Genomic DNA, 72,089 nt, shown 5'->3' on the forward strand with positions numbered 1-72,089 from the left:
GCAGTCAAAACTACAACTTAGATCTATGCTTGAATCTCTCTCTACCTTTGTCTCTCTGTTTCCATTTCTATGTGGTTTAATATGTGAGGTTAAAATAAAAATCTTTCTGGAATAGATGGCAAATAATTGGCTTCAGCTTCTTTCCTCTTTCCTTTCCCCACTCAACCCACCTGGGCCTATGTTTATTGAACTCCATACATTGTCAAGACAGTATTTGTAAATGGAATTTAACTGTAGGTGAGCAGTACAAATGTAATAATATTACACAACTCTTGTTTAATTTTGAAGGCTCCATCCTCAGCAACAGCTCTTATAATGGACGGTTCAAGCCGAATTATCCATTATTGCTCCCAAAGTTTACAATTAAACTATCGATCAAAGCTGGCAGAAAATTCTCAAGCAGGCTGGGTGTGCACCGGGCTTGTTTTAGATGCAAGCTGAGGGAGAGAGACGCAGAACCAGCCCTCAGCTAATCCTCTTAGTGCTAACTGTCCTGGATGCAGCAGTGATTATGTATCGTGCTTATACAGTTTTAATAGTGCAGGTCCTATGCAATTTGCGACCTCTATTTCTGCCCAGAAAGATTGGAGCTTAACAGGTTTGGATCCACAGGGAACCAGCTTCAGCTTTTAGGCTTCTTCAGACACTGCAGAATGCATCTTTTCTGGGGAATTCCACAATAAAATGACTGTTATTTATCATTACAAACCTCTTTATCATTTAGTCAATAAAAGGCCTCTCTCACACACTTTTTTTTTCCATGGTGTGCTCAGAGTCAGAAATCTGTATTAGTCTCCCCTGGCCTGAAGGCAAGAGATGTCAAATGCTAAATCATGATCTGCCCTGGCTTTCTGGCTAAATTGTGTATGAAGGCCTGAGGCAAAAAGGTGCACATGCTCATTATTTGAAACAGAATGATTTTTCCCCCTTTCTTTCCTTTTTTTAAAAAATACATATTGAGACATATATGGTAACACACATACAGTAAGCTTCTGAAAAGTATCAAACCTGAAACAAACCAGCCAGAGCTAAATATGTCAAATATATATGCCTGCAGATTGGGAAATAGAAAAGGGATTGTCAAGAAAAATCGGATGATCTTCCCCTTTTGAACTTTTTGTTAGCGGTGGGGAAAAAAGTGTTAGGGGTTGACAGCAAGGTGACAGATGTGGTAAATAATGCATCTGGTAAATTCACCCCAGGTTTTTTGGAGGGGGAGGAGATGTTTGAAATTAATCTTAGCTTGAAATTTGTCAGAAAGCCTGTATGGAAATATGTTTTAAAGTCTGTTTTGCAAACTGTTTTGAGTGCGTCTTCACCTACTTACTCGTTTGCAGTTTGTGATAGATCACCTTTCTCACAGGGCATTGTTACTACCCCAGGTTGGCTAAGAGGCTTTTGCAAGAGGTTTTAGGACAGTCATGCCTTGGGCAAATTTTTGTGTGAACGTATTTGCATATATATGTCAAAGTCTTTCAGTTTTGTAAGTGTTCTTGTGAGGGAGATATCATGCATAGCAAAACATTGGTGGGAAACTTATTTAAAGGGTCATGCTTGCCTTTGAAGCAAATCTATTTATTTATTTATTTATTTTGACACTAGGGAAATGTCCAAGAATGTTGTTTTACAGTGTTTGTTCAGCAGAAGGTGACAAGGAGCTTCTATAAAAGCATATTATATTAAACTTCACTATTTCCACACGGTGGACTAGAGTTTCAAAAGCTGCAATGAAACCTGGGGAGCTACTCTGGAGAATCTAAACAATGCATGTTTTATTTTTAGTGCTCAATATTTTCTGTGTTTAACAACAAAGCAGTCTACATATTTATGCTGACCATCTGCTCTCTTAATGTACGCAAGAAAGGGACTCTAGCATGGAGAAGAAAAAGGGCTCAAGTGTAACAGGGGCGTTATGTTCAGCTGGCCAAATTTTTGACTTTGCAATTTTGATGTTGATTCTATAAAACTGGATTTCTTCAAATGCTTTGCTGCTGTTTACGAATGTTGGGAATGAGCTGAGGCTGCTTGAATTCAGATATTCCATTTCTGAAGGTTTCAGGGAAATGATCTGATTGGATCAAAGTTTTCAGGGAGGAGCCCTCGGTGGGATGACATGTCACCGGCTGATATCTCCACCTAAACAGCACACTTGGTGAGTTCAACGTCTTTTGAGCAGTTACATTTCCAGTTCTTAATGTAGGGCTTTATTTTTACATCTGTGTTAAATACAAATTTGTTTCCTTTAAAATGTCACTGATTTATTAGAGCTGTGCTAAGATGTAATTTTTAGTAATGATTGAAATGGTCCTTCCATTGTTAGTGTGATTTTTCCAGATTTAAAATAATACACTTTGAGAATCCATATATCCTGGTCTTTGTAGTCAGATAAAAAACGAGGCTGCTCTGTACACATCACTGGTTCTGTATTTCTCCCACAGAAAATGATGTCCTGTTGCAATTACTTGAGCTCTTTGCCCCAGCTGTCACAAATATGAGAGTGAAATTAAGAAAAGCACTATGGTTTTCAAAACCAAACACAGTCACTGCTAGTTTGTAAAGTTCAATTAAAGCAGTCTTTTTTAATTTAACATGCAAAAGTGGTGCATGAGATTGATCAGACCAAAAGTGAGTGAGACAAGTTAATGTTTTCATGTTTGTCTTATAAAAACCCCCGACAGACTAATATAAAACAGAAATGCCACACATGAATTTCCCTGCAATTTCACTTTTCCCTTCATATTATGGTAGAGCTTACTAGAAAAGCAAAGTCTTGTTCTATACTGCTTATGGTTAAATTAAAATCTCTTCAGCAAAGAAGGTGACTTTACAGGGGCACAGCTTGATGTATTGCGGCACTGTGTTTTCTTCATAAACACAGAGGCTGGTGCTATATCCTGCCCCATTCATCTGTGGATTTTGCCCCGAGTTCAGGTATGTGTGAATGACCAGCCATTCCCAAATAAACGCATGGAAGGACTGGTGAGCCTTGCTGTGCTCTGCTTCTGCACACTCTCCTCTGATGCACACAAGCAAAACCTCCGCCATGGCTGAGAGTCACAGTAGTTTTATTCTTTGAAGCTTCAAGATTGAGTATTCCTGCATTTCCCGTGACAGTCTGCCATCATTCAGGGATGGAGAGTATGTGGTTTGTGGAAGAGAGGGATCAACCTGGTCTAGTGGAAGGTGTCCCTGCTCGTGGCAGGGAAGTTGGAACTAGATGGTCTTTAAGGTCCCTTCTAACCCAGACCTTTCTCTGATTCTATGATCACACATACCATGTGTTGAATACCTCACTTGGTAACGTTTTTGGCTTCCCACTGTTGGCAATGAATGTGGGGAACTGAAGTCCCAAGGTGAAGAGCCTTCCCGCAGTTGAGTTTAGCCAGTCAACACACTCTCAGCAGGTGTGGGGTAATTCTGGAGCTGTTCCTCTGCAAACAAAAGAGTTGCACAAGGGACATCTGAGGTGAGTAAAGCTTTGCTTGTGTTAAGACATTTACACAAGACTTTTGCCTTGAAGAACAGTAGTTCTAGTGAGCCAAAGCAGTAAAAAGTAATAAGCCTGTGTAATAGCATGGATTCTTCTGAGGTCTGTGCAATACGAGTGCTTGGTGTGACAGAAGAGCGTCAACATTAAAATTGTTGCAATTTAAAAGCAGTTTAATGTTGTTATTACTCCTGCTAAGGAAAGGGAGTCCTCTGAAACCTGTTCTGACCAAGCACAAAACTTCAGAAGCGGTAAGCAGAATCATATAAGCTTTAACAGAATCTGCTTACTTCCACTGTTTACGCACGGGATGGTTCTATGGTCTTTCTTTTGTTCTGTAGACGACCTTCCATATTTTGCAAAGTTTGACTTCTCTGCTGCCTTTGTGCTTCTAAGATATCACATACCCTTTTTCTGTGTACACTCGGAGTTGTTCAGTAGAGTTCTTCCTGAAGGTCAAGGAAATGCAGGATTTCAAAATAATATTTGTTTGCTAAATGTTACTGCAGAACTCTTGTGGCTTTTCACTTTGCTGCTGCTTTTCTTTTTTTCTTTTCTGTTGTTTTTCTTTAAAACTCAGTCCAGTGGGACTGTATATTGTGTATTAAGTTTATTTAGTGCAATACGTCCTGATTCTTCTTTCACTGTGGCTGTAACTCAAAATAACTCCACTGAAATCATTGCAGTTTCACTGACATAAAGCTGAGAATCAGACCCATAAATTCTTTATTCGTTACACAAGAGCAGAAAGCAATTGTGACTGAGAGACTTTTAATTGTCGCCTCACTTCCACTATCATGGCCTAACTTTCTTTAAAACCATTTTAAAATTAAAAAAAAAGAGAAAAAACCCTAGTACTGTTCTTCCAAGATGCGACCTTATATTGACAGCCTTTGTCATACTGTGAAATTTTGTGCCCAGTCAGAAATCATAAAAATAAGAATAATGTTTGTAATGGAAAAGCTAACCAACACCTAAGTTTAGCTTAAGTGAGAGTCACATTCATATAGTCTGGACTCTCTACATGATTTTGAAATCATATATTTCACTAGAAAATACAATTATAGCTCTTTTCTCCTTTTTTTTCTTTCTTTTTTTTTTCCCTTCTTTCTTCAGCCTAGCAAAGTGTGAGAAGTTAATGTCACTGTCTCTGCCCTCCAAACTGAAGCTGCCTTCAAGACAAGCAGTACTTCAGTGAAATAGACTGTTTCCATACTTTTAATGATGTGTTTGTTTTAATTTAGTCGTAAGTTCATGCTTCTTTAGGATTCATCTGAATCTTATCCCCCAGCTAGACGTGTAATTCAGACTTCCTGTTTTGAGGTCATGCCTCACTCAGAAAATTATTGTATTGGTTATAAATGTAAGGAGGGATTTTAAAAAGTTCATGAGCTTAGCATAGTTGTCCTTATTTCAAAAGCCAGCTTCTGGGTACTTCCCATGTGGGATCTTTGAATAAAATTTGTGTTGGTATCTTTATACAACTCATAGCGATACCCTGAGTCAAACACAATATGCCAACCGTTCTTTTTTTTTTTTTTAATCATGGTTTTTATTTATTCATCTGACTAATATATTTATTTTAACGTCTTAATTTATAGCTCCTATAGCACATGCACATTAAAATACAGTGTGTGAAACGAATAAAGAAACTTCACCCTAAACTTTTAGCTCAGCAACACTCCATCAGTTGTAATTAGATGCAGTATTTGGGTAGGAACGTTTTGAGATTTTATTGTTTAACTGTAGTGTCTGCAGGATTTGAAACCACCCAGTCCACTCCACAGGTGAGCTCCTCAGGACCTGAATCCATCAGGTGCCCAATGTCCTTCACAGCTGTCGTGTGAGATGTTGGCTGTGTTTACATGGCTAATCATGCTCCGGACACGTCTACCACCTGCATTCTTGACATGCAGGAGCATGCTCAGGTCTAGATTTAAGCTAAGCTTTAAAGCAGCGAGGAAGGGAGATGGGACAGGTCACAGAGCTCGTGGTGCTCAGAGTCACTTTTAAACCTGCTCTTCGCTCTGCAGCACAGACATGGCCTCAGTGTCAGCACGGTGTATGGCACGCACAGACGGCTGCCTCCGGACAGTCACTCTGTGGGTAGTTACTAAGCCCTAACTATAATTTAAAGCACTTGCTCTGGTGGACTTCTGCTTGTCTTCACTTGTGCCATCTACTCTAAAAGGAGTCGAGATGAGAAGGCGCAGTTTGCTGTAAGGACAGCAGCTGGCCGTGGGGGTGGCCACTCAGCCCCGTTTGCCTTGCCGAGGGCTGCAGGAACTGCTGGGTCTCACACTGAGAAGAGGAAAGGGCAGACCAGGGGGAAAAAAGGGGAGGGAAAAGCTGGTTTGGGTACCAGGACGGGAGGCATTTTGTAAAAGCTGATCCACTGGCACTGTTGAAACCATCCCTGGCACTTTTTTTTTTTTTTTTTTTTTTTTTTTCTTCTTCTTTTTTTTCAGTGGAGGAGCAGTTTGTCCTCTTAACTCTTCAACTTCTCTCTTTTCCTTCCATAATTCTAGATTATGTGTTGTCTGAGACTGGAACTCTCCCCTTCCTTTATTTGTAAAACACACAGCTGGCGTGGCTATTCTCCCTGTTGTAGCCTGTCAGGTACTGCTGGATTGCAAATAGCAAGCAGCAGAAAGAAGAATGGACAGTTATCGACGCTGCACTTATCGGGCCACCAGCAGACTTGCTTCCTGCCATTTGCTTAATGGAATTGCAATTTCAGGATCAAATACTGTTTTTGGTAAGGACGCATTTCTTTTCAGAATCCTTGGCACATAGTAGACTGAATACCGCAGTCCTAATTCTGGCAAAACTCCAACAGAGGCCATAGTTACTTTTTCCTTGATTCAGGTCTGCTGGATTGTGCTTTTAAGTACAAACTTGTCACAGGTACATGGCCTGATTCCCAGAAGTGCTGAGCAGACCCATAGTATGTTGCCAACCAAGGGAGAGAACTAGACATCTTGAAATACAGTAGTTAATGAAATTATTCATGTTGCTTTCGTAATTACATTTATAACTGCATCATCATGATGTGGTGCGTTGATTAGTATCCTGAGCAGTTCATATAATTAAACAGAGTGCAGGGAATTAGCAGACTTACAGCAATACCGTGCTGCTGTTTCTGACACGTTTCTGTTCGCATCTGATGGACGGGGAGGTGACGCCAGTGTGAGAACTGATGGAGAGGCAATGGCTTCCTTCCCCTGTGTGCTGGCGTGATCCTGCGTCTGCAAGGTAAATTTGCCACTGCAGCATGAGTTCGGTGGGGGGCTGGGTCTGGCAGTTACTCCCAAGCGTTACCAAAAGGGTGCCTGGTCTTCTTGATGTGAAAGCACCCATATGTCTCTTTCTTTTTGCTGTAGGTGTCTGCGAAGTTTGCCGTGAGTGACTGCCACGTATTTGTATCCAGCAGCAGACTGCATCTGGAATGCACTGGGACGTGTAGTCTGTCAGACTGAAACGTGAGCAAATGCCCCACATTGCTCAAAGGGGGGAACTTGTGCGTTGTCTCTGGTCCAGACTTTAGCTGTCCGGTCATAAGCAAATGGCTTACCTTCTCTTTTGCCACATGCCAAATTACAGCTGTATTAGGAAATATTGGCAGGACTATGTAGCGTATGTGAAGTACTTTGAATATAGAGCTTAAATATTACAGTCATTAGAGAGTATTGACAAATGTTGACTTTGGGCAACACGCATTTTCAGTGAAGTTCTGTAGCAAAGCCAGACAGCAGTTGCGTAAGTCTCTGCTAGTTCAGCCAAAAACCCGTTTCTGCAAGAAAAATGGAGTGTCCACATCTTTTTTAGATTGAAGATTAGAAGAAGAGATCTGATTTTGGAGATGGTCTGGCATATACAAACAAGACAATCTCATGAGTATGTCAGACCATCAATTTGGTTGCCCACCTTCACTAATGGCTAGTACCAGATGATTTGGAGGTGTAAGAACTCTGATCCAATGGCATGTAGTTTAGCAAACAAAAATATAAATAGAACAATCCAAAGGCTTAGTTTTACCTTTATAATACTTTCCATCCTGCTATATTATTTGTAATCTCCTTTGAGCTGTGTCATAAGGTGTATGCCATCTACAAGGTGTTCTTAGGGTTTTGGGGAGAGTTCAAAGAATTGTGGCAAACTAATCAACTGTCTATGTGAGCACATTAAAAATGGTTCACAAATATAATAACTGTCTTCTAATAATCCTTACAGGTTTCGATAAAAGCATATGTTTTAAGGCATTTCATCTATGCATGTTGCATGTTTCCTGGCTGTATTCTTCTGGACCACATTGAAATATGTTGTTGACACCTCCCTGATTTAGGTTCTGCTTTTTACAATCATGGGTATTTGAACTCGTGCGGCTGTTTCAATTTTCTGGTGCTTATGGTAAATTTGCATTCCTTTTCTGGAATATTCCTTCATATTCTTGATCATGAAATGTCTGCTAGGTAATATTTATAACACAAACATAGGCACTTGTGCTAGTCTGCCAGCTTTATTGAGCTGACTTGACCCTCTCATTGCTAGGTGTCAGTGTAAAAGTACACTTATTATTACACTTTATTGCACCAACAAAGGCAAAGGTAATAAATTAATATTTTAGACTGAATTGTCTCTACAGGAAGATATGCTCCACAGTATGTATGCTTAACCTCAAAAAATGCATGCATATTAATCTGTGGTAATGGTACAGAATAAAATTTATTCAATGATTTTGAGAAATCATGGTTTAATTAAATTGATCTACTGAGTGCTTGAAGGTAGCTTGTATGAAATTTATGTATAGAATACACTAAGATTCAGTTGTCATCATTAAAAGAATATTACTGCATAGGATAAGCACGATCCACTAATTTCTTTGATTTCTTCTAGCATCGTTATTCTTTAAAAAATTAAATCTGTTATTTTGAGGCAATCTTCCCAACTGTTTAGCAGACTAATGATCTTTAGCTTTCATAAAATCATCAGTTCTACATGCAATAGATAACCTCTGTATATATTCCTATACTAATACTATACATCACTGGTGACTGACAGTACAACTCATCCATTTAATTTTTTGCAGCCTGATTCACAGATATCTAACCTGGCAGCATTCTAATTTCTAAGTGCTCATTTTTCATGGAAAGTCTTTTTTCTCATACTATTCTTTGCTAAAGAATACCAACAACACAATCCTTTCCACTTACAGGATATGATCTCTAGTATTTTTACCGGGTTTTTTTCCTGGTGTCCTTGTGACAGAGGCAGTTTTTCACATTTAGCTGCGATTGTTTTGCAGAGGATGGTATACAGCTAAGAAAAAACACTACGCAAACCTGAACTTCAGTGACAAGCCCAAGCGAAGGTTCTTTTTGTTTGGCTGTTCTTTTGGGTGGGTTTAAGATTTTTTTTTTTTTTCGGGGGGTGGTGGTGGTAGTGAAGCTGGATCAGAAGTTTCTCAAAAAGCTTTAAAATAAAGTTACGATGGAAAGAGTTGCTAGGCAAGTTCACTATAGCTTTTTTTTAAAGAAATGAAGTTTAGGACTACATAACGCACATGGTTCTTTGTATGCATGTATAGTTAAACTGTCTTGTTTTCACTCTGGAGGTCTCTCATACAAGTCTTGCAGAGGATGCTCCCACTGGCCGAAGATCTGTCACTCTTCCTTCTGGTGGGTGAACTGTTAGGTCTGTAGTGGCCCTGCTCATTGAAGTAAATGGGAAGTTTCTTTCAAAGCCTCCCTGGCCTTCCGAAGATTTGTTCTTGCTGAGGGTGAAGACGGCAAGTCCCACCTAGGACCATGGTCCAACAGAGTGGGCTGTGCCTGTCTCCTCAACCACGCTGGCAATAAAACTGTTGTAAAAAGTGTGTGTTCAGGTGGAAGTCAAACAGGCGGCATTCCAAGAAAGCAGTTACTAGGAAACATTAAGAAGATTCTGGGGGCTGAATCAATTAAATTGGGGTTTGGCTTTTTTCTTCAACATGGAATCATAAAAAAGAATAAAATTAAAATGGTTTGGTTTACAGTGTGTCAAGTATAACCATGAATAAGTTTATTTCATCTCTGTGATACTGTCTCTGGACATCCAGATTTCCTCCAACCATACATTTTTTGTTGTTGTTTCTAGCATCCACTTATCATACACTTCATTAACATGTTGAATCTCTGCTTATTTTTAAAGTCCTTTTACTTGCTTTGTTAATTTGTCTGTTGGTTCCTGTGCCTTCTGGAGTTATTTCCCTCCTCTTGTCCTAAATTAGTCCCTTTTTTACTATGCAGTTGCCTCAAGTCTTGAGTCTGCCTTGTTACAATCTTCCAGCTTCAGTTTATCTTCCATTTTTTCCTTCACTGTGTCATTGTTTTGCTTGTGTAAAAGTTGGCATTTATTCCAGATTTCATGGCTATTAAATTCTTAGGTATCTTTCTCTTTTCTGATTTAAGTCATAAGACCAGTCGGCTTCTCCTCTTTAAGCTTTGTTTTCCTGTGTGGCTGTTGCTCATGAGTGGTTCTAACTGAGGTTTTGCTTACGTCTTGCCTGCAAATGTGTTTTGTCCGTAGGGATGACCTTTTTTTCCTGATTCCAGGCTACTTGAGATAAACATACTTTATAGTAACAAAATAAGAAAGAAAAATGGGAAAAAGATAGTCTTTGTACTCTTATCCTATTACTGGAGGTAAATGGAGCCCAATTTTAAATCTTAAGGTTTGTGCCTGCAGTTTTGTGCGTACTTAGCATGTACACGCTTTCTACATTTTTTTTCCATGCCTAGGAAACTCTTAAACATGCAAATTCTGTAATTTACCCAGTGTCCAGTATAGGTGAGAACTATACTGCAAAGCTTTCTTCATAAGTACTGCTGCAGAATTTAAATTTGGATCCTGTAACTGTAGGGGTAATTTTTGGCTTTGCCATTACCTTTTCCTTTGCGTAGACAGTGAATCCTCAATGCCATGTGCCTCCTTAACTGTGTGATGCAAAAGAGTGTGATTTGCAATTGTAGTTCTAGTCCTAAATCCACTCAGCTTCTAAGTCTTTGTGAAAAACTACATGGAGGTAAAGACTGGGATTATGAGTCATAAAAATGTCATTTTATTTTCTGTATATATTGTGGTCAAGGAAGAAGCAAAGTAATGTTTATAAAAGAACACCTTGGGAAAAGTCATATTGATTTTTATCTAGCCTACCTCTGCTTTTTCATTTTTAATCTTAGTACTTTCTCTGCTAGACATGAATTTTTCCTCTTTTACTGTTTTCAGTAGCTTTAATTTGCTCACCTTTGGTCACATCAAAGATGGTTGCCACAACTGTTCTCTTAGGTTCCTGGACCTCCATGAAGATACTCACTGTCATTCCTGTAAGGGGGAGAACAGAAAAATCAATTTTACTTTGATGGCAACTGGAGAAAATACATTTTTCTCCCACATTCTACTTTCAGAATGTTTTATTCAGCTTGCTTTTCTTAGAGGTAGTGCTGTCTGACTTCTGAGTTTTGTGATTCTCTTTAGAACTTCCTTCATGCTTGCAGTGCTCTGGATTTCTTTTCCTTAAGGTTTTGTTCATATTTTCTCAGAAAAGAACTAAAAGCGGTGATGGGTATGTGCCATGGCAGTAAATGTTTTCTGAGGCATGGATCTCAATCATATCTATTTCAACAGTTTCATTAGAAATTTCATTGAAAATTCTACATGATTAAGCCATGCACATCATGGTGATCCTGGATTTTCATGGCTTCATATTTTAAGATTGCTTAAGACTGAAGTGTGAAATGGAGTTAATCCATTCCCAGCATGCAAGAGCCACCTCTCATTTTCCTCTCCTGGTGTGTTGGCAGCCCACATATTCAGGAATTTAAAGGAAGTTAATGCATATCTGGATAAAGCACATGAAGTTAGTCCATCAGTTTCTCCAGTGAGGGACTGTGCCACTGTTATCAGTGAAGCTTCAGAGAGCTTCTGTAGCTGGTGTAACAGAATCTCTGTCCTTTCCTCCCCTGTAACCTCCTTTCTTTACCTGTGTGCAATGTGTGAATGAAAGAAAGTGGAGGGGACAAGAAAGATTTTTCTAAATGTCAGTTACCAGGAAAAGAAACAGAACATAAGTAATCTATATGTTTTGGGGGAAATAATTTTACTGTATGTAATGTGAGTATATTTTTCTATAATGATATCAATAAAGTCAGGTGTTAGTAATAATCAATATGCACATATAAGACCATATTCTTTTAACATGGAATCAGTCATGTTTTAAACTATCCTGTTGCCTTTTCTACAACCATAACAATCTGGAATGTGGAAAAGGTGATCTTTTTAGAATAAACTGACTGTATTCAAAGTTATTTTGATTTCTGACCACAATATCTCTAAATTCTTTCTCAGGGGTGGATGTGTGTCTAAGGAAAGCATAAGCTGCTTCTAAGTTTTTAATTTGAGTCTGAAACACATTAATTTGCGCTAACATGTGGATGGGTATTTTACAATTACCTTTCTCGTGCAAAGTGAGTGCTACTCTTATGCACTGTAGCAACTCTCCACTTTCAAGTTCCAGCTAGTGGGTCCTTCAAAAATGTATGGATAGCAATGTGTGTGTGAGAGAAAGGACCAGGGTGTTATGGTTTTAGCTGAGCATACTACATAAAATCACTATGTTACCCCAGTATTCAGACATGTTGTGATCTACCAGCAGCTTGGGAATATTTAGTTGTAGGATTGAAGATCAGGTCTCTAATTAGTAGAAAGACACTTTTGCATGAGACCTTTTGTAACTTCAATGGGGTCTTTCAAGCTTTTGGGGATGTTAGAAGATTCTAGTCCATCTGTGTTGTGTGGTGTTACCCTGGAACACAAAAGAGGAGCTGGAGCTAACTAGCACGGCTCCTCAATCTGCTGTTGATGTTGTTTTGCTGTTTATACAGTACACCAGGTCTCTGGATAATGAGGATGATGGAGAGATGATAGCTTGATTATCCTGCTGCTGTGCTTTTGCTGGGAACTGATGAATCCTTCACACTCTTTACTATCTCAGGCCAGTATTGCTGGGGAGGATGAGAAAAAATCGTAAAGATGACATGTTTGCTGTCCTGTTCCCTGATGGGGCTCCAATGTATTACCTGGATCTAATTATCTCATCTCCATTTGACAGAGAAGCTTCCATGGCATGCTTTCCATCACTGGGAGCCTCCGCCAAGCTTCCAGTGCGCTGTCTAATAGCTTGATATATTTTTGGACCTCCTGCTCATTGGATGAACAAGCTGAAGTAAATCATGTGTTGACCTCAAAGCATTTATAAACTGTAGAACATTATATTCTCATCAGAGCCATAGGGGCAGTAAACTATAGTTTCTCTGCTGTGAAACATGGTTTTGGTTATGCACTGTGTTACTAGGGTTGTACTTAAACAATAATATATCATTTGTGGCACATGTCGCCTTCTTTATTGAAAGGCAAAACAAAGAGTTGAGGACAAAAATCATTACTACTTTAGCAATTTTTCACAAAATGCTTTTGTTTTGTACTTGACACACAGATGGGACATTGTACTGCCGTGCAAATGATGTATAGCAGCATGACAAATTTCATTTCCTTTCTAAAACAAGAATCAGAATAGTGTATGAATTTGGGGAAATGGTGTTAACTTTTTTTTGTTAGTGTTTAAAATAAATAGGGGAATAAATACAAAATAAATAATAAAAATAATAAAAAAAAGAGCTCGACTCTGAGGGAACAATTCCTCTCTGAAAGTATTTGGACCCTTTAATTGTCTTGGCAGATATTGATTAAAGTGCTTAAATGAAAATATTGAAAACAATAAACTTAGTTGTGTTAGAGCTTTTGTATCACCTTGATAGTGATAATCCATGAGTGAGGAAGAAATTAGCACAAGGTGTTACACAGAAACTGGACTGAGGAAACAAGATCAATTCTGAGGAAAGCAAACTGTATTCTTAGCCCTGCTTTCAATCACAGGCTCTTTGGTGCTTCAGCCGTGTTAAAGAAATATAAATGCTACTTCTCAGCCTTCTTGTTGCAGTTTATATCACTGTGGTATGTTACTGCCCGTTACATCAGACTGTGAGAGATGTCTTGTTCTTGGGGAAGTGGTTTGGACTTGGGTGTGTTAGTGTGGCATACCTTTGCCTGTTTTCTTTTATTGTAGAGTTGAAGGAAGCATGCCTGAAATCTTTACTCCGTATCCAACCACTGAATTTTATATAACGTTTCCCCGTTACTAATCTTTAATAAGAAAACAAGTACTGAGTGGCTGTAACATGAGAGAATCCCAACCCATGCACAAGCACAAGGATCCCATATTGTGAAGTGTTGTGCACACCTGAAACAGAGTATAAATGAAAGAGAAGATTTCCACTGTTTTCTCAAAACTTTTTTATGACAGCATTTCATCTGTCTTGTCTCAGGTACGGCTGAAATTCAATCCCATGGTCCTACAATACATCAAAATTATTTTTGTTTAAGTAGGTGATGAGTTTTGCCATTTTCACAATAGAAAAAGCTAAGAAACTCTGTAACTATTTGGCTTGGTTACAGCAGAAATCCACATCTGGACTGTTGTATCTAGATTTTAAACAATTAAAAGTTTGAGGTTGTTCACACCTACCAGTCTGGGGATGGTGCGTTAGAAAGATAAGGTCTGTCTGCTGAGTATGAGTCTGAACACGAGCTGGGCTTTGAAGTCCTCTTTCCTCTCTGCTACCAAAATTCTGAAATATTACACATTTCTGTGAAGCAGGTGAGGAAAAGATATCCATGGTAGATAAGAGGACAAAACCCAAGAAATTATTATCTTAGCAATGAACTTGTGAAATCTGTGGTTAGCTCCTCTGCGGACCCTGGTTCCTAACAGTGAGTCGCTAATGCTGCCGTCTTTGCCTTGGTCAAGGCACTCATTTGGTATCTTTCCTCTATCCATTTACACCTTTCCCTGAAATCTATTTGAATTCATTACATGTGGTCCTCTAATACATTCAAGTCTCCATTCTTTTGGGCAAATTTGGTCGGAATTAGCCTGCAGTATCCAAAGTTTTAGAGACTCACACACACAAAGGAAGAATTGTGTATGTGTGATTATCCCAGGCTAAAAGAGTGTGCTGTGTTTGTACAGCTAGAACCAGGGTCTGCAGAGAAGTGTGCTGTAATAACTGAGGAGCAATTTATGAAGAAATGAAATTATGAAGAAATGCTAATTACATAAACCTTCAGTTCCATCAGTGTCTTACTCCATCTTTTCCCCAATGTTGCTGTGTTACAGACTGTGGGCACAAAGCTGGTTTAAAAGGATGGCGCCTGCTTTCCCTGCAAATTCACATCCCAAATACAGCGTGATGCCATCCGATTTGGCTACAAGCTCAGATAAGAACTGTAAGGATTTACAGGTTTTTTTATTGTTTTGTGGTTGAGGGTATTTCCTTCTTTTATCTCCTCCTGTCTGTCTCTACTTATGTCATACAGAGCTTGGATCTTATCCTCAGCTGGTCTAAGTCGACACAGCTTTGCTGACATCAACAGAGCTGTATTTACATAAACTAGGGATATGGCCATGTATACAGGGTCGGGGTGAGTCTAGGAAATGACAGCTTACTTGCAGGGAAATATCCAGGCTGGAGGACTTGTCTTGAAGTTAATAATTTCTGCCTGGCTCCATAGCCCTGATAATACAATTCTTTTGCTCCAAACGGTCTCCTTGTGACTATGTTGGATAAAGCTGCTGAAATCACATTTACCAAGGTCTATTGAGATATTTTACCCTAGCCTTGTTCGCCAGCATGCTGTCTCCAGGTTCTTCCAGTGTAGCAAGGTGCACACTGCCGCAGCAGCCTGCTCTTGTGCTATATTCCATCCCTGGAAGTCTGGAGAGAGGTGGGATATATGAAAGAGGAATGCGGGCATCATCACGCACCTGGGACTTAGGCATAGTCTGGGCAGACTGTATTTGCAACCCAGACCTTACCTGGATCTGATATTTAAATAGCCCTTGTGTAGGATATACGTTTAGAAATCCTGCCTTACATGCTAAGCAATAATATCTTGAATATGGATGTTATTCCCCTGGACTGTAGGAAACACGGTGCTTCAGCATTTGTCTAATTGAACACTGCTTAACCTTTTTCTGTGTCACAGCCAGTTTCCTGGATGTCTTCTGTAGCATCTTCCTCTCTAGCAAGATGCAAGACCTCTGACAAAAAGAATTCCCAGACAGAGAAAGCCTAGTCCCTCTGGTGGTGCAGATAGAAGCTATGAAAATGTTGTGCCATTAGTACATCCTAAAAACCTAGAGAGGCTCCTGGGCCGTTGGTGCTTTTGTCTTCTGCTAGCTTTCTGTGGTTAGCGGCTTTTGTTCTCCTTATGCAAACACTTAAACTAAATGAGATCAGCCTTCATGGACTGGTCTGCAGGATTTCTCCCTGAAACTGCTATTATCTCTTTGATTTTAAGATTTTATTTAGATTTATTTATTTATTTATTTTCGTATCTTTAACTTTGACTATTACATTGAAGTATCCTGTTAATGTGCAGTGTGGTTTTGATTTTTGGTGGTGCTCATCTGTTCCCGTCAGGGAATTTCAGATAACGGAAACCTCAGACAAAGAAAAATTAGATTCCCTATAATTGTATGTTTGACAGCAGTTGGATTGGTTGTAATCACGTACATTAGCTGTTAAAATGCCTATCGGGGATTTCAATTAGAAGGAGAATTCTGACAATAGTGTTGAGAAGGTGAGATCCCAAGGAGCCCAAAGGATAGAGAAGAAGCTAGTAGTAATTATATTTGGACCTGGAGAAAGAGAAGGTGTCAAGCAAACAAATACGCTTCACAGAAGCTATAACTGCTTTCTGTAGGAAGATGGAACAAGTTGAGACCAAGCCCTGTGATGATCATAAACCGCCAGCTGTGGCAAAACATGTATGAATTACAACTTGCTATGGCTCGTTGTATGTTGACGCATGGATAATAACTTAATGAGAACCAGTCTGCATTTGTTTTGCTTTTGATATACAGCTGCAAGTCTAAACCAGGCTTGACTGCATAGGACGTGCTAGTATCCAACTAGGAACAACTGCAGAGCGGTGAACCCCGAGCTAGCCCAGCTTCAAAATGAGCAGTATGTCAAAAGTGAGGTATGTCTTTCTTTTCAATGACATGAAAATGTGACTGGAAATTTCATTGTCTGGACATCTATGCCATGCTCTCCCCCTCTCCCTCATCGATCAGTCACAATGCATATTTATTTGTGTGATAGTGAAGCAATCTGAAAGCAGATGACTTGGAAACATGCTTAACATCAAATCTTCTGAAAGCCTTGTAGCGTTGCTTCACCCATCTGTATTGATTCTTGTGTAATACTTGGAGTCGCTGTGTGAAGGACACGTAAAATGCTACAAAAAGGACATTTCAGAGACCTTATAAGATTTTACATCTGCTGGCTACCTTGGCCACACTCAAGTCAGATGTTGAGTGAGTTGTCTGTAGCAGCGAATCCTTAGCTTGGCACTGTTACTGTTTTCACAGAACCTAAGGCATGGGTGATATGGACGTTGCTGAGTTTACTCACCGTCCCTTCCAAACGTCTGTCTGTCTGCCCTGCAGTGCTATGGCTGCAGTCCCACTGGGGAAGGTCCTTGAGGAAGGTCAGTGGCACCAAGAGTTACGGAGCTGGAGATTTGAAGGCTGGCACTCTGTGGGAATAGGATGAAGAGGGAGGATCCTTAGAGACAGTGCAAGGACAGCTTATCTGAATCTTCAAGGCCATCTCATTTCTGGACAAGGGATGCTGGTGTCAGGCTCTGGGCTGGTCTTCCCAAAAAACACACACACTATTGTGTGTGCGCTGCCTGCTTGGGTTTTACCTTAAAGAGAAAGGAACACCGCAATGGGAAATTACAAATGCCCTCATACAGGCATGCAAGGGAGGCTGATTCTAGCACCTTTTGTCCCTCCACAACAAGCCTGGTGGTTAGATCTTTATGTGAGCTTCTACCATCTTGTCTGCCTAACCTTCGAGCAATGTATGGCCCCTTCAGCCTTCTTCTGAATTGCATTCTCTACCCAATACTCGTTCCCATCATTTTCCTGCTGTTTCTTGAAGTTTTCCTTTGAAAATGAGCTGATATGTTATGGAAGGCAGGGTGAGAGGGAGATGAAAACTGAGTTTGTTGGCACTTTTTTTTTTTTAAAGTAACAGTTACTTTCCATTAATAATCTCTACCAGGCAGTGAATTCTGAAACCAATTAGCTAGTATGATAGCCCGATACTAATTTGTAGTCAACAGTTATTTGTTGTATGCTCATTGTGAAAGTATCTTGCATACTATTTCACCAGAATGCTTCCACCCCCCTGGTCAGCCATCTGTGACATCCTGATCCGTTGTGTAATGATGAAAATCGTGAGTTACTGCCATCGTGCAATGAAAAGACAGCTTAACTAGATAAATAATTTGAAACTCAGGTGAAGTGAGGTTTGGATTTTACAGGTCAGAAGGGTTTTGAATATCTTTTTATTATTCTGTGTGCAGTATTGCAAATGCTCTTGACTGGAGATGCAAATGATATGTAAAGTTGGGGTTGTGCTTCCTGGTTTTCCAACAGAAGCAATGGATACACTTAGAAATTCAGTAATTTAACCTCTGGATTACTTCATCTGTGTTTGCTCATTGTTTTATGAATGCAGATGTTGTTAGAGATACAGTGTTAAAGAAAAGAACCCTTTGTCACTACCTGTTGCACGCAGTACAATTTAAATGACATAGTGGGAAAAGCGTATTAGGTTTCAGTATAGAAAGGTTGGGACAGTGCCACTCCTTTTCGGGTGGGAGAATCAGATCATGGTCATCTTAAATTCAGCAGCAGTTTTACTGAGTTAAGTCATTCCAGGATTGGGCCTGAAGTGACCTGTTCCTCTAGTTCTTTTGAAGTTTGTAACAATGAACAGTCTGCCCAACACTGTGGTATTTTGGGAGCTTATTCCAAAAATTAAAGCGTTATGAAACATACCCCTGTATCTTCCACCTGCACCTCAGGTAAAATGAACTTGGATTTTAAGCCAAAGTAAACAGACATGTTCTACAATGTTATAAAAATCATCATGCGTTATCATCTTCTTTTGCCGCTATTAAGTTTTATTTCACATGTAAGTTTGCTCTTCTCTTCTTGACTTTCATTTGCAACGTCTGTTTAGGCTACCAGCATTTGGGGCAATTTATGTCTTCTGTATATGTGAAAGGTATAAAGGCCTACGGTACATACAAAAGTACCTAGAAATGCCTGCTGAGGTGATGTCTCTGGTTGGAATTAGGGTTCATTTACATTAAACTAAAAATAGCCAGCCTCTGCCCTCTATTAAAGGATGTTGATGGAGCCAGGAGGGAGGGAAGAGTAGAAGATTCGGAGAACAAGGGAGCAGTAGCAGAGAGAGCATCGGCACATGCCAGGAACCAAAGCAGTCGCTCTGGTCCAGCCATGCAGATGCACGGGAGTGAATGCTACGTGTATCCGCACCTGATATTTCAGCCCTCAGGACAGACAGCAGGAGTATTCTGGTCAGTTTTAACTGCCTAGTCACAGTCCATCAAGTTAGCTGTAAAAACTTCTGTTTCAATTAAATATAAGCTCATTGTATTTTCACACAACAGTTAATAAAATAAAACTCATTAGGAAGATAACGTTTAGACTAGAGCAAGTGATATTTTTTTAAATGTCACACTGAAAACCACATTTCCTTTAATCAGCATCTGCTCTGTGTTAGACTGCCTATAAAATCCAGTGCACTGTTGACAATAGGGGAAGATGAAAACAAACAAACAGGAAAACTACAAAAGACATGGTATTAACTTCAAAGTGCAATAATCCTCCTCTTTCCTTGGCATTTGAAAAATGTTTTTATTTTTAACCCTAAACGACTTAACTTTCTTTCCATCAATTTTGAATTTGGACAACAAGGATGGAGGGGTGGTGGAAAGAAAGTAGAACATTGCATGTGAATTGAAACACAAGATTAGGGGACAAAAAAAGAAGAGGATAATAAAACAGTCTGAATAAATTAAAGATATTTTTTAAAGAAAATCAGCTCCATCTTTTTGGAACACTGGTTGTACACAAAGGCTTGCAAGGACAGAAATAGTGACATCTCTGTGTAGTTTGTACTTGTATGAATAACATCAGTGTTTCTGCAGGAACTTAAACATTTAATATGGCTAAATCATGAAAATTATGAGAGTACACTGTGAAAAAAGGAAAGAATGGGCTCTGTGTGGGTTTTTTTCTTATCTAAATATACAACCATAGTTTATTTTTCCGTAAATATTAAATGTTGAGATAAAACTTGTGTAGGTGACTGAGTGTTAGAATAGGCTAAAAGCAAATTATCATGAGCCTATTGTATTTAGGCAGTAAACTGCTAAATACCTGGAGTGAAGGAAGGCAGGGGACTTCCTTAATCATTAAACTAGTGCTTGAATATGGAGGATAATCACATCATCTCTAATCCCATTCACAAATATATCATGGTCCAGAGTTAAGATCATTGTGGTTTTGCTCCCCTCTATTACTATTCGGAAATATTTCACTGCTCTAACTGATGGTTAGAAATCCTTGTGTGATTTCCAGCATAACTGTGGCTGGTTTATACCTATTTGTTTTGTGTCAGTGCTGTCCTTCAATGTGAATAGCTTTCTTCATCCCTGCTGCGTAGCCCCCGATGCATTTATAGACAGCAGTCATAGCACTTCTTAGCTCTTACACATGCAGTGCTGTGTTGGTCTCCTCTAATACAACGGGTGCTCCTTCCCTTCCATAGTTTCTGCTCTCTACCTGCTCTTTAAACAAACTGATCATAAACATGTTTGACCAAACTGGGGCTTCATGGTCTTTATGAGTCTGCCTGCACAAATGCTTAAACAAGGGCTCTTGGGTTTTTTTCTACTTCTGGAAATACTTAAAGCTGAAGCACCCTGGGATAATACTGCTTTCAGGGACTCGGTGGTGACTGATAGTTGACCCGAAGTTGGTTACTGCAACTGTTTCTGCTTCTTTATCTTCTCCACCTGATGATCCCATAGTTTATGGGAAGAATAGTTATCAGTAATTCCTTAAAGGATAGCAAACACATTTCTTCTGAGGTAAGTTCAGCATCTAAGTAGCAGGCCAGGCCTGGTGGCCAGGCCCCTGTCTTAGGATGGGATGGCTTCTCCTCTGGAGATACCCATTGCATTGCTTTCTCTGTTGGCTGAGGCACTAGACTTTCAGCTGTCCATCAGTGAGGTGGGACGAATGCTGTGCTGGCGCACTCTGCCACTTCTGCTGCTATCACATTTGTGCTGGTCGTCAGTATCACACAGCTGTCTTTTGTGTGACCACCTCTTCTGTGACAGCCACCATCTCCTGACTGTGTTACCAGCAGACCCATTAATATTTTCTCGATTACTGATCACTAGAGTTATTCCAAGGTCCTGCTGGAGACCCTGCATGAAATACAGGTCATATATAATAAGATGCCAATTTCAGCCCTGAGCTAAAGCCTAGGGACTTGAGAAAAAGCTCCCACTGGCAAAAGACACTGGTTTTGCTTTTGCAGGCAGCACTATGAAATAGTAGACTTAACCAAAAAGAGGCTTTCTATTGTTAGGTTTTGATTTTGACAATGTGCCCGTTAGTGTTTTAACAGTAAATTCCCACAAAAAGCTCATTCATCCCATAGGTGAAAAGCCTTTTGCGGGCAAAAGTTAAAGACTAGTGCAGCCATCTATTTGTTTTCTATTTCAACCCAAATGGACTATAGCAGACTTTCCTGATTACACTTATGGGAATAGTGGAGGCCACATGACTTGACGAACGAATCTGTGTACATATAAAGCACAGTTGTTGGGAATGTTTTCACTGGTTTTCTCTAAAGTAAATGTCTTGATATTAGGTTGTTCAAATTGTATAATGTGAGGTAGGAGATAAGGACAAAATTTTCAAACAGGCTGTAGGAGGAAAGAATTCTACAATTCCCTGTTATAGGATTCTGTTGTATTTACTACAAACTATTACATGCTGTTGCTGAAGGAGAAGTCATTGCTAGCTAGCACATATTTGCAATAGAGGCAAATCTGGTAACAGAGGATGCCTCTCCTTTTCTGATGGCCATTTGTGGTAGCGTGTACCAGAGGACTGTGTCTCTTGCTAATGCCCACTAAAACTGCTACTCTGAGTAGTAACAACTTAATTGGACATTTGATTTTATTTACTATAACAAACATAGAAAAGCGCTTGAGAGCTCTAACAAGCAGTCTTAGAAGCGGTTGCAAATCCTGTGGGAGCGCTCACCTACATAGTTCACGCATCCTGTGAGGAGGTATGAATGTTACAGGCCTACACATGCCACTCGTCTTGGCATGCCTGACAGCACGCTGAACTGGACACGGGAATGCCAGAGCATGTGAGGGCTTGTTCCCCCATCACATCCCAAGCCCTGCCTCCATGTTCTCTGTACAAACAGCAAGTTTGACCTGCTGCAAATGGGTCTTGCTTTGAGTGGGGTTTGGGCCAGATGCCCTCCAGAAGTCCCTTCCAACCTGAATTATAATTCGATACATCTATTTATTGCTGGTTTTATTTTACCTTCCTCTGAAGCACCTTGATGCTGTTTACTAAGGCAGGATATTGGACTAAATAGGTTTGAAATATCATCCATCCTGGCAAGTCCTGTATTTCCATGTGCAAACAGGATTTATTAGAAACTCAATACATATTGAATGTATGTCTTTAGGGATCTCTTATTTACTTTGGGCAGGTAAATATTGAATTGTCATGTCAAGGTATTTGACTGCATTTTGGAACATAAACTAGAGGAGGTTAATGGGAAAAAAATCAACACCAATGGTAAATGGTAACACACGTTACTGTATACCCCTTCTGCCTTTGCAGGTGTGTGTTTTGCATAGTTACACAAAGCAAACTTCATAGTATCACAAGCCTCGAAGAAGTGAACAGGAGTTGGGAGGGTGCTTTCGTAATCTTGTCAAACTTGTTTGTCAGTTCTTTTCCCTGCCAATTATTTCAGTTACTTTTCTTCTCTTTTTTTGGAGGGGGGGGAAACCTGCTAGTCTGGCCTCCTTTTTTCTCAGTTACACTCCAGATGAAATCCTGACTGTTGCAACTTTCATTGCCAATGTGAAATATCATTGGAAAGCTGATACACTCTGCGGGGTTTCCCACAAGCTGCTCCAGTGCAAGTAACAGGAGGAACAGGAGTGTAAGGGGTGTCACAGAGTGCAGCTGCCCCACGATGTGCCTGGGGCCAGTGGAACCAAGCTTGCATCCTGGTGCTGCACTGAGGCATCTTTTTCACCCACTGGAGGCACATTAATGACTTGCTCATGGGAATATCAAGGATGGTGTATGTGAATGGTTGGCTGAAGCAGCATCTGTAAGATAGCTGTTTTCAAAATAGGGTGATGGCTTGGGGATTGTTTTCCTTAAAACCTTATCCAAGAGTTTTGGGGCTTTTTTAAGAGGAAAAAAAATTAAAAGGATGACATTTCACTCCCCCTCACACAAGTTTTAGTTAGTATCCCAGTGTCCTATGTCACATTAATTTTGAGAATACCTATCTTTGCTGGTAATATCAGGAGAGGACTAGAACAGCGTCTCACAAATTTTTTTAAAATCAATACTTCCATTTTATTTCAAGATAATGCATGCTGCAATTGCTGAAGTTTGTACCTTTGTATTGCATCTAAAGTAGATAATGTGGACATTTTTGGATACACTGAGAAATGTTCTTTCTGGAAGTCTGTAAATCAGCAGAAATTGGTGTAGGAAGAATTCCAACTCACACTTTTTTTTCAGACCTTGAGATTTGCAGGCAAGCTTATACAATTATTACCAGCCCATACAATATGTAAGATTACTTTTTAAGTTAGAAACTAATGGTACTATTGTTGCCAAGATAAGTAACACTCCATATGAAACTTTACATATCAGTTGACCTGCAGTCTTTGTTTTTTATCTAAACATTTATTTATTTTTTTTAATGAACACTGCTCATTTAAAAATGTACACAGGAAGGAAATAGTTGTTTTTACTGATTAAAATGTATAGACTCTCTTTTTAGCCTTTCTGACAGTGCCATTCTCTGCTCTCCCATCACAGCACAAAGAAACACTGTTATTTACCCTGGGAAACAGGTGACTGAACTTATAAAATTCACTACAGGACAAGATGTATTGAGGCCTGGCAGAGAATGACAAATTCTGGCGGGGTTTGCCAAGAAGAGACATATTGATTTTTAAATGATTAATAAGGAGAATATAATTGTATTTCATTAAGATGGATGGGATTTCATTTAGTCTGTCTTCTCCTTTTCCACTTCAGATGCGAAAGGAAATCAAGTCATCATCAATGGCACCTTGTGTTAGCCTGCCATGGAAACGAGGTCATTGACTGAGTAACAGAAGTTTCTGAGAGGCTAGTCTGGGCTTTAATGGAGTTACTAGAATAGATAACATGGCAAAGATAACAGCACTGAGTTTTTCTCAGTCTTCTGAGAACAACCAGGACTAGGAAGACATTGATAACATCCTTGTTCTGGACCTCGATGCTTTTCGAGTTGCATAACATCCCAAGTAAATTGAGTTGGGCATACAAATACACGGGATTTCTCATTTGTTTTTATAAAGTTGTTTGAATCCTGAGGGACCGATAGGCTGAAAAGGGGAGGAGTTAAAAAATCCTATAATCCAGATGTGTTCTTGGAAGCCTTGTCAAGAATATCAGTTTATTCTCAATCCTAAGTATATAATTAACTTGTCTGTGGATTTCTGTGGATTTTAGGACTGTACTTCCACCGTCACCTGACATTGAGGGCTTTGTCAAGGCAGATGTTCGATTTTACATCATCTTTTCAAGCGACAACAAATAGAAGATGACAGACTTTCCTCTCTGTTTTCCAGCACATGTGCCCAGGATGCTAACTCACATTGCTTCTGACTGGGTCTTGTTTTTACTTTTCCTGTAGACATCCAGCTTCTTTCCAGAAGAATTGTAGTGATTATTCAACTGCTCACATGGCAGCGGCTAAACTGCCCAGGTATGGCATCTTAAGGAAACGGATTTTCATTGCATTGCCAGTTTCTATGTCCCAGCATTTCAGTAGCCCTTGTGCCATCAATTGAATTGTACCTGCAGTTGGGGAGTTTTCAGTCAGAGCCTCCAAATAAAGTATTGGAAAGATTTTAGCAACAGGTGAGCCTAAATGAGGGATACTGGCTATTAATTAGCAAAAGGTGAAAGAATATATTAGTTAAGGAATTACTAGGTAATGAAAGGAAGGTAGAATGAAGGTTTAAGAATGCTTAAAGATGATAATTACATTTATATGGTCCTACTAAGTTAACAAATTTATTACAGTGCAACAGTGCAATTTTCATATTATTTTGGATGCAGTTAAAGACATGAAGGACATCGCTTTACTTCTGCAGACAGAAGAAGTTGGATTTTTCAGGTCAGCCAGTGTGATGGTGGATGGAGATGCAGGGATATAGCCTTGTCTGATTAATTTAAAACTAATAAAACAAAAAATTAGTTTTGGATTGAACAGGGGGAGAACAGATTTTCAGGTATCATAGGTGAGTTAATTATCTCAGAACAACAACTCATGCATTCAGGCACAGTAAAATGCAGTTTAAAACTACATTTGAAAACATGCAGCATGTGATCGAGCCCATTTTTCAGGGAAGAAGACTAGACAACAAGGTGGAGTGAATTATGTTCTGAGGCAGGTCAGGAAGGATCCATGAGTTTGTTCCTTGAGCTAGACATTCAATTACTATAAGACTTTGAACAAATCACTTAGGAGTCATGCTAGAATGGAGATGTTGGTGTTTGTTTACATGCTCCCTGTGTGAATTAAACAAGGGTTTTTGTGCAGTTTCCTGTAAGAGTCAGTTGCTCTATCCTTCCCGCAATGCAGAGCACAAAAGTATGTGTATTTGCATAGCTGATAATGGAGAAGGAGGGGAACTTCTGTTTTGCATATGCAGGGCTTCTTGCTTCTGTGGAGGCTGAGGAGAGCAAGATATTCTCAGGATATGCAAATAAGGAGGAATGGGAGGAATCTGGGTGTAAAATGCAGACCACAAGCTTATTCCATGTCTGTGGAGATGCTGGTTTTGAAAGAAAGTAAGAAAATGGTATTGATGAAGCTCTCAACCTCTGCTGGCAGAGACTGCATAGTGGTCTCATCCTCCCAGTTGAAATACTTACTGATCCTGGAGCCACAGTTTCAAAGGCGGGCAAAGTTAAGGTCTCCCTCCCAGCGGCTTCCTCCGGCTTGCTTGGTGGAGCTGGTAGCCCAGGCCTTTACAGCTGAAACTATATTCACTGCATGCAGCTGGAAAATGAGTTCTGTTGCATTTTGTAACACAAATGGTTTCATCCTACACCTGCACTGTGATAATCCAGCTGCTTGTGTTAAGTACCCAGGAGATGGCTTTGCTGGTATAGAATGTGGTATGGTTCTCTGATGGGGCATTTGCAAACTGATGTTCTGCTGGATAAGAGGAGATATATACATTTAAAATGTTATTACAGAATAGCCTAATTCACTAAGACATGACTTATCCTGACAGATTTCTAATGAAACATCAGAAAAGGAGCAAGTCGTGGCAGCAAGAGAAAGGACTGATAATGTGGTCTTGAACCTGGAGCTGGACTGTGGTCACTGCAGCAGATAAGAAATTTTCAGACAAAAATGTCTTTCAAAACAAAAATATGGGTTAACAAAACCCCTAAATTTGGGGTAATAAATACACCGTTTTGTTTGAAAGTGTCTCATTTTAAGCAGAAATTCTACTAACAAAGAGACACTTTCATTCTAAAGTAATGCATAAACTGTCTATTAAATGCAGTCTAGGGTGTGATGAGGTTCTTATCTGTTCACTGAATCAAGCAGGGAAGGTCCTGGGGTCTGAGTCTTCTGTCTTCCAAGTTAGCAGGTATTCTGGGGCGGTGAAGATAGTTTCTCACTTGTTGTGCATGAACTTTTGGTAGACTTGAAAAACTTGAAAAGTTTCATTCAAAAAAAGGATGAAATAATTTTTCAGACTCGGAGAACTTTTGTGGTATGGGAAAAACACCTAAGACCTTGCTTTGCTAAGGATATAATCTCTGAGTTTGCCTCAGATTCTTTGGGATAGTCAGCCAGTCATCTCTCACTGTATTAATTATTTTTCTAAGAAAGATCTGGTACTATTCTCCTACCTCATCTTATCTGTATGGACACTATTCCTATAAAAATTCTGACTGTATGTTGAACCCAGACCAGTTTTAAAGGTAATCATCACCTAATTATTTTTTGTTCAGTTAAATCCTTTATTCTTGCTTTTCCCTTTTTTACTTTCTTTCCTTATGAAGTCTACAAATATGCATTCTAGTCTTCTCTATTTTGTTTAGAAATGCCTTGGCAATGTCTGAGATGATTTCTCATGGCCTCTAACATCAAAACTGAAGGGATGAAGAAAGTAGATATTTAACAAAGTCTTTGTTTGTTCTGTGAAGTTAATTAGTCATTCTTGACCGTCAGATTAGATTAAAATTAAATATGGGTCAATTAACACTTGTTACTTTTGTTAGCTTCATTTCTGACCAACCATGCTGAAATTACCACTGGAAGTCACAAGTTTATTTAAGTAGAAATTAAGATTCAGAATTAGCTTTCTCATTTTTACTAAAATCACAACTTTTTTTCTTTTTTTTTTTTTCTGAGCTTAAATCTGTTAACCCTTTTTTACTTGGTAAGGTGACATGTTTAAATAGGAGGCAGAAATGTAGTATCACAGAAGAATAACACCTTTTTTGTCTTGAAGTATATATTAATAGATTTGTCTTCCAAGCATTTCTTAACCTTAGTGGTTAGTACACTACCCTGACCAAACGTTATTGTCTGCACGAATCACATACATTAGCATTTCTTATTATATTGCTACAATTATCCAGTTTTGGAACAAAATCTTACACTTGGTCCCTAACTTTGAGTCATGTGCTGTACCTTAACAAAAAAGATCATATACTTTGTTTTTGCTTGTAATCAACAAGTTAGATCCTTACCTTCTTCCTGGGTGACCAGATGCCTGCTGTTCATCAGCTCACTCAGTACAGTGCCGTTACACCAAGCAAGCCTCTCAGGTCTGAAGTTTTCCTTCCTCATATTTCTGTTGAGCTGAAAGCCAGGATAAGGTCTCATTTCACTTTATTAGAAAAATGCAGTGCAACATCTAACATTCGCCAACTTGTTTATCACCTTCTCTGTTTTCACCTTCAGAGCTTGTGGGATGTCACCGTTACTGCACTGGTTATCATGGAGACTGCTCATTGAGGCAGGCTTTCCACTGGTGGATGTAATGTCAAAACAAACAAACAAACAAACAGGAAAACCAACCCAACCCAGTGTTTTGGGTTAGAAATTATTTTCAATGTTTATGTTACAATTTTTCATTGAATGCTGCTCTGGTTTCCCCACCATTTTTTCCATCCTCCCTTTCAGTCCATAATTTATTTTTATTGGTTACAGTAAGACTGCAGGCTTTTCTACAGCTGAGCACAGCTGCTAATGTTTTGCTATTGATTCCACATGTTAGCTGAAAAGTGTATAATAATCTGTTTTAATCATTGCCTTTGGCTTTTCCTCTTCCCACTATGAGAAGTGCCCTCTGCCTCTGGCCTGGCATGGCCATAACCAGAAACTGATCCTAATTACATCAAACCGCTCTATGCCAAAATGCCCAAATAGCCGTAACGTGTTTGAATAACAACTGTTGGGAGACATAACTCTGTCCAGCCCCCTGGAAAATGCTTCGAATTATCAACTGTAGATGTGCTGACAGGAAGAAAATCGTGCGGGCGTGGTAGGAGGCTAAGCTACCTCTGGCCCGAAAGGGAATACCTCAGCGGTACAAATGTAATGCTATTTAAGACCCCACCCCCCCCCACCCCCCCCCCCCCATCCCCCCCCCCCCGCTTCAAATCCCTGCAGCTCTGAGGAAGCTCCAAATTATAACAGAGGTCCTAAGGGAACAGCACATAATCAGCCCTGCTGAAAACATGTTGAATAGTGCTAAATAAATCCCAGGTCTAATTATGTTACCGAGACTGCATGGGGACTGCACATCTGGAAGTCCCCCCAAAAAGTCCTGTGGTAGCTGCAGCGAAGCGCAGTCAGCTGCTCCAGCCTCCCTGCAGCTCAGCAGCCATCTCCAGGAAGGAGCTGTGGGAGTCCCCACACAGCGAGGGAGTAGCCCACATCAAGTCACCGCTTATTTAACCTGTCAAACACCTTTCCTTCGGTCTAGGAGGCACCTGCCCAGGCTGGCATGAGGACCAGCGTGTTGCCATTGGATGGGAATGGCTTGCTGCCGCCGAGGCGCAGAGCCCTCACCAGCTCCCCAGCACTCAGCCCATCCTCCTCAACCCCAGCACTCCCTGTACCGAAATGAGAGAGGCAACATGGGGGTTTCTCTGCAAATACAGATGATGGGGGGTTGCTGAAGCAAATGAGAGCTTTGCCACTGGCTTCCCTGGGGCTGTGTCTCGACCACCGTGTCTTCCAACACCAGCAAGCACTGGGAGAACGCACACAAAATGCTCGGCACCCTGCACAACCTTTACAGAAAATGACTGCTTTTTGCCTCAGGAAGCATAGTTCCTCACCCTGACGTGAGTGGCACCTTTCTGAGAAGCCCTTGCCACTACTGTCGTGATCTTTAGGGGCAAAATGTCCTGCCTGGCAGAGACCTCACCACTGGCAGCTGGCTCAGACTGTATGGCAGGTCTGGAAATAAAACTTCTAATTCAGGATCCTGAATTTTCTCACGCTTCCATGGCTTTCATCGGTGATGCTGAAGAACGATACCAGCAGACATGTATCACCAATACCTAGAAAAAGCTATTTAAAACTATTTGCATTCTTTTTTTGGTTTTGGTGTGTTCTGCTTCTGTTGTTTAATTAGTTGGTTGTCAGAAAAGAAGGTGACACACTAATTACTTTTGTAATTGTTATACTGGTATAGTGCTCATAGTCAATATTGCTGTGGTCTGCAGTAAGATTTCTGTATTGTTACATATTACTATGCATCAGTGATTCTTGATGATATATGAAGTGATTATTACTGTATTTTTTAACTTCCTAAGGAGGCCTGGAAGCACCCTGAGAATGCAAGTGCTAATTATGCAGACCACAGAGACAAATTCTTTCCTCTTTGCTGAAATATATCCATTAGAAAACAGTAGAAACCAAAAAATTTTGGATAGTCAATAGTAGCTCTGTTTAGTGTTTAGAAGAGCTTGTGGAGGGTATTATGTATTGCTAAAACTTTGCAAGAAAATAAATTTAAATTTCTCTGTTCTGTGGGATACATATAGCTATTGTTTGCTAAAATGCTCCTTTAATGTGGTGCATAAGAAATCAGGTCTTTCCTTTGAAGTCAGAAGGAAAAAGTAAGGAATTAAATTTCCTGTTCTCCAATTCCCCCCAAATGTAGGGAGTTTATCTTAGAACTTTATTAAAAAGAGGATTGTAGTTTCTCAGGTTTTCTTTTTCTGTGTGCATACGTTTTGTGGCTCATTGAATCTAAACATATTCCTGTTCCCTTTCTCTAGTCTGTAATTCTACCCCCGGTATTAAGACTGATCTTTTGTTTCAAGACAGCAGACCTTAGCAAGACTACATGGGGAAATTTCTACGAAAAAAATGACCCAGTTGTCTTCCCTCCTTCTCCTGTCACCACTTTAAGTGATATTATACCGGTATGCGTTTGATAACAGAGAGGTGGAAATGCTGTTTGTCAGGCCGTGCTCAGAAAACACCCTGATATGATCAATGTCATTCTTCATTAATTCTGCCCAATTGCATGTTCCATAGCATTGGTACAAACCATAGGCCTCACAGTTCTTTATAAGCTGTTTTATTTGTATGTTGTATTCTCCAAAAACATTGCACTGCATAAAATGCATCTTTCCTTTCACCTGTGGAATGATGATGCCATGTCACCATCTTCTCCTCCTTGCAGCAGTTCCTGGGCAACGAGTGAAAAAAGCAAGCTGGACCTTTGGGGTCTCACCTGCCCCAAACCTCTCTCCAGTCCAGGCACACTGCAATGCCTTTGCCACAGATATTTTCTGTAGTTTGGGTTGAATCATGCACCTGGCTGAGCCACAAAGCTGCTGACACCTCCTCAGAAGTGATGTTTCCCAGTGGAAACCCTTGAGGCCTTCACAGTTTCGCCTGTGTCTGGTTTTACTGATGAAAGCCATGGTTATAACCGTGGAGCAGTAGTGCAATAAAGACCCCAAGAATTTCAGAGTTGCACCGTGATAGTCACTGCTGAGATCCCCAGGGAGGAGAAGAGCGACGAGGTGTGCACAGTAACACCTGAACCTTTCACAGCACTGCTGACCAGAGCCACAGCGCAAGCAGGTATTGCAGTGCTCTTAAACCTCTCCAGCAAGGGAGGGGTGGCATTTCGGGGCTGTAACTGTGGGTCCATCTTTTCTTCTCCACGCTGATGCCCTGTATTGCAGCCAGATTGAACCGACGGAAAGCCACAGGACTGCCCTTGCAGGTCATCTCATCCAAGACCTGGATGGAGGCACTGAAACTCTCCTCCTCCTGCAGCTTGAAAGTCATGAGCTCCTTATCCCCCCTGGGGCTTCTGCAGAACCGGCATGTTTGGCGTCATGTACCCTTTCTCTCCTGGCATCTAAAAAGAGTTACGGGATGGTGACAAGGGTATGGAGCAGCTTCTGCCCAAGGAATTCTGAGGTAAACCATGGTGCTTCAGCCCAGGGTAGAGAAGGGAAAGGGGGCAGATGTGGGTGAATACAGATCTGCCTAACTCATGGAAGAGTTAGGCGGTATCAGATGAAGCCAGAGTGGCTGGTTCAAGAAAAAGACCAAAAATATGTGTATCTTGACAAAAGACATATGCATTGAAGCTGCCTGTTGCAGGGTGCTACAAATGCTAATGTTGGCATAGGTTCAAGAACTGGGAAAGTTTGTAGATGAAAAGCATGATGATTGTGACAGACAGAAACCTGTTGAACTGCAGACTGATAAAAGCTGGAAGAGCATTTGGGGAAAGTACCTTTATATACAGCTTTTCCTATTACATCTGTCTCTCAGCATCCACTTCTGGCCACTGTCAGATCCAGGGTGCTGGGCTAGACCTGTGGTCTGACCCAGTCCAGCTGCTCTTAGGCTCATGTGTTACCATGCCTTCATACAAATATCTTAAATCACAGCAGGTCCACAGGATATCTGTGTAGTTGCTCCAAGTTGTTTCTTTTCAAAACTGATCTGCTCACTGATATGGCTTGTGCCATAAACCAGTTGCTTTCCCAGGCTGACAACTTCTCACCATTATCAATGCTCTTACCAGGGCCCAGGCTATCAGAAGGGGCCTCATGCTGCTATCCACTTTGTTAAACAGAAGTTGGTTTTATATTTAGTGGTGCATGGAGTGTACAGATGAAACAAATCATTCCCTATAAACTCAGCAAGATGAATAGGTCCTGTTGAAAGCTAGCAAGGAAGGCTGAATGCAAGATTAATATGCAGTCCCAAGTTATGTTTCCCACAACTTTTATTGATTATTTGGAAAGTAAAAAAAAACCCCATGATTCCTTATATAAGTCAGAGTGAAATTCTTGTGCAACCATTCTTAAAAGAGGAAAATAATTTGTCTGGGAGGAGAGCTCTTTGGTTTCTGTTTGAGGGGCAAGAGGTTTAAGAGCTTCCTGTCATCATTTTAGTGTTGTTTACCAATGAATTCTCAAAATAAGTACAGAATTCACAAGTAGAAATGTTGTGCTGCTCAGAGGCTTCTCCACACTGGAAGGTCACCCTAGACAATAGTAAAAGATCTGTGATCTCTTGGTTTCTCCCACTTTTGGCTCTGAGACTAAATTGGAACTATGAACAGGTGACTCACTGTGTGTTTTGTAACGGTGGGACAGTAAATGTCTCTGTTCTGACAATTTGATATGGAATTGTCATCAAGAAGTGCTTCAGAGTTCAGGGACCGGGTGAGGGATAGACTGTAAGCATACAGTATGTTGTGTGATGCTTCACTGTTTGAAGATCATCCCAGTGATGGGTTAGACCTTATCGGTCCCTCTGTTTCCCCTCTTCTGTACTCAGAGGAAAAGTGACTGACTAATCCTGCATCATTTGCTCAGCTGCTTTGTAGATGACCTTGTTGAAAGGGATGTGCTTTCTGGATTAGGGGGGCTTGTTATATGTCATAAATCTTACAACAGAATGTAAATTGTGTAATTTACACAGAATACAGAACTGCAAAGTCTTTTCTCCTTTCTCAACCAAGAAGTGCAGTTATCATTGTTTTACTAGTCTTAATTATGGGTTTTCTTTTCTTTTATTATTATGAGTGCTTTCATAATCATTACTGCCTGGCTGCAAAGGGAAAGTTCTGACCAAAATATGAATCTATAGCAAGTCATCTAAAGGATGTGAAAAATTATATTCTATAAGGTCCAATGCTTTGTATTGATCTTACAGAAGAGACAAATCTCATGGGTCAAAGTTGAAGTGATATGGACAAGCAAAATCAATAATAATTTTTAAAATAGGCATTTTTTCCCTTTTCTTTTACTAATTCATGAAAAAAACACAAGAGCACCATAAGACTTGCACAATATTGACGTTTCACAGATTGCTGCTGTGTTTTGTTTTTTAATTAATTATGTTTTGGAAAATATTTTTTGCCAACATCCTGTTGAAAATACCTGTTGGCAAAAAGGTATTTTCAAAGCTGAAATCAAGCATTTCTATCCAAATAGTTCTGCTCTCTGTTGTGGCATGGCTAATACAAGGGTTTTTTTGGTACTTTGGACACATAAAAAATTATAGCCTTCCTTCTTTCTTCAGTAACAGTCAGAATTGTCTGTGACGGGTTAGAAGCCCTCTGACATCCTGTGGTGAACCTCACTGGGTGGTTCCTGCCTCCCTGTGCCTTTCCCCATGCCCTCTGAAGGCAAGAGCAGAAGATAACAAGTATCTGTGCCCTAGCTGACACGTCCTCAGTCTGGTATAAGGCGTGTTAAATGAAATTAGCTGAACAAAGGGGGCAAATACATTTGTTTCTGCTTGTGCTGCTGGAACAGCAAGTCCTAGTGGGGAAGGAGCCTACCTGGCTGGGGAGGCTGCTGGAGGTGGTAACCCTTTAAGCAGTAACTGCCAGAAATTTTCTGAGATGATGCCTCTGAAAAATTATTTTTGCTGCCACAGACCTGCCCATATTTTCTGGACACTTGTGCTGAATTTTATGTACTGAGTCTTAGCCTTTTTATACATGGAAAGATGTAGATTTTTCTTTGTTTTACATAAATAAAACCAGATCCTCAGAGCTGGAATTTTCAGAAAGCTTTCCATCACTGAATTAACGGTAGCAGATTTAGAGTAAAGCTGATTGCTTGGGAAACCTTGCAGTCACTGAGGCTCTTGATAGGTGCCTGGCCACTGGGTATGGGATAGGAGGCATTCTGTCCTATCTGCCCTTAAACAGAGTCAAAATCTAGGAGAAATCTCCTTGGTTGAAATCATTCCAGAGCTTCACTGACTCTTGGAGGCTGGTTTGGATTTGATCTAGCATTATCTCAGGTTTCAGCAGGAAAATTTCATGCAGCTTTACCCTGTTACCCTCTCTTTGCCAGCACACAGATATTTAGTTGAGAGCTGCTTAGGTTTTTTTGTTTTTTTCTCTTAGGAAAACCAGGCTGTTGTGGATTTCTGCCATGTACAAATAAACCTCCTCTACAAATTAAAAAGGTCTCTCAGTAATGATTTCCATGACACCCACTCATCAGTGTCCACCTTCTTGAGTACCTATGTGCTGGCATGATCATATTAGTGTCTTTGTTGATGACTAAAATGGAGGCTATTGTTCTGCAACATATGCCAGAAACAAATTTCTGTTGGCAGGCACCCTGGAGACTGAGATAATTCATTTTAAAAAAATAAAATAAAATTATAAACCAGATTTGAATTATTTTGTTAAAGAGCTCAGGAAAATGCTTCTTTTCCATCTTCTCTCTTTCCGTAAGTACTCCTAGAATTTTGCCTCATCCTGCGTGTAGTGCTGGGGCCTCTTGCTTGAAAGGAATAAAACCAGATGTAGACCATGATGACTTTTTTCATTGGCCAAATTTTGGCTTGCTGTTAAATATTGTTATTATTTAAAATCCTCAAAATACTCTATGTACTGAATAGACTAGTGGGAGAAATGTCACCCCTAAGAGTGTTTTTAGCTCCAAGAGCCTATTGCATAGAGCATGCCTTGCACCTTGTGTAGGATAACTTGCAAACTGGAGACAGTGTGTGTGGAGCTGGGGACAGGGGAGGAGAACCCAACACACCTAATTATAGCCTTTAGTATTACACAGCATTTAGCAGCCATTAAACGAGCAGTTGTTTGATTTCAAAGCTCTTCTAATTGAACATTAGTCACATACTCTCCCTTGTCCTCTGTTTGCTGTGTTAAAAATCACAGCCCTAAAAGAGCTTACTTGAAAGATTCCATAATTAAGTAGCCACTTAGTCAAGGAATGTCAAAACCCTTCTGTCCCAGGGACAGAGACAAGCCTTCGGGTGAAGGGTTACACCACTGTAGCCAGTGGCAGGATCCAACCAAAATTACATAGAATCGTAAAATGATTTAGGTTGGAAAAAACCTTTAAGATCATCAAGTCCAACTGTTAACTTAGCACAGCCAAGTCCACCACTAAGCCATTCCCTAAGCACCATGTTTACATGTTTTTTAAATGCCTCCAAAAATGGTGACTTGACCACTTCCCTGGGCAGCCTGTTCCAATGATTGACAGTCCTTTTGGTGAAGAAATTTTTACTAATACCCAATATAAACCTCCCCTGACACAACTTGAGGCTGTTCCCTCTTGTCCTGTTGCTTGTTATCTGGGAGAAGAGACTGACCCCCACCTGCCTACAGCCTCCTATCAGGGAGTTTTAGGGGGTGATAAGGTCCCCCCTGAGCCCCCTCCAATCCAGGCTCAGCACCCCTGGTTCCCCCAGCCGCTCCCCATCAGACTTGTGCTCCAGACCCTTCCCCAGCTCCGTTGCCCATCTCTGGACACGCTCCAGCCCCTCGGTGTCTTTCTTGTAGTGAGGGGCCCAAACCCCAACACAGGTTCACCAGTGCCCAGCACGGGGGGGCGGTCACTGCCCTGGTCCTGCTGGCCACAGTATTGCTGATACCATCCAGGATGATGTTGGCCTCCTTGGCCACCTGGGCACACTGGGGGCTCATGCTCACCCAGCTGATGGCCAGCACCCTCAAATCCTTTTCCAGCAGGCAGCTTTCCAGCTGCTCTTCCCCAAGCCTGTAACATTTAAAAAGTGCAGTGGGAAGTGGATGGAAGGGGTGTAACAGAGCAGATTGAAGGGGAGAAAGAAAAACAATAGGTACAAATTTCTACCAGTTTCCTCAGGCATCCATAGCAGCTGCTTAATGATACATGTATCATTATATCTTGGAGTAGTTGGAGGGCAGAAGCAGACTTGATTACACTACAGACAATTGTTTCACAATAATTCTGGACCATTTTTCATTAGCTGTCTCCCCTTACAGCAAAACAAGGGATAATTTTTTTTAAAAAAAATCTTATACCTCTAGAAGGTTGTCCAACAGTTAAAAATTTTTAATAATTCATCATGCGAAACATCTTGAGCTAAATACTAAATTTCCCAGCAATAACAACAAAAGATGGATGGAAGGAGCTGAGGTTAACTTGCTCTGATAGAAACAAAAGGGTAAATAAAAAGAATGATGCTATCACTTTTCCATGATTTATCAGTACATTTTTATTACACCCTCCTCTTTGACGTGTTTTGTCACTCAGTATGTTGAGCCAAACCAGTTCATTCCAAGCAAGCTGATTAAGTAACTGATTAAAACAAAGCAGCAGATTTGTCTGCCTATAATCATTTACCATGACACAAGCAATAGGTGGCAGGCCTTACTGGCGAGTGCAGCTGCTGACATTACCTTTTAGGACAGATAAGGACTTGTGGGTTTGACCCCCTGGCCTGGCTCATCAGGTCACCAAGTAATACGGCTGTAGTGGTGCGAGCAACAACTTCAACAGCAATTGCTGTGTTTTCTTGCTTTTGCACCATTATAGAAAGATGACTCGTTCATAGTAACATTTAAATGTGAGGCTTCTGACTTCATTAAATGGACTTAATGTACCCAGCTATGAGCAAGGAGCAATCTGTAGGAAGAGAAGCCCTGTTGCTTATTTTAGGTCTGCTTCCCAAGGCGCACTGTGATTGCTCCTCAGGTCAGGTAAGGGTGACTAAGACCTAAGTCAAGTTCTGAGCATTATATGACCTCCTGTTCAATGACAACTTGTTTAGAGGACTTACTTGGGTAGAAATGAGGAGGTGATGGCAGCTGAAGTGGAAGAAGCCATTTCAACAGTGGTAGCAACAGTTCTACACTGAGGATGGGCAGCACCTTCTACAGGAGTCAGAGCTGGGATACAAAGTTGAAACAAAAGACCTGCTGCTACAAACTTGTTCATGCTGCTGAGAGGAAAGCAAAGTTGTTAGTGACTGCAGGTCCCCCCCAGAAATAACTTCTGTCTTCTGATCTCTCTCTCAGAGGTTGGAGCCAGCTTGGCTTTCCAGCACAGGCAAAGCAGGTGATGGTGGTGGTCTGAATCATTTGGCATTTGTTTCTAAATGCTATTTTGGGTGCCTGAGGATTCAGCTCAATACCTAGGATTTACCAAAACATGTTAGAGAGGTGAAATGAATGGGAGTGAGAGTAAGAGACTTACACCAACATCTACGGTTTGGAAGACGCTGTGCAGGGTCTGTCTGCCACGGGGTGTGCTTGGGCACTACGGGCTCTTCCTGCAAGATGTTTTGAACACAGCTGTAGTGAGTTAATGCACTAGCTGCCTGCCTCTTGGAAATGCCTAAACTTTGGAAGTCAAAACAAGGCCACTGCTGTTCAGGATCCCAGTGTGGGACATCCTTATAGGCAGTAATGTGTCCCAGGAGCTCTGTTTCCAAGACCTACTCTTGTGATCAGAACAACATGAAGCAACTGCCGCAAATGGCATAAATACTAGATTCTGATTCTTCATCTGTGGGTAGAAAATGCATTTTTTTCTTTCCTAAGAGGACTACAAATTTTCAAATTACACAAAAGAATCTTGTAACACTTAGGTGTTGAGCCCTTAAAATATTGAAATGAGATGATATGCGTTAAATGCACCCACATTCCCTACTTCAACTTGGTTATTGATACAATTAAAAGCACTTCCAAATATAAGTCCACTGGAAGTTAGACATGCTTTTTAAAATTGCTGGTATAGCAAGTGATACTGCAATCAAATGTGTTTTGAAATACAGGGTCCTGCACTGCTCATTGCATTGTAACCTAGACACTTCTTTAATCTTACTCAATCCATCATTGTCTTGTTTGAAGATTGCAATTTCCGTAGGTTTTCAGAGAAAAGGAAGATAGTGGCTAACCACAGAACACAGCAAACTGTAAAACATCTTGCCATGTTCACTTTTCCCTTGCCCTAGCAATTGATGCTGTTGCTTCTCTTGCCCTGTGAGTTATAGCTTTAGTAAAGCAGTGCCAGAATCAAGTCAGCGGGCCTCTGCTGGCACTGCAGAATGACAATTCTTATCTGTTTTCTATAGCCTGACATTTTCAGTAAGCCTGGAAGGTTTGGTTAATAGGGTTTGTCAAAAGGGAGCTACAGTATAAAACATTGAAATATGGAATGAGATCAAAGCAGAGAACCTGTGTCACGTTAAATGTTACCAAAGCAATTTCAAGGAGACTAATTATTCACAATAGATAACTAAATTGTAAATCTCTATTACAAGTGGGGGATTGAATGTGAGTTTCCTTGGAAAGCAGTGCTGAAGTCTGCTACTTTAATATCTAATGCATAAGGAAAATGGCAGATGTGCCAGAGGCTTGGGAAGTTGAGAGGTCAAAGAATGAATGGACATAAACTCCTGGATTCACTCTGCAAGTCCTGAAAAGACATATTTGCATTATAAAATGCCTGATAGACTTTTTTTTTTTAAATAGTCTGATATTGAAAGCATTCTGATATAATAATTCCTTATGACTATTGCTAACTAGAGAAAGGAAGGGACAGACATCAGAAGAGAGACATCTAGGTATGCTTAAGGATGCGTATGTGAATTTTCAATGAACATTCATAATTGGGTGATAATCGGGTCCTTCCTAAAATTCCATGGCCTGCCTTTTGGGTGCAAATCTAGGATGGGAATTGTGCTTGTTACTGCCACTGTGAAATCCTGCATCCTATTATGAAATAGCACATAATGGTTAATCTGTGCCCTGAGGAGGAACTTGTCCCTGTCCTTTCTATTATGAGGCATTTTGTGAGAAGAGGAAAGGTAGTGGACAGTGCCTATGAGAAGGGGCTCTCTGAAATATCCTTTTGGAATAGAATGCAACGTTTCTTGCTTCTGTTCTCTAGATTGCTTTTGTTGTCTAGATTGTGGTTCAGCCTTATGGATGCTTTTAGATGTTCTTATTTATAATAGAGGGTGCATTGTGGCACAAACTGTACATCTGACCATAGTTTTCCTGCTGTTGCCTCTGTTCTCCATCTTAGTTACTGCTTCTGCTAGCATTTGCCGTGTAAATACAAGGAGACCTACCAATGTAAGGCAATGTGCTACACGACTGGAAGTGTATTCCTAAGAACAAGGATGTAGCTATACACCACGGTGGCTGAACTCTTCTTTCTGGACTCAAGGGTATCATCCAGTCTATTAGAAAACCTCCCTGAAGAAGCTCTTGCTTATTTATGGCGGTGCTGAAGGGGGAAACTGTTCAGAGCATACCAGGAATTTCCTTCCTGGTGTCTGTCTGTGCAGCTGTGAGAGGAAATAAATGCAGTAGGGTTATCTCTGGCAAAGCATATACTCATAAATGGGGCTCCAGTTCTTGGAGTTGTTGGGGATTAATGAGGAACGTTTATATCCGGATGATTGCATTAGATATGACATAAATGTAGATAAGGTGGAGGAGAGATGGATTTCTTTACTTCCAAAGGAATATGTGAACTTCCAAGAGTTCTCTGTATTGGAGCAAGTTTACAAATTCCATTATTCTTTGCCATAAACATTACATGTTCTTTTTGCTTTTTCTATTGACAGCCAGCAATGACCTGTATAACTGGCAAAGAGAAAAAACAGTACCTTTGGCCAGGTAGTGACCATGATGACACTAGAACTTCTTATTATGATGATGGAGGGTCCTGTTACCTGCAAATGCATTTATATAGTTGATTGCATGGGCTTTAAGCAATAGACCACTGATTCCTGTTGCCTGGACCTGGGACTAATCTGAGCCTAGGCAGGAGAAGCCGAAATGGTCTGGTTGAAGCTGATGGTCTCAGCAGAATTTCAGGACTTCATAGATTTGATGGATTTTCAAGTTGTCTGCTCTAACAGGCAGGATAATTCTGTCTGTGTTACTGCTCTTGTGAATACCTTCGACATAACTGTAGCAGATTAGTTATAGCTAACGTGCATGAACTCTGCAAAGAGCTTTGTGCAGTACGTCTTAGAAAACACTGGGCTACCTGCATGCATCACACACTCACTGTGCTTGCACAACAAAGTTGATGTTTCTGGAGCTGACTTGTCAATTATGCACCTCCCTCTAAGACCGATGAATCCTAACATACCAAATTCATGTTGCTTCACTGTGTGTCTAAACCAGAACTATTTATGTCCACAAAGTCATGAAGAGAAATACTGCAACTCTTGTCCAGAGGAATTATTTCTTGTCTGTCTTATATCTATATCTAGAACACAACCCTTAGATGGTCACATCAAGGAATGAACTATCAAGAAACTACACAGAGTTAATGTGGGTTGTTTCACTCGTGAAGTCATTCTGTACACAAACATTGCTAATTATGAAGCTGTTGGCACTATCGTGTTGTGGATGTTTGTTGAGGTTATTTTAGGAAATCACTGTTGTTGGGAGTCTTTAGGTCAGCAAGGTGAATATAGCAATTCTCACACCTCACAATTTTAATGCATGTTTTCAGACAGCTTGCTTAGACTTCATCAGCAGTAAAGCTAGTATTGATGTCTGTCATATATAAGCAGTAATTACTAGGAAGCATGCATTTAATTCTTCCTGCACTTCATTTCTTCTGCACTGAATTTGTATTCATTTTCATTTAAAAGGTTGGCAATAAAATAGTAAAGGACAGAGTGGTACCAAAGAGTACAGTGAAATTAGTACAAAAGCAGAAATGACATTTCCTGAGTTTGTGTACGACACAATTTACCATTCAGCGTAGCACTTCTTCCAGCTGGTAATCCATCAGAGTTGCAGGACAAGGCAGTGCTTTGTGGACAGTCTGCAGTAGGTGGTTGCTACATTAATAGAATGCAAAGGAAAGGTTTGTGATAGGGAAAAGAAGAGCCTAGAGGCTGGAATATTGGCACTGAAAAGGGGGGTTAAAGGTCTGACCTTCTGGGAATAGCCTGCAGTGTTTTCATCTCAGTAAGGTGTAGAGGTTCTCTTCCATGCTGGTGTAGCTGGTATTTCTGAAGTTCCCAGTAACTCCAGGGCTAATGTCAGTCCAGAGTCTAGTGGCAGAAGACAGCATATTCACAAAGTTTTCAGTTGTGAATGTCTTTCCAGCAGAGGACACAGAAAAGAGACACAAACCTCATCCTTGACCAATTGGGAAATCTGTCCGATGCTCTTAGTCAGTCATTCATATCGTGATGTGTGTTAGTTCTCAGATCTGGGTCACTCCATTTGGGAGTCACATCCCATTTCATAATTAAGGGATTAATTTATAATATTATACGGTGAGGAACTAGTGCTTGATGGAGAGGATGGAAGTGCAGCTTGTTAGCTAACCCCTTTCCTAACATTTTACAGCTGTTGAGGCCAGACAAAAATGGCAGTCTGGATGCCCTAACAGACGCTGGGGTTTAGCCTGTAGAGGTGAATGCAATAAGCATTCTGGACCCAATTGAGGTCTATGATATCTGAAATTCATTAACAAAATTTATACATGTGGAAGTTTAATTTTTCCTCGGCTATATGGGAGTAGGGGCTTTTTTTGTTTGTTTTTTCCACAGCTTTGAATTTACAGTTGAGTTTAAGCAGCTCTCTTGCACAGGTGATTTTTAAGTGAAAACTATATTCTTTGAGATCTTTGGACTGGCTCAGTTTTTAAACTTTGATATAAAGCTGTTTTCTTTTTACTCCTTTACCTGGCTGGATTCTTTAAGAACTGCTGCAGTTTGATTGTCATGAAACTCTTCTCAGACTTTCAAGAAACCAGTGCATCTTCTGTTTAATGAAGTGTATTTTTTGGAAGGTTTTGCAAAAGGTGCCTGCTGGTGCTGCGGTTATATTTTTTATTTTCCATTTGTGGCAATCTTTGCATTGACTAATGCTCGTGTGAAACCCATCTGTGCTCTCCTTATTTTTGGTGACGAGCCAAACACAAAGTCAAAGACAAAGTCCCAGCAGTCAGAAGGTATAAAATGGGCTGTGGATAGGAAAAAACATTTCCAGTGATTTTTCTTACCTTCCTTCTAGGCACTCATTCAAGAGCCTGTTAGTAATTTATTCAACAGTCCACACATATGCGAGGATAGAAGAATGAAGTCTTCTCAGAGCTCTTTGCATTAATAGTTATTTACTTCCCTATAAACTGTCACAGAGCAGTGAAATAAACTTTCTGAGAAAGGAGTCCTCTAGTCATTCAATTGTGGTGGAGCCACCTCACTCCAGAAATGTGATGAAACATGCTCCAGGGAGGTGGAGCCGCTGGGGTGCTGCCGAGTGACTTCCCTCTGGTATGAAATACTGAACTTAACATGAGATTTTCCTAACCAGGGGCTGCCAGAACACCCTGTAAGTGGTGCTGATGCCTTTTGAGACCAGCACATAATAATGTGTTCTGGTCATCTTATATGGAGTTGGTAAAATCTAGGATTATAAATTGTTCTGCTAGCCGTTATTATCCATACTAAATGATTTCTTGGTACTTCAGAAAAGAAAACTAATGCACAATTAAGAAAATGCCATTGTTATCTCTTCTGCAAACCACCTTGTAATATCATCAGCTACAGCAAATCAGTCCATTTTACTACAGAATTATGTAATTTAATTGATGGTTAAAGTTCATTCATTTTAATACATTTATTATATAAACATACAGAAAGGCTGAAGTAGAGGGAAGAACCTTCTCTGGGTTGCATGTTCTTTTTTTTATTTATATTCATACTCTATTTTTTAAAATATTTAGTTGCAGAAACAGTAACACACTTTTAAAATAAACTTTGCCTGGCACCATAGGAAAAGGGAAGAAGGTTTTGAAGAGGCATTTACACGTTGGCCAATAAATGACTCAGCAATTTGCATCTGCAAGGGAGCAATCTTTTTTTTTCTTTTTTTTTTTTTTTCCTCCCCCTAAATAAGCCATTGCATTCAAAGTTGATTTGTTCCAAGGAAAGGAGCTGAAATTAGTTACTGACATGCAATAATTCATTTCTTATTTTTCCAACAGTAATTAAATTGCCCGGAACTGTTGTCATTTAACAGCCTATTAATTGACTAATGTGCATTACTTGCATGCAAGCTATAGGTAATACCCAAGGATTAAGAAAGGAAGAAAGAAGCAGAAGGAAAACCTGACTGGTTTTCATGACCATCATAGATGAATGATTAATTTATTTCATAATGGAATGTAGGTTTTGCAAATGCAGATAGGTTAGATTTTAAATATGCAATTTCATCAGCAATAGTCCTAAAACAGGAAATAGTAGTCAGCTATTAATTCTTTGGAGAGGAGCAAAATAACTGATCAGTTGTGATTTCTTTCAACCATGTGGAGGTTATATAGCTCTTCCTTCCTTAAAAATCAATGATTTCTCCTTGGGTCAGTATTTTCAGTAGAAAATTCCTTCCTCTAATCATATCGTTGGCAAAACATTGTGATATTTTCTTCCTTTTGTTCAACATAAAAACAACCAACACCGAAAGAAACTTTATCATGTGCATCGGATAGTCTCAGCCTAATAGCAACTACACACAAAGGTGGATATAGGCAAGTTCAGCAGCTTTGATTCGGTCTAGTCAAATATGATACATTCCAGTGCTGTATTAGTGGCCTATGTGGGGTAAAAAAAATCAATGAGGTCAACATCTAGATCCCAGCTGAGAATAATCCACTTCATAAAAATAAACCAAAAAGTCCAACCTAAATGATTTGGTGATTCTGTCACAGTAAACTCTAATTTATAGTGTTGCAGGCTCCTAAAGGAGTCTACAACTATATGAATAGACAGGGAAACAAAGGTCAAGTTTTTAAAGGGAGAGGTGTGAGATGGGATTTTCTAAATCACCTAACCATCAAGAGACTAATAACGAGAATGTCTTTCTATGAAACTGGGAATCATCAGTTAGAAGACATAAGGAGGGAAATGAATTGGATATATTAGCTGCCTAGATGTGAGAGAAACATGGAAATGCAGTCGAATGAAGCAGCAGTTAAGACAGCAAGGAAAAAAAAATACAAATACATAAAAGCCATCATGTAGGGCTTCTAGGAGGATCAAGGGGAATGGAATAGCTCTAGGACACAAGGCTGAAGAGAGCATCCGCATTGTTCAGTTCACACACCATGGCTGGGAGTTGTTTGGCCAAATGCAGGAGTCAACAGTGCCCATGTCTCCATCTGCTTGGCTTTCTTTGCAAGTTTGGCATGAAAAACAGGCACTTCTTCATACTGTTTTTCCTCATGTAAGATACAGCAGAAGAACTGTGCTCTGCAGGTGCTTATTCTTCTCCATCGGCTATTGAAAGGGAGCCTGCATCGATAGATGGGATGTAGACACCTCCACTGCAGATCTGTGAAGTTAGAGAAGATGGATCCCATCACTGACCCCAATGGTTGCCTGTCATATCTGGGGACTTGACCAAGTACTCAGTTCTTTAAATGTCACTGAACCTACAGCACACCCTAAATATGGCTGAGCTGTGGTTTTCAGGTCACCACAGGTAAAGCTAAGCCTTCAGACCCCTGTGGCCATGGTGCAGGAAGGACACTGAGTGTGCAGCCAGGCTCCCGGGCAGTCAAGGCTGTCTTTCAAAGTGCGACTTCATGTAAGCCCATAACATGCTCGTGTTTATTTCAATAAAACAGTCATTTAGACAATAGCTAAGTATATCTGGAAGAATATATGGCAAGGCAATGAAACTATTAATAACATTTGGATACCTCCTGCACTGTGTTAATGCATCACAAGTTAGCACACTATTGATTCAGTATCAAATTTCTGAGAAACAATCCTCTTACCAATATCTAGGATCTGATGTTGTAATTGAACCAGAAAATGTAAGATTCCTAGCATTACTGCTGAGAATTCTTCCCAATAAATGTGTGTTTTCCACTGGGGCTGAAATCACTGCAAGTGATAGTTTTAATTTTTTTTCCTTTTTATATTTTTCCTATCATACAGGTTCCTTTTCTCCCCTCTGTGTGTAAAAGAAACATAATGGGGCCAATTCTTGCATCCTACTATCTTGACTTGTGGGAGGATCATTTGAGATACTTGGTTTAGATAATTAAATCTTTTGTGGAAGTATTAAATTTTGAAAGAAAGGAAATAGGTGGTCTTGGAAAATACTGTGTAGGAAAAAAGCACCTGTAGGAATCATAGGCAGTATAAGCCTTTGTCACTGTGTGAGGAAAAAGGAGAAAGAACGGAGTAGAAAAGAGAACCCTGGTTATGACACTGAAGCATAAGGAAGAAAAAATGGTTCGTGCTTGAAGGAGAAATGAAATAGTGCTAAGGAAGGAAGTGACAAGAAGAATGGCTGAGTATTTGGCCTCTTAGTTTTGAGTGGGTGCCAGCATACCCCAAAACAGATGGCACAGCAGTTTATTTCCATTACACATGCCTTCTCATTTCAGGGTCTCCCTCAGATATCCATATTTCTTTTATCCAGCACCTTACATCTACAGCTATTAGCCTCCAGTTTTTTGTCCGTAAGGACTGAAGAAATCCTCTTTTTGTTTTTTTCCCAAGCTCATTTTGATTTTCCTTCTTAGGTCTAGGATAACATAAGACTGGTTTCTTTCAGAAAACAAGATCGTAAAGGGAAGCCAAAAGATTGTTATTATTATTTAGTATCTTTGGCTTTGTTAGATGCTAGTCGTTGTTACTTTGTGCAGTACACCTGCCTTTCCTCCCAGTAATATCATTCTTTCTCCTGGTAAGTGAGTGGCCTCAGCCACAACATCAAAAGTTGTGAAGTAAAAGCATACTGTTATCAGACAGCAGGAGATATAGCTATGAGAAAGGGTGAACTAGAGAGTTAGGAACATCGCTGCCATCATAATAGCATCTTTTTTCAAGTTACATTGGTAGATTTATGCCAAAATCGTCAAAACTGCATTTTTTCACCTGGTTCTAGCCTGTGCGGTTGCAGTTGCTCCCATGCTGGATGTGGTCTGGACACATATGCCTCTCCACTGGCTTTCCAAAGTGCCTGGATGTTTTTTTTTTTTAACTGAAGCTTTACTGCTTTGTTTTGGTGAGAGTCTGTTCCGTGTGAGAAGCTATGTGGAGTGCAGAAAAGCTGGTTCCTGGTAGGAGGCCAAGAGTTCTTCCTTATCTGTAAATGGTTCATCACATACATAGTTAATGCCAAGTAGCTGAATAGCCACAGCTATAAATAACTTGCTAGTTACGTGTATTTTGTACTTTGATTGTTTTTCCATAGCTAATTACATATAACAAATATAACATGTCAAATGTAGATAACCTAGAAGTTATTTATCCCCTTTCTTATTCATCCTAGATGGCTTTTAACCAAGAACATACATTCACAAAATATGCCTGCAAACCACAAGTGGCAAAATCTGAACCTGTAAGTACACGTGATCTACTTTAGAAAAGACATGTAGCAATTAACAAGGAAGAAATGACACTGACTTTTCATAGCTGTGTTGCACACTTATCAAAACATTGAAATCTGAAGAACTTCTGAGCCTCTCATAATTTCTAAACAAGTACAGTCCAAAATACATTTCAATCTTCCAATTGATTGGGCTGCAGAAGAAAAAGGAATTTCAGTGGTTGAAGTCCAGTAATGTTTTGTCCCAGACCAAATGTAGCAAGCAGATATAGTAATTATGAATTGTCTGGATCAGACGTAGTTCCCAAAACCATTTGACGTATGATCAGACTCTGTGGTTCTTCGTAAAGCTGCAGAGTTAATCTGCTGCCTCGTTAGGCTAGCTGAGTCTGACTGACCTCATGGAAAAGTACTACAGACCTGTATACCTCTCAGATGTAGGAGCACAATGGCAAGTACGCACAATTTTTCACAAAGATACCTTAGCAAGGATGCCAACCTCATGAGGAAAATATTAAAATAAGATTTAAGTTTTGGTGGCTATAGCTAACGTCATGGAAATTTAAAGCTAACTTCTTATACTGGTGTATGCACTGCCATACCAGTGAGCTTGAGTGTCTGTTCATTCCCAGTCCAGGTCAGAATAGGAGGTTTTAGATAAATGGAGAAACGTGACCTGAAATTTTCTATTGATAGATCTGAATTTTTGCTCTTTACATTGTAGAAAAGCTATTCTAAATTAATTTTGGAATTTTACATTACGTTTGGCCAAGCAGCAGTAATTAATCAACACTCCCAGTGCTTACATCTAGTTTCTCCTCTATATATGAGACATAATGCAAATACAGGTGGGTTTTTTTTCAGGCGGAAGTACCTCTGCATGAGAATTTACACTTGTAGCTGTTGTTCATGTGATTAAATAGTTCCTTGAGCCCATGACATCATCATCCTGGATCACCACAGCCATGAGTTCGCATGTGCTGGTGGTGCTCAGGCAGGGTTTCTATCACTGCAGGCATGGTCCGAAGGTGTTGCCATTTCCCTCCAAACTGGGGGGTGGGGTGGGGTGTGGGGGGGGTCGAGGGGGGCTGTTATTTAGCACACAGGTTTCCAGTTGCCAGTGTCTGGAGCTCACACGGTCATAAACCAACAAAGGGAAAAAAGAGAGCACATAACATGGGATTCAGAAATAATTCATGATGATTTAGTTTAATTTGAGTTACTATAACCCTAAAGCTCCATTAAAACCTAAAATGAATGCTATTTCCTCCTGAGAGCAGAGAACAATCTGCTAACTTTTGCCAAGATGAGAGCTATTATGGTGTACAACATGAACGCATATAAATTACAAGGTTTATATTTGCTGGTTTTCCTAATGTTAACTTTGACTGGCATGTCAAATTAAAAGCAAGAGGGGGAAAAAATAGAAAAACCTGCATCAGATTAAGAAACATGTAAGGCAGTGTAATTTCTAACTACAAAACACAAGACCTTCACACTTCAAACAATCCAAACAGGTTTTCTTTTAATGATTAGGTTTCACTTTTTTCCCCTTTATGCTAGAGATGCATAGAGAGCTACAGTAGTATTTGGAAATAATTCAGTAAGCTGGGTATCTCCTTTTTTCACAACTGTGGTAACACTGGGGATGTTTCAGGTTTCCTACTGTTAATGTTTGGTGCAAGGAATGCAGGAAAATTAAAGTAGGTTGAAAATTCCTGATTGAAACGAATGTAGAAAATCAAATACAATTTTGTATCTCAGGACATGACACTGAAATTGGCCTGAGCGCTCTCGTAATGGCCCTTGCAGCCTTTTGCAGGTAAACAAATAGGAAGTTGCTTTCCATTAAGGAAGACAGATGCTGCAGAGAGCCTGGGTCTCCCCAGAGCAGCTGCTCTATCTAAGATCCAAATAGGTCATTTAAGCCCTGATCCCACAATGAGAACTATTGGGTCAGAATGTGCGTATCCAGGGATTAAGTCATGACCTGATAAAAGTGAAAAACTGGGATTTTTATATATACTTAAAGCATGTTTTCAGAACATGAATATTTCAGAGGGAATTTTTTTCCTGCCTCACTCTTCGTATTTGATACGAAGAACTTCAACTTTTGCTCATTTCAATTCAGCTGATTTTCACTCCCATTGTTCAGCTCTTTTTTCATTCAGATAGTTTAATTTACCTACTCTTTTATACACACAGCTACTGTGTTTATGGATAGTGAAATGCTTTTCTATATGTCAAATGAGCTTTTTAAAAGTATTATACTCTGCAGGCATGCAGGGGATGATGTTTAAACATAGCTTTCTCCTGCCTAGGCTTCCACTCGATTGAATTTTGAATCTCCTATGAGGTGAAAAAAATTGATTATGGGACATTTTGGATAGGGTTTGGAACATAACTGTCTGGCTATCTATTGATGTGCATTACCAGAAGCATCATAAAGCAACTGGGTCCAGGATGTCCTTTAAAGGAGATTATTGGGTAGGGAATGGCTTAACGTTTCTAGCTTCTTGTTGAATATTTTGAACGGGGAAGGGTACTGCTGTAGCAGTCTACATTACTGGAATGTGCTCTTTTCCCTCTTACAGAAGCTGAAAAACTCATCAACATGTGGTTGGAAAGGCAACAACTGCCCAACAAGCCAGGAGCAGCAGGGGATGGATGGGCAGACACAGACTGAAGGCTCCCCTCTGCCTTGGCAGTGAGCTGGGGCAACTGGTGCTGTGGTGAGGAGAGTGGGGGGACTGCCTTTCCCTCTGACCCTCATCGCCTCCCCCCACATGCCTTCTCCATCAGTGGCAGGAGAAGCTGCCTTAGCATCTCAGTCCTCTTGTATGGTCTGTAGGGTCACCTCTCGGTTTTGTTACACCATCCCTGTCTGCTTGCTGCTCTAGGAGGGATGGGGTAGGGGCAGCAGTTCCCTTCACTATAGTTTTTGGCAACAGTGGCCAATCCACAGTTAATGGCAACTCAGATGCCAACAGGAATGAAGATATGCTTTATTCGTACAATGAGCTTCAGAAGATGTCTCAGAGTTGTTCGGTGTTGGGGTTAAGAAAAGGCTGGAACAAAGCTGTAATTTTGCTTTTTTTTCCTTCTCCTGCACCATCACTTGTGTTTTAGCCCTTTGCCTGCTGGAGAAAATATGAATTTTATATTCCTTGCAGCTTTGGTCCTTCCATATTCATACTTAGAAGAAGAACAAACTTTTAATGTTCTTAGTGAGTCTAAAACAATTTCCAAGTCTGTTAATTTCATAACCATATTATTGCCAATTGCAAAGTCACCAGTCTCAATTCTATGACTGCTTTTGGCTCTCTCTCTCCAACTCCCCACGCCCCCACACCCCCTGCCCTTTGTAGCTTCAAGTTCACTATTTTATTGCTGAAAAATCCTAGTGTTTTTATTCCTGTTCTAAATCTGGCTGCTTCCAAATCCCTGGGGTTCCAAGTCAATATGTTTGGTAATGACTTCACACAAAGGAAAAGGAAAATAAGCCCATTTCTGTTTTCCATTGTTGTGATAAATGCATATCTGAACTTTCAGCCCATCTTGGCTTCAGAAAATAAAGTAACCAGCTTTGCTGAGTGACAGTGTGGTCTGAGGAGCAGACTGTGTCAAGAGGAGTACTGTGACACCCCATTTTCTTTGTTTATTTTTCAGTGCTCAGGTGAGTTATCTTCCACATCTGAAAAAAGTAAGGGATGCAGGTATAAAACTGAAATAGGATTGTTTTAAACAAAACTGAAACAGGGGACTGTTTAAACTTGAAATTAGGCTAAGACCCAGTCATATGAACAAAGATTAATATCGTCTTATAAGAGGCACTGCATAAAATCCCACAAAGGAAGGCCATGCCCCTAAAGAGAGCACAGAGGTACATGTGATTGATTCAAAAGCATTCAAAATTAACCATCCAGAGGTCAGGTTTTAAGGAAATAAACATTTTCTGTGGAAGACACCAAATTTTATCAGGATTTTCTGTCAAGAGACATTTTGCTCACATGCAGTGTGTGGTAAACCCCCAGTCAGAGCTACTGGTATCCCTGAATTTTGGCATGATGCTCCTTTAGTACAGTTTCTTGATGTGACTGTCTTCTCTTTAATCGCAAAGCCTTCCTCATCCTGCTCTTTCCTTTTAGCTTACTTTGTAGTTTAACAAATGGGATCAGATTTTTCTTTCTGGAGAGTTCTTGTAGATTTATACCTGTGCAAATGCGAACAGAGCAGAACACACGTGCAACCATGAAATTGGAAAAAAACAAAACAAAACCCTAAGCAAAACTCCTAAAGTTCAGCACCACCGCCACCCCCCAAGTTTTCTGTGTTGGGAGCCTCCCAATCTGTTGTGTGTAAAACTGTGTATCTGGACACGCTGGTTTTGGGGCAAAGCTCCCAGTGACCCCTTTAAAGTCGGAGCAGATTTTGCATCCAGTCCGTGCTGCCGTAGCCTGGTCAGCAGGGGTTTGACCCGAGCCGGCCAGCACACAGCGAGGCCATGTGTCTGCTTTGTGATGCAGTCACACAAAAGTGACATTAATGTAGATGTACTTAAGTAATAGTATAATTCTGAGTAGTGTCCTCAGAGGATGAATTGTACTAAGAACCAGTATAGTGATGCTAAATTGAGCACTAAATTGAAGGCTTAAAAATGAGGAAGCTAGTAAAAAAAGATGTTAAGGTGAAAAGTGAGGAAATTAAAGTGTTGCAGCTCAGCATGGGGGCTACTTAAACATCCCATAAAATGAGTAATAAATGACTACCCCTAGGAAAAAAAAGAGCAACTCAAAGAGCAGGATTGCAAATTAATAGGTATAGGTAAAGGCAAAATTCTGGAAAAGCTGAACACGTCTATGTACAGGAAGGGAAGAACTCGGCTTATGAAGAGGATTATAATTAATGGCAGGTAAATAAGAGACAGAAATGCGGGAATACTAAAAGGCATTTTGCAAAGCAAACAGCCGAAAGCATATAAACAAATAACAAAGAATTGTTTAAATCTACAAAGAGCAGGAAGCCTGCTCAGGCAGACAGAGCCAGAGTCAGCTAAAGGACAAAGCACTGTGAGAGGGGGCAGAATAGGGAACAGCTGTGTGGGCGCTCTCCTGGCTGCTTCTCCTGGCCATGCTCTTTCCTGGCCTGGTGTCCCCTGCCCTGAATATTTGTCTTTCTTGCCATGGGCATTCTCATGTGATTTGGTTGTTGGGGGTTTTTTTTTGTTGTGTTGTTTTTTTTTTTCCTCCTATTTTCCTTTGGTCTGTGGACTTTCCTCCATCACTGGGCGCAGTCTATGGCTTATGTTTCAAACCATCCCCCGGAGAAAGGGATATTTCCCCAGGATTATTTAAGTCTAGAAGCATTTTGAAAATGGAATGCCTGTAAAATCCCAGACCCCAAAGATCCTTAGGGAATTTAATCTCTATAAATGTTTTGTCAACATTTTCTTTTACCTCTTTTGTGGCTTATATTACAATGATTGAAATGTGGGAGCATATGGTATAACATAAGATATTAAAATGATAAAGAATACACAAAGCATTCTTGCAACAGCTTTGTGCATCTGCTTCAGCATCTTGGCTAAATTCCAATATAGGTTATTAGATTCCTAAATTCCCGACTCTTTACTTGTGATAAGGTTGAATTGCATCTATTCTAGTGTCCTGTGCAACCATGCCTCAGTTTCCGAGCTGTACCATCCTCTGATTAAAGACCTGATTTAAGATTTACCCTCGTGCCAAACCGCTAATTCTTGCTGTAGCAAAACAGTCCTTGAGAACAAATTAGTCTTTTCAGCCCAGCTTCTGGGTTGTTGATACTCTGCTGGTGTCTTCGGAGGCTGGAGTGGGTATTTCTCCCACCTTTTTGAAGTGTCCTGAACCCTGAACAGTGGTGGCCCTGAGAAGCCAGAGCCTAGAGACTAGAAGAGTAAGACCCTCTGATACAGTATTAAATAATGTGTTGCTAGTAGCTCATTCCTCTCTAAGAATCATTTTATATGGTGAATGTTCACCAGATTTTAGTGCTACAAAATAATTTGTGAAATTTGGAGGGCAAAGACTTGTAAAAGAATGTAAGTTTGTGGTGTGAAGCCTAATATTTTTCTAGTTTGTTCTCTGGATAATTTGGGAACGTTTGGCATTTAATAAGTAGAATGCTGCCTTTAAGTATTTTCTTTTACCTTAAGCTCGTAAGATAAAATTCAGGCATAGAAAAGAGTGGAAAATCACTGGTTAACAAAGAAAACTGATTTTAGATGAGGTAACCACTCTGTTGTATAGGGTTTTATTCTGTATTACACTGTATTTAACAATAGAGATACATTTGGGGATGAATGAAGGGAAGTAGGTGGTTAGAAAAAATGATAGATATCCTTGTGTAGTCATGAAAATGACATACAGAATCTCTTGTACAGGAGGAAAAACAAGCTGTGGTTTTGAAATGTAGCTTAAGGGAATGGCTAGTAAAAAAAAAACTGCTGAAAAAAGTTACGGATATGTGCCAACGGTAACTGCCTGTGTTTGTTTTGCTTTCGGTTAAAAGTAATTTTAAATTGGAAAAGTAAAAATTTATGTAATTGGGGATTTTGGTCGTGTATGAAGCTAAACCTTTAGAATTTCCACAGGACTTGAGAAAAGTGGAGATTTTTTTATAAGGCATATGTTTTAATGGTTTAAAATAGTAAGTCTAATAATGTATATGTGTATATATATGTGTGTGTGTGCATACACGATATCCAGGGAAGGTGAGGGTAGGAGGAAAAGAACTTCCAATAACTTGGCAGTCATATAAAAACAAACAATAATCAGGGTAAGTTACAATTTCACAACAGGAAATGTAGAAAGCCAAATCATACTCCCTGTGCACCACTCGAGTAACCACACTGTGCTCTGGGGAGTCCTGGGGGCAAAGGATCTTCCCACCCAGATGTTGCACAGCTGCAGCAGGCTAGGCAGAATCGGCTGCTTCATTGAGGAAAGTGTGGTCATGTGGGGAAAGTGTTCAGCTGAGATTTGCAAAGCTGCAGAGGGGAAATGCTCGGGTCCATTAACTGGCATTCAAACCAAGGTGACCTGGAAAGTTCCAAGCTTCTCTGTTATGTTTTTGCTCTTTCATGGGGAAAAGAAATCAGAGCTGTAATGTGAGTGAGGGTGGTCAGAAGGTAATGTGCCTAGCCTGTATTTCAGCCCGCTCCTTCTCCAGAGCTGGTAATATTATCCCAAACATTGATTATTATTTTTTTTTCCTAAACAAATACATCTTACCATAAAACTAGAGGCCAGACATCACATTTTTATTTGCATCTGACCTTCCCCTGAATCAGGAGTGTTTGAAAATAGGTCACGGTTCCATCCTCAGTCATACCAGAGAAAATACTCAGTTGTGCATGTGGTATGTACTTTTAATGGAAATGTTTACCTAATGCATACTACTACATATAGGATATGTATACCTTCCTGTATCTATAGCTATAGGATAGTTATACCTTCCCTCTTCCTGCTTTTATCTCCTGTGTTACCACTAACATAGACCGGACAACACTGAAGACTCATGATGGAAATTTATCTTTTTAATTTATACAAACTGTGTGTCACAAAGCTTAAAATAACTCCTGTTGAAAGAAAAAAAGCATTTATGGAAAGCAGTTTATTTCCTTGGCTCCTATTTCTTGTGCATTGATGATGATAGCTGCTAACAAATCACTGCCGTATTTCTTCTGTGTATCAAATTTATTGGCTTGAAATTCCTTGTAGAGCTGATTAGTTTGAAGCTCTAGCAAATCTTGATGGAGCAGAGAAAAAAATGATAGTGAAACTAAGGGTCACAAAGGAATTAGGTGGCAAAAGAAGAATAGAGAAGAAAGCACAGCATCAAGAGGCAGGTCACAGGAGTTATGTTTCTAGCTTGGGCACGGACTTCGTGTTTCATCTCTCGTGCTGCTTCCTGGCATGTCTGCCTTGTTCACATAGCTGCAAATTTGTTGTCTCCTGCTCTGCATGGGCCATGGGAGCAGCTCAGCCAGAGATACTTGGTTCTGCTCCAACAGAAATTGTCAGGTCACGGCTGTATGTTCGCAGCCTGAAGACCGCCTACACTGAGTGATGCCACACTCCAGGGGCTGGAAAAATCGGGATAGTTCTATGGCTTGTGCCAGGCAGCCTGCAAGTTTGTGATGAATCACTGCTTGTTTCTCACACTAAACTTGCAACAGAGTGGTTCAGAGAGTTTTTAAACCCAATGTGTAAGGTGAGGCTCCAGAAGCCTTCAAGCATCTAAATCAGGATTGGACTCTCCAAGATGTAAAGTATCTGCAGGCCAGCTTCCAGTGACTGCCTTTTGTCATACTCCTGTTGGGCCACACAGGTCCTCAATGTCTCGGAAGCTCGCACTACTTCTGCTCAGGTAAAAACTGTGGGCTCTGAAGCAAATGGAACACTTCTAAGCAGTTTTCATGCTTCACATTACCTGCTCGCTCCCTTCACTGGCTCTTCCACACCATGGGAGCCAATTAACTTTTCCAACTTGAGATTTTCCTCTCCCATTCCTGCGCTTTACCCCCATTACCCTTTCCATGAGACACTATGGTTAAGAGCAGCCAGACCTATGCAAGGAAGAAGAACATGGATCAGACCTTGCAGAATGAGATCCAGGAGACTGCACACAACATGAGAAACAGCAATAGCTTTTGACGCTTTCTGGCATATGAGGTAATCCATCTGGAATCCACCAAAAACAGAACACTGGTGAGATCTGGCTGCTCCCTGCCTTCCTGGTGTTTCCTAGCTGACATGCTATGGGCACTGTAGCTACAAGCATGAAGATACTTGTGGGATCCTGGAGTCATATGGTCAAATGTTCAAAAACAAACGCATTTTTGTCAATGCTGCTAATGCTTTGCTGCAGATTTCAAAACCATTTTTCAGCCTTATACTGGAAAAAAGTTCTAATAATTTATGTTACCCAGATGTTTTAAAATTCAACAGCTTTCACTACCCATAAATTTAATAGCATTAAACACCTGCTGGCTCAGAGTAGCAGTTCTTGCCAAAAAGAAAAGCAGGAGCAGAGAGATACACTACTAATGTGCTCTCCTCCTTACCATCAGAGCTCAGGCTCTAGGCTGAAGCCCAGCACAGCATTACCCCATGCTGAGCAAGTTGTTCTGCCTCCATGCTTCAGAGTAGAGGACTTTCAATAATTCTAGCCTGCCAAATAATTTAAAAAAATAAGAAAAAATAAAAATAATTTTTGAGAAGTTAGGAATGAGACTTTTCCGAGGCCCTTACTGAAACTCAAAATTGAAAATGAGAAATCTCTAGTGAAACATTGAAGCCTTGGGGCTCTTGGCAGGGGTAAAGGAGCACAGGTCTGTGACAGTTGGTGGCACTTAGACCACTCTGAGACCTGGACCTGGGATGTTGGAGGAGCGTGAAGGATCTGAGTGCCACAAACAGGTATCATGGTGATGATGAGCTTCAAAGGGACAGGTTTTAAAATCTGTGGAGAAACTCATGGAGGGAAGGCTGAAGAGAAAAGTGAAATGCTTAAACAATTGAGTGAGACTGGAAGTCATTTAGGAGTACAGTTTTGGAAGGAACATTGATCCACTAAAACCAGAGAAAATAATGAGCAGAGAGTTTTAACAGGCTTGGTTGAATGTAGCACATAAAAGGTTTCAGTAACGTCCTTGCAAACAAAATCTTCAGCACAGTGTCACAAGTTTACAAGCCCTTTATTTTCTTATTAATGAGAATTTGAATGGTATTTTATTTATAGTGTAGATAGTGTAGTTGTTGGAAAGGAAGAGCAGAAATAGTGGTTCTGAGAGAGGTGAGTGTCGCCAGATGACTGTGGGGGAGTTGCTGGTGAAGAAATGGAGGAGAAGGAATCTGCTGCCTTCTCCTTGATGGACTTTGGGAGCTGGAAGCAGGGAAGTGGAGCACATTTTCCAAACAGTTTTTGTAGGTGTCGTTGTCGTATTTTGAAGGATTGGCCTAGCAATCAGGCCGTGTTTACAAGGTGGCATTAATAAATACATTGACAAGAAATATTTAAATTTGGAGCTCTGGCAGAACAAGCAGTCGTCTCACTGTTTGGCTGCCATGAGACTGTAACAGTCAAAAACGGATGTGGTTGGGCCACTGCAAGCAGCTTGGAGCGCAGCTTGTGGTTGGACCTTTTCCCACAGGGAGTGGTGTACAGAACCAGGTGGCTGCTCCCTCATACCCCAGTCCCTGCAGACGAACTGAACTGAGACAGCGCTGCTTCTAGGAACAGCTGACTGACATATCGGTGGGAACTGCACACCTCAAAACAAGTAATTTACGTGAATTATTTTTTTTCCGATATAGCTTATGGTGGTCCTGTGCTTGTACAGTATCTTAGTTTGATTTGTGTACAGGAATAGTCTTGAGGTTTTTGTTTCAAGAAACATCTCCAGGTAGAAGCTATAACAATAATGTTTCACAAATAGGAGGCAGTTTACATTCTGCTCTTGGAACAAACCAATAATGTACCTTCGACTCCAAAGGGAAATGTATTGTTAATGGAAAAATTGTCTTCATCCTCTCTTTATATTTAAGGCAGCCTTTGCTGCTAGTTTATCATGAACACATAAAGGTCTAATGCAATACAAATTAGATGGTATAAAAGTAAGAGAGCAGCAAGAACTCCAGATGTTCATTAGCAGAGCGCATATTATAAAAGGCCACTGAGGAACTTTATCTGTTCTGTTCCCTCAAAGATTTCCAGTCATTAAATAATTTTCAAGGGACTCGTATGAGCAGATTCTATAGTATTTTATAAAATCTTTCCTTTTGAACACTGCGGGCTGAGTTCGCCACTGGCATCGGATAAACAGTTTCACTGTGGTTGCACCCACTTAGATTGGTGCTGGATTTAGCCCTCTGCCGTTGTGCACACACACTGCGAGGGCCACTCAGGTGCAGTGACAGATGGGGCCTAAAAGCTTTATTGCCCTGTATCTAGAAACATAAGTAATAGTCAATTTTGCATTGCTCTAACATTTTTAAAAGTACGTTGGGTTTTTGGATTGTATTTCATGCTTACATTTTTAATAAAGTGTAACAGGCACCAGCCTTAAAGCCACATTTACAGGATTAGATTTTCCACTTTATATAAAGAAAGGCATTTTTTTTCTCCAAACAAGATGCATTTATGCTTGCAATTGCAGTGAGCTGTGTCCTGCCACCTATTGTTGTGCCCTGATGCTGTAGAGAAACACTTTATCTACTGAGAGAGAAATCCAACGCTGATCTTGTACAGAATGTCAGAATAACTTTAGTCATAGCTAAATAAGAGGCTGAACACTTGCTATTTTGTTTCCATTTTGTTTTGTTCATTTGCTTGTGTGTGCATGTGAACATGACTGTGTGGGATGTTTAGAGCATTTTATGCCACCTGAACTAAAGGAAGGGTCCTCTGGGTCACCCAAAGATACTCCCTTCTTTCCTTCTCTAAGTCCACTTTGTTTTTTCTCCTCCGCCTCCCACCATCTGTTCTTTGCTTCGAAGTACCAATCTTGCCCTTATTTTTTGCGTAATTTCTCACATTGTAGTTGTACAAAGAAAAAGACTTATTTACTGTATGAAATTTAGGAACAGTTTCTTACAGGGAACCAAGATGTGCTTTGTAGGCTTGATCATCAAAGCGGTTAACTTTAAGGATGTGAATAATAACATTGCCCTTTGTAGTAATGGTACAAAGGAAGACCAGCTACTGTGAAAGTTCTATCACTTCGGTTGTTACTTCCTTCCCATTTTCAAAATTGCCATTTTCTGCTTAAAGTCAGTGAAGCTGTTCCTTGTAAAGCATGGAGACAAAAAGGTTTATCTTGTTAGTTGCGTATACAGTCCTCAAATACAGACTCTTCCAGAAATAGAATATGGAGAATTCCAGAAATGGATATTATTCTTGTTTCTTAAAAATAACAGGTTCCAAAAGCAACCTTAAATATATATATGCATAAACATAAATATATATATAAAGAGAGACATAACCTAGGGAAAAAAATCACAGCATTTTCATAACATTGTATGTCCACATGGTAGAATGCTAAATATTGCAAAAGCTGTTCTTAAATACTTTTTTCTAAAGCAAATAATCAGTCAGGTAGTGACAGGACAGAGCACTATTTTTGACTTCTATGCTTCCATGAAGTTCCTGCCTCTTACTGGCTTACAACTGAACAAAATACTCCAATACAAGAAACCACCAAGCCTCTCCTTTTTAATTAAAAGACGCACAATTTCTTATGGAAAGGTTTTTTAAGAACTGTACATCAAGCTTTCTAATTTTTGCTCCAGAAAGGTTTCTAATGCAGTCTAGGACATGATCTTCTGTTGCAAAACCCCCAACTGTTCCTTTTTTGTTCATTGTGTTGAAATATGCCGTGCAGAAGGCACAACCTTTCCTCAGTCTTTGTTGTCACAGGTGATGACACCACTGTTTGAGGCCAAATACAGTCCTTGATTATGATGAGAGATGTGAGTATATGCCTTTGGGGTAAAGAGTGGCTTGGATCTCTCAAAACTTTTTGATTAGGCTTCTCTTTCATTCTATGTATTAAAAAAAACCAAGACTGTTCAGCTAAGATAGGAAGCCAAAATACATCGAGCCATATCCTTACATGATTTCACTCAAAACAGTTGTACTGAAGCATATTTGTGTTGGTTGAAAACCTCAGCCAGACAAGTGCTGTTCCTCCCGAGTTCCTCGCTCCATCAGGGCAGATCAGTTCCACACTTCTCAAAGTGTGGTGACATTACAGTCCTGACAGGAAAACTTATACCTTTGAATGTATGGACATGAAGCTTAATCAGTAACTGCAGTATTGTAAATGATTTCCTGATTAGGTATATACATCTATGCTGATAAATGGAATGGGGCTTCATGGAACTGGTCTCTAGTTTTAAGACTTGTGGCACCGTAACATAATTTAATCCTAAATAGAATTCTTAAATTAGTTGTCACTTTAAGACTTTCACTTCCCTTATTTTGCAACCTGAAAGACGTCGATTATTTGCACCTAACCCAATGCTAAACCCATTTAGGGCTGGACCCAGTGCTAGGTCCGGTGTTAAATCTTTGGGCAGCGCCTGCTCCAAGTGGAGTCCAAATTCCTGGATTAACTACCTCTTGTCTCTATATAGTTCCAAAAGAGAAAAGCAAAAGGAGGGAGAACTGCAGCTAACCAGGACAAAACTCTCATTAAGGATTTGGTTTAGCTCCCATTGCTCTGCAGAGCTGAGTTGTTGGTGTTACCTCTACAGGACCCACCAGCTGGCACCCTTTCCTGAGGGCAGGAGTCTAAAAGAGTTTCTTTCAAAGGTCTGAGCTGGGATAACTCTCATAAACCATAGCCAGCAGGTAAAATTAACCTTTTGTAAATCAGCCTTGTGATTAACATGCTCATCCAGATGCAAAGGCTCTGTAACCAACTCCTCCCAATGGAGGTGCATCAGCGCATCTCCCATGGGACTGCCTTAAATCCCAGGCTGTGAGGGAAACCAGCTCGACCTGACCTCTCGGGTGGAATAGTGGCATTGGGCAGTGAGCAAAGAATGGGCAAAACTCAGCGGTCTGGCTCATAAATGGCATATTACCAGACTGTGCTTATTTATCTGGTGTGCTTTGTTTACTTGGGTGTCCTGTTCTTGATCTCTGTTCTCAGAGCTGTTCACATCTGTTACATTAAACTATAACAAATGAAAAAGCAAAAATAATTTTGAGAGCTACACATACTTTGTTTCAGTGTTCCCCCAGGGGAAAAACTAGCAGGTTTTTTCAGAGCTTCAGGACACTGATAATCCACAGTGACTTCAGAGGAAACCGTGGGGACGTTGCACTTTCAAAGCCAGAAAATCATGTTTCCTGTTGCATATGACACAGTAAAGGCACAACACTGGCATATTTGTGAAAAAATTGGACTAAGGCGCTGATGTCCTGGTAGATTGGCAGTGTTGCCCAATAAAAGGATTTGGAATTAACAACAGAAAGTCAGAGTAGATCCAGGGCTTGCAGGCTTGGTATCCCTAAATCAGGGTCTTTGCCTTCTGAGCTAAAGCCAATACTTTAAAGACAGAAACCTGGAGAGATCACAGACACTTTTGTGTAGTGCATAGTATTTGTGAAGCTAACTCAGTGAACATTTAGAAAGGATTATTTTTCCTTTTTTTTTTTTTTTTTTTTTTGATCATCTTGTTTGTCTGGGTGATTTATCTTCCTGTCCTCCTTACACTGTCTACACTTTAATCTGTTTCTGGTTTATGGGAACTATAAAAAGTCTTTTACACTGAGAGATTTACTTTATTTGAATGCAAATTAAAACTATTATCTTTCAGTTACAGGCCAAAGATTGCAAAATAATGCTTGTTTATAACTTGACAAACTAATCTTCCCCCCCACCCCCTCCCTATAATGCTATGTAAATTGTTCAGTTAAAGTAGAAATGTACAGTTAATTTTTGCCAATCATTTATGTGTTTTATACATTAATTTGCTGAAGTAGATAACAAGACAAACAGAGAGATTAGAATGATATGAAACTACAATATACTTTGCTGCTGCTGACTGTATAAACATAATCTTGGGTTCAAACTCCTTGTGGTTCCGCTGAAATCAAAGAGGCCACAGCAGTCTGTGTCTGGCTCATATTTTTAAAGTTAGTGCTTATGAGAAGATGAAATGGAATTCATGGAAAGTCTACAAAGAGAGGGAGAAGAGGAAGAACACACACAATATTATGATAACACAGATTTACACAAATATGATAACACAGGTGATATTTGAAGGGAGATGAAGAAACAAAATGCATTTCCCAGACATTGACACTGCTTTTTCTGTCTATAAGAAACTGTCGGTACCGTGATGAGATACTTTCGTGGGGCAGAGAATCTAATCACCCTGTGCTTGTCCACAGGTACTGAGGTGCACGCACTGAATTCCTCTATGCCATGTAATATCTGCCCAACAACAAAATGCTTGTTTCATTGTTGTAAACACCAACAGGTTTTGATTTCCTTTCCGCTTTTGAACTCCTAGTAGGAGGACTCAGATAGAGGAAGAAGAAACTTGGTGCATGAAATAGCAACAGGTAAGCAATAACATTACCTTAGTTTGTTGTTTGTGGCTTGCTTTTCACGAATATGAAAATCTTCCTGGATAGCCTCTAGAAAAAGTGCCGAGATCCAAGGAACAAGGCACAGTATAACGCATAAGGGATTTTGAAGGGACAGAACAGGGAGGGTAGAAGCAAGGATAGAGACCTCTAGCCATCTTTGTTTCAATTTAAAGCACACTGGTCCAGTATAAAAACCCAACAGCTCTCTAAAACCAGAGCTTGTTGTGAGATATGTCAGTCATTCTCTGATGCTGAAGTTCACCAGCTTGTCCTGCAGCTTCTACAGGGGACATGAGCAGCTCTCAGCACACTGCCTGGGGTGCATCTGTCCCCGGGCAGCTCCATCCCTCCATGCCCAGGGAAAGCAGCCTCCATTCCTGCAACAGGCTGGCGTGCTCCACTAAGGTGGGGCTTGGCTGAGTCAGGAGCCCTAAACGTGTTTCTTTGTCACATTTGCCTTCATTGCTCAAGACAATGATGATTGTGCTCATGACCCAAAATCCCAAATGTTCATCATGCACGTGTTTATGAACCTGGCCCCAAAATGAATTTATGAAGGTTATGCAGCGTGTGAGCATCAGTCAGGAATAAAAATCCAGGTTCTGCTAGTTATGTCCTATCCTACCCCTGACAAGGCTTATTCCTGTCTTATTCATTATTCCTTAGTTACTTACAGAGCTTAGCCCTACTTCTACTTGTGCCTTTTTGCTAAAATACACATTTCTCTAAAGTAATTTTTCTCTAATGCATGCAGCAGGCTGCTTGGTAGCCTGTGAGGAGCTTTCAAGAGTAGAACCACATGCCTGCTGGAGTCAAGACCAGGTCTGTGTTTCACTCTGGCTGTGTGGACTCTTTTCTGTGAGTGCAATGCTTTTGTGACTTGCCTTTTCCTTACAATCTGTAACTGGACTTCCACCCACAGAAAACGGGGTACTTCTCTTCCCCCACAGCTTCTCTAAATTAGATTAATTTCTACCTCTGGCAGCTAGAGCTGGGGCAGAAGTGAAGCAAGGACTGGAGTATTCATAAATTCCTAGATTGTTTTGGGAGTAAACCAAGAAATTATCTGTGCATCTCTGGATATACATATCAGAAGAGAGAAATGGAGAAGAAATCTTGAATATCTTGATTTCCTCTGGAAGAGACTTTTAGTCCAGTCACACCTTGCTCAGATGTAATGACAAGGAATAAAAGGCCCCAGGATTTCGTGTTCCCCCAACAGGGTAGTTGTAAAGGGAGTGTTTGCTGATTCATACATTGAGAAATTAATGGACACTCAAAGCCATTCTGGTAATTCTGGCTTGATTTAATTTTTTAGGACTGACAAGACCAATCAGTGCCAGAAGAAAACACATTCATCAAGGTCAGACAGCTCCAAAGCACATCCTTTGTCTGTATTACCAGTATTGTAATTAGCTGACATGGAGCATTATTTGAGCTGTGAGAGCAGTTCTCTTTAAGCACTTGAAACCGCTTTTGATTGCCAGCATTCTGGTTGGGGGTTTGATGTTGTCTGCTTGTCAAGCCAGCAGTTAGGTTGGCTGAGGAAGAAGGGATTGTCACACTGATAACTGACAACATAGCCAAGAACCACTGCCTCATGTCTAAGAGGTTTTGCTTCAGCTGAAACTTTTTTTTTTTCTATTAAAGAATTAGTATGAAATTTTATAATCCTGAATTCCTTCCAGAACTTGGAGAAAAAACACTGTTCTGGTTTCTTTTCAAAGTTCTTATTGGCTTTTCACAATAGGAAGCCAGACCATCAGCGCAAAACATGCCAGTCTCTGCAATGTGAGAACTCGGTTCATGTTTTGACTGCATTTGGTAAATTCATTCATGGGACGTTAAGGTCATTGCTGAAGAACACAAATTGAAAACTTCAAAAAGAACAGGGAAATTACAGTCTCCCTTTTCCTTCTGTACTGGCCCCATCCCATTCTCCTTAAGTCAATCAAAAATAATATTTAAACTGAAAGTGTGTAGGGTTTTCCTTTGCAAAAAAAATGCAATGAAAGCATGATGCCGCTGTAGTTTCTTGATGACTCTTGCAAGACAGGGACGTCTCTTTCAGGATTTTTTTTTTCTTGTTTAAGTTTTTTTGCTAAAAACTAAGTTTGCATTACCAAACTTCACAAGAAAAGAAAGGCCAATGCCACTAACAGTTTTGGGGAATTCTAGCAAGAAATTCAGAAGCAAAGATCTTGAGTCACACTTTCACTTGGAAATAAGTTTGTGCAGATTTAAGTGTCTCTTAGCAACACTATTTGAATTTTACAATACTTGAATTTATAGTCAGTGGAAATGTTGATCCGGTATTAAGAACAAATGTTTCAATTTGGAGGGAATCTTCTGTGTGTGAGCTGACTTATTCTCTGTAAAAAATCTAAGATGTACCCTGTGAAATGTCTCTAAAAAAATGAGGTTTGCAGATTATTTCTGCTGGAGCTTTGCTTGATCACCACTTTACATAAACTTATTTGATTCTTAAATAACTCGAATAGACAGGAAGGGGACTGGGGAATACAGATATAATCTTAAAATATTGTTTCTGCTAGGGCTATAAGTAGCTTGGTTCATTTTGACTGGTATACTTTTATGCTCTGTTTTGAAATACTTTAATTTGGAGCTTGAACTGTGAAATAACAGAGCCAGAGGAATTTCCCTTCTGGTTTTTACTGCTTCCCAAATTAAGTCATATGGGTAAAGATCTTAAAATCCGGCGCCAGTGTGTGGCTTTACTAATCGTATCTATGTGATCATGTCATTCCCGAGAAAGGCATGTTTCAAATAAAAAGGAAATGTCAACCTTGAGTATTTTTTATTAAATCCCTTTTCTTCTTCTCTTCAAGTTCAGCTTTAGCTGACCACTTCCTTTGTCTGGTTTATTTTTATTAGAAATGAGCAGATTCATTAACTGTGCAACTTGGTGGTCAGGCAGCGACTGGATATGTCCAATAATGGGTAATAGTTGTATTTTTCATTGGGAGACCAATGTTTGCTTTGGAGATGGCCTGGGGAACAGATGTAATCTGAGAGGGCTCTGTGTTTACCTCTTGTTTCACTGATATGCTGAGCATGTTTGAAACCAGTGAGAAAGAAAAACAAACATTTCAGAAGAAAGTACCTGTAAGCACTCACTGTTTCCCCAGACTGCATCCCTGGGCTCCTGCCAGGAGCTCTACAAACCGGGCTGTGCACACACAGGCACATGAACATGCATGTGCACACATGCACACGCATGTACATACATAGTTCACAATACAGTCATGCCCTCAGCCTGCCTAGATCCAAGAATACTTTCCAACTGATTTAATGATCCACTTTTTTTGCTGTGAGGGTGACTGAGCACTGGCAGAGGTTGCCTGGAGAAGCTGTAGAGTCTCCATGCTTGGAGGTACTCAAAAACCAAGTCCTGGGAAACCAACTCTAGGTGGCCCTGCTTGGGCAGGTAGGTTGGACCAGATGACCTCCAGAGGTCCCTTCCAACCTCAACCACTCTGTGATTCTGTGTATACATAAGCCATTTGATAAGCTGCTTGTCAACTGATGCAAGTCAGTGTCAAGGCTACTGATCAATGTCTGTCTGCTCATTGGAAAGCTTTTTTGATGCACATAGTTTCACGTAGTGGGATTAATTTATTTTTTTCATTCCTGTTTGTGCTCTATTTCTCATCTTTCTAGCAGTTGTCACTCTCTACATGGGTATTTATTGATAGTCGAGATCATCTGAAGTACTTGCCACAAAGGTGACTCAGATGAAATAAAATAATCTGAGGAACATGAACAAAAGTATTCCAATACTATACACAATATTGAAATAATGAGATTCTTGTCTCCTCATGTTTTTTTCAGCATTATTTTCCCTGTCAAAATGACTACATTTCAGATGGCAGTTTGCATGCAGGCAGTGAGAAACACTAATCTTTGGTAAAGAGGGTGGAAGTGGGTGGGGAACTGCCAGTAATTCATATTTCCCAAAGCTGTCTCTTTAACTGTTCCTTTTGCCAAACACTCTTACTGTGGCAGCAGAATAGATCATTAATCCAAGCTTTGCAGAGCTGCCAACCTATGTACTCTTGTTCAGTCGTCATTGGTAGAAATTGCAATGGATTTACACTCTGGGAGGCATTGCCCACTTCTGCGGGCTACTGTATGCATGAGTAGTCAGTGGCCAGTGTGTTTCTTACATGCGATTCCGGCAGGCACTGGTCTCGTTTGCTATGTTGTGCACTCAGAGGGGAGTAGTGATTTGTCACTAGGGCTGTTCAAAGTCTACAGGGTTAGTTTGTGTAACGACTTGTGAAATGAAACTCTCAAACGTGCTAACAGTAATTGGTAACAAGGCATGTTTTGCAGGAGGTGAACTCTTCACAACAGTCTCAGTTTCTACTTCTGCAAGGTAGAGTGAGAGGAGAGAAGAGAAAGGCCAGGTGGAAGGACAGGGTGAATCACCCTCTGTTACAGCCAGGTAAAGAAAAACCTGTGAAAGACCAGCCTGTCACCAACCCCTCTGTGCAACTCTGGACATCTCAGAACAGATGTTCTAGGAACAGAGGTCCCCAACTGGGCAGCAGATAGCTAAGGGCTTTCCCCTGTCACAGTAGTTAGCAGACTTTGGGGCTACTCTACAATGAAACCAGCGTGTGCCGGGTTCTGGTGGAGAGTAGGTTGCAAACCTGAGATCCGAGTCTGGCATTCACTTCCAGTGGGGTCTGGGTTTGCTACAGGAACTTCACTCTACTGGGTGGCGGAGCAACTGCCTTGTGGAAATACTACAGCCCCTGAGGAGCTGGGTACACCTCTCTTATTTTCCAGTGACAAAACCCCTCCTTCCTTGCCATTTTGTTACATCTAAAAAAGCTGAAATTTCATGAAGAGGGGGTACTGTGAGGACAGCTACTGCCTAGGATTCTTGTCAGGGCCTTTTTTTTTTTTTAATATTAAGTATATATATATGTGTGTGTGTGTGTGTGTAAATTAAAAATGCTTTTAGATTGGCCACTGTCCCAGAAACAGTGTGAGGATTTAGACAGGGCCACCAGATGGAGGAAGGAGACGGGAGAGGAAAGATGGTTCTATAATGAGGACATTGTTCTCACTGTAAGAAACAAAATAAAGATATGATCTGGTTATAAACACAGCATGTTTGTATGGCTGCTCCTACCCTCTCTCGACAGAGCAGGAAAAACAAGTTCCCTGCTCAAAAGCAAGGAAGCAAAGTGGCCCCTGTCAGCTACAGCGATGGAATCAATGTTGAGTGCTGTAGTTCTCGCTAGCTGGGTCCACTCTGTTGCATTACAGCCTCCAGGGCAGCGGTCCCGAGTAGTCCATTTTCTAGCTAGTAATATTGTATTGATGTCTGTAACGTCTAGGTCTTTTGGCTGGAAGCCAGGACCTGGCAGCTAGGGCTCCCACCTGACTTCAGAGGAGTCTACCTCCCCAGCTGGGGACTCCACTGTTGCCTTCACCTTCATCAGCAATGAGAGGCTCTGGACTGGCAATGAAGAAGGAGAATGGCTTAAAAGAGGAAAGGGGAGGTATTCAAAAGAGACAAGGGCCTGGCAGAGGCATGGGTGTTAGCAATCACATTGCTTTGAGGAAGACTTTGCCCATACTGGCATAGCTAGCTTTACCTACCTATGGAATCTGCCATGCCAAGTTACACTCAGCAGTGCCTCACCAAGACAGCGTTTTAAAAGGCCAAAGAACCATTAGTCGTCGACATTTGGTCTCATCAGTAGGTTGTGTAAGTGGTATGTGACAGGTATGAGCTCAAGGTTGACACTTTCCAGTAACTCAGAAACGTTTGGATACATTAGAGAGGAGAGCCTTTTCTGGGTCCAAGTCACATCACTCTGCTATATTGGTTGCTGTCCTTCGCTTTTTTCCCTCAGCTGGAACCTCACATGTCCCAGCCTCAGTGTGTTGACACAGAGAGATGGCTGCAAGAAATGGAAGGAGAAGCACTGGGTACAGTGTAAGTGCTTCTGCCATGAGCTCACTGTTAATGGTGCCCGTCTGGAGACGCTGCATGTGTTCGTTACCTCAGTACCAAGGTCAAGTGGTGTGCACTGAGCGTGTAAGCTAAGGACTGTAGAAGTATCTAATGCATGGTGTTCCAGCCTGGAGTGTCTCCATTAGCTTTAAAAGCAAATCAACAGAGTAGGTGTTATCATGGCCGATGACATGGAAGTGTGGAGGACTTTGGGAGCGTGTCTGCTGGACTACCAGTGAACAAGCAATTCCTAGACAATATGACATGTTACACATATGCTTGTCTTTTCATCCTCTTCTTTTGCTGATGGAATTATTTGAGAAGAGTTTTACAGGAAAGATGAGGTGGATTGCTTTCACATGTCACAGTGCGTACTCCTTCACATATTCAGTCTGTGTGACTGCTGCCTTGTTGTATGTTAAAATAAGAGTGCATAAATTGTGAAATGGCAATCTTCCCAGTGGACAAAAATTTACTTTGGGAGCGAGCAGACCGTTGAGTAAGTAAATCCTTTTCTCATTTCCTTAAAGTGAAAAATGAATATTAAAAGCAATGTTCAGATAAAAGTTTGATTCTGAAGCCATCTAAATATTTGATTCCCTCTGTCAACCCTGTTGCGCTTGGGATTTTGTATGTAGCACAGTGTAATCTCTTGAGACTTTGCTGCTATTTATGCTTAGATGCTGTTTAATAATTTTATGGCCTGTCTTTCTTTCTAAGGAGACTTTCTAGACAAAGGATGTTGAATTGCCTCATGTTGTTGCCTATGTAATCATCGTCACATTTAGGTTTAAAAACAACAGATGAAAATCTTAGAAAAACAAAAAAGAAAAAAAAAGAGACTGGGATGAAACAGAGTCCAGGTGATGATTATAATACTTATGATAATTAAATAAATGCACGGTACACCACAGTATTAAACAGCAGAAATGCTTCTTTACAGCTAAGTTTTTGTCAGTTTCAAATTAAAACCAAGATCAGATTTCTGGACTGACTTATATCCCATGCGATTTCATTAAATGCAGAATGGTTCCATGGCATGCAACTTGGCACTAAAGTTAGTTTTCAGTACGTGGTTTTATGGTTCAGGTGCAAAATACTGCTCTGGCTTGCTTGTATCTAAAGGTTATTATACCTTGGACTGTACTTCTTTTCTTTGTTTCAAAATTTAGCAGATCAGCTAAACTGTTAATTTTCTCAATTCCCCTCTGCTCCTTTCCCTTAATTCTTCCTTTATTGAAAACAGTTTCATTTAAAAAAATGCTGATTGCTAGCCCAGAATGAGAACTAAGGTCAGTTGGCAATTTTAGAAAATTAAATCAGACAAATGAATCATATTTGCAAATTGGCTACTTGAGCGTACGTGGATATTTGACCATCTCTTTTTTTAATGTACAGATCAGTAATAATAATGTAATAGCTACCATTCATGCAATGGCAGTAGGAAGGCAAGAAGAAGGAAATTATTTTTCTGTTTTCTTTCTTTACGCAAAATACGGTGGCAAAAATACTTTAAGTAAAACTGATAAATGTTCTGGCTCTGCAGGTATCCTATAATTAGGAACTGTTACTTCTCAATAAATTCCTTAGGTGCCTAACAATACACATATAGCATTACATTTGTACACACAAGAATGTTTTGTCCAAAAGCATCATCACGGCACTTCATACACACATAGGATCAAGTAATACCAGGCCTGCAATGATTCTCAATGTAACAGGTTATTTTATGTGACTATATTATTCATTATTAATTAAGATTGTTCTTGCCTCTGTTGCTTGAAGCCAGGAGAACCTTCAAAGGCTCTTAGTGTGCTGACAATGATTCTGTGTTTGTTCTCCTCTTGTATTTCTCTACAAGGTTGCTGACACGTTACTAATAAAAATGTACACCTTGGACATCTCTTGCGGTATGCAGATGCTTAGCAGCCAAGCTTGAGATGTTCAATTAAAATAATAAAGCCGTTGCTTTATTTATTTAATTTTTTAATTTATTTAAATAAAATAATAAAATTTATTTAAATTTTAGTTTAGTTTTTAAATACCAGATCACCTCAACCAGCATTCTGGTCTAACCATCTGCTAAATATAATTTTAAACTTAGCTAAACACTTCTCTGAAGAAATTTTTATAGGGGGTGTATTGAAACCTAATGGGTTTTAAAATTCTGTGTGAAGGAAAAAGCTGAACACAGCAGGGTGGACTGCGACCCTGCTGTTGTGTTGGAGTCCTCAAAAGCAGTACAACAAGAAATGGCTGCAAAAAATGGTTACCCACTTAGCCATGTAATTATTTGAATGCCGCTTTCCAGGACTTGGTCCCTCTCTGGTCGGAGTCTTTGGGAGTGTTTTGTTTGCACCGGGAGGAGGGCTGGGTGGTGAAGTGGAGCTTGTGGTTGAGCAGCTTTCTGTGGCCTCTGGAGTGTCTACCAAGCACCAGGCTTACCTGTAAGTTGAAAACCAGAAGGAAAGAAAGTCTGGAGGCCCAAGTAGGTCCTTAAATAGGTGGCCTCGCTGAGACCACCTCAAGTTGTCCAACTAAGCTGCAAATACCAGAAAATCACCTTTCTCATGGGACTTCCAGTGCTTTGGGCTTGTAGTTAAATTGAAAATACTGAGTTCTTGCCTTCTCTGTGCTCGCCCTTCTGTTTTGCACCTGCATGTAAGGAAGAGATGGAGCATTTTAAAAGAAGCAAGAAAACAGTGCGAGTAGCACATGAGGCCTGTTTTTCAGTGCCTACATGTTTGATATTTGGTTTGTGCTGGCTCTACTAAGGGATAACATTTCGTCAAAGCTTTTCCTGCATCTGGGCTGTTCACGACACCACCTTTACTCTGTTGGGATTGCCTGAAGCCTTCACACCTTTTATCCTTCTGCTAACTATGGATGAGATGGGCCAACCCCTGAGTATAAACACAGACAGTGTGATCCCATTAGCTTCATTTCCTTAAGAAGCCAGGATTAACTTGTATGACTTTAATAACAATAATTAGTATATGTATTAATTAGTATATGTATATGTTATTTTAGCTGAATTAGTTCATTTATGTGCTGTCACAAGAGAATGGAGTGATTGAGGCTGACCCTGCTCTGAGCAGGAGGTCGTATTCGGACCCCTCCGACCTGAGCTGACCTATAAGCCCTTGGTCTAACAGCTCGTTTCTGTCCCTGGTTCCTGCTGCTGTGATGTTCTTCCTCTGCAGAAGGATGTGAACTGGTGAAACAACAGACTGTTTGACAGCGTGAGAGACTCTCTGAAATGTGAAAACGTCTCTTTCTCTGGTGTATTTGGAAGTGGTTCTCACCCTAATAGTGATGCTTCCTTGTCACTTCATTGTTTCTGTCTTCCCACCAGAACTACCTGCTGTGGATGATGCCTATCACCTAGCTGCCATCAGCTCATTGTTTATGTGACTTGTAGTAAGAAAATTGCATTTCTGACTATGTTAATGACAGCAAACCTGGACTTTGAGATACAATGGGTAATACAGGAAGGGAACAGCTAAGCAGAAAAAGTAGGAAATTTAGTCACTCACAAGAATATTTTTTTTCTTCTTTTTCATTTGGCTGAGCTCATGCTGAAGTCCATGTGTTTGTATTAGCTCTGTTGGGACATAGTTCAGCACATTATTTATACAAAGTTACTTCAGTAGCTGGTTGTTATAAATTACCGTCCTGAGTTCTTTGCAAGTCAAGCTGGACTCCAAATGAAATTTGGTTTCCAAAGTAATTAGGAGTTAATGCTGCAATGTATTTGCCTGTTGTGTTGTATTCTTGCAATAACATTGAAAAAAAAAATATTGTTCATTTGCTTGAAAACCCCCAAACATTTCTTTAAAATGTGGAAAATATTTTAAAACTTACTAGAAAAGAAAGGCCTTCCTCAACCCTGTGTGCTTTACTAGATGAAAAGAATAATAAAAAGGAATCAAAATGGCATTCCTGTTATTCTGCTATTTTACTGGTTTAAGAGCCCTCACAAAAGTAGAATGCAAGTTTGAACAGAATTTACACCGTATTAGGTAATTTAGACCATAGAGTCACCATCTACACACCTGCAGATTCCTTTCAGACTGTCTTAAAGAGATGTTCTTTGGCTCACCACTCATCTAAAACTTTGGTTTCACGTTCTCAAAATGTGAGTGCTTAATTTCTTTTTGTAGCCAGCATCTTTCAATCCTGTTTCTATGTGCAAGGAAAACAGATGCGTTGACAAAAACCTGATGCTTTTTTGGCTATGTAAATAATTAGAAAGGGAATAACTGCCTAATAACAGATTTTCATGTTTTAAAGATTTCTGAAAAACATAAAATATTTTGGTTGGTTGGTTGGTTTTTTTAATGAAGAACTGTAGCCCTGGTTGTGGACCCCATGCTAGGGTAAAGAGTTTTCATGGGAAGGAGAAGAATTGTGATATAGAGTGTGTTTTAATCAAGACGCTAGGTTTTCCAGAATTGTTGT

At 40.3% G+C, this 72,089-nt stretch overlaps 1 long non-coding RNA gene across 1 annotated transcript; it reads left to right on the forward strand.

Moving 5' to 3' along the window:
* Positions 1–30,836: 30,836 nt before the first annotated feature.
* Positions 30,837–46,501, forward strand: LOC114014696 (uncharacterized). Its single transcript, XR_003558294.2, has 3 exons — positions 30,837–30,957; positions 31,062–31,302; positions 46,433–46,501. It is a non-coding gene; the product is annotated as an uncharacterized LOC114014696 (long non-coding RNA).
* The last annotated feature ends 25,588 nt before the right edge of the window (positions 46,502–72,089 follow it).

Source organism: Falco cherrug, chromosome 3, assembly GCF_023634085.1.
Source record: "Falco cherrug isolate bFalChe1 chromosome 3, bFalChe1.pri, whole genome shotgun sequence".
NCBI classification, from domain to species: Eukaryota; Metazoa; Chordata; class Aves; order Falconiformes; family Falconidae; genus Falco; species Falco cherrug.